This window comes from Cupressus sempervirens, chromosome 11, assembly GCF_028749045.1.
Source record: "Cupressus sempervirens isolate cs-2001-9-10 chromosome 11, ASM2874904v1, whole genome shotgun sequence".
Taxonomy (NCBI): Eukaryota; Viridiplantae; Streptophyta; class Pinopsida; order Cupressales; family Cupressaceae; genus Cupressus; species Cupressus sempervirens.
In genome coordinates, this window is record NC_143128.1 from 683050534 (window position 1) to 683118262 (window position 67729).

A 67729-nucleotide genomic window follows, 5' to 3' on the forward strand; every position below is an offset into this window, starting at 1 on the left:
TATTGTAGGTTCCATTAACACGGTCATGTACCATCTCACAAATTTTCTATAACCTTCATGAGATCTAAGATATGACCATTCAAAGATGGTAGCTGAAACATGCTTAGTGCACCTTGGAGACACTTTGGTGCATGATGGTCACAATTGTTCTAGACACTCCATAGACAAAAAATGGGTGTTTTTGGGTTTACCCTCCCATATGGAGCTAATAAAATAGTCAAACTGATTCCATGATGGATGGTTGGAAAGATAAGTAGTGTTTCTCCAATTCAATAAACAACACTATAAGTTTTGGCATCAAGTGAGATTTGTTGGAAATATGGTCAGTTAGATGTCTTGATGGTTTTCATTTATGGAAAAATATACTCAACATTTCATTTATGCATTCATAGATAGAAAATTATCTAAGTATTAGACAATTTGTAGTAGTACATTGAATATATCTTAACAGTACAAATGATGCATAGAGAATTAACTTATGCATAGTTGAGAAAAGGTTTGTAACATTATCATGACAATGTGTACCATTGTGCATGTGTGTATGATTAGTACAATGCAAGTTACAATAAGTTTAACTATGTTGGTATTTAAAAGTGCATTAATAATTACTAAGTCCTATTAAGCTGACTATGTGGACATTGTTTTATTATGTCAAGTGTGTGAAAACATGGAAGTCTACTAAGCAACAATTTGTGAATGCACAAGATATAAGTAAAGATCTTATATTATGCAGATTAGTGGGAAAAAATGAATTACATAGTGAATGGATGTGTTGTTCAGATATTGTGGAAGTTTTATGATTAGATGTGACATATGAACTAAAAAATATGATGTTAGACTAGAGCAAGTGAAAGTTATAGTAGCAAGCAAGTATTGTATGTATATCTATTATGTGAAGGAACTAAATTGTATTATTTTATGTTAGGGTAGTGGGCTCTTCTTGCATACATTGTAATCAATCTACTAACTCCTAATAGGGTTGAGGCTTATAACAAGTCCTAGTCCTCTAACAAGAACTCGAGACGCTATATTTACTTCATAGACTCCTAACATGGTCAATATTCTTAATTGGATCCTATTTTTTGGTGAATCATCTAGTGTGTATCATCCCCACTAGGGTTTGATGAGTTTTCTATGTGTTTGGTTATATTTATTATTTGGCGTTGTTGGTTGAATTTCATATGCAAGTTATATATAAATTAACAATATTTAGTTGTGGGTAAAAATTAGTAGAATAATGATCCTCCCACACCCCCCCCCCCCCCCCCCCCCCCCCCCAAAAAAAAAAAAAAATAATCTATTTCTAAGAATTGGTATCAAAGCATAGTTACTTTGAAGAGGCTTAACATCTTAAGTAAGATCCCAGTGAACATGGAAGAGTTGAAGAACAATCTTCAAGAATCTCTTGAATAGATTGACCTTCTTACTGAAGAGAGAGATAACTTGCAAGATAGATACAAAGATTCAAAGGTTTACATAAATATAACTGAAGTTGAGTCTTAAGACTAGTGGCAATAAGTGTGAACTTGATCTAAAAGTTTAGAATGCAGATCTTAGACCCAGTTGAGTCAAGTGACATCTAAATTAGATTCTATTAAGATAGAGCATATAGAGTTGGAAAAATACATCATTGTGAAAGGAGAGTTGACACAGGAAAAAAAATAGTTAGAGAAACTTTACACATGTTCTGAGAAAATTGATGAATAGATATTTTATCAAAGACTTTATGAAAAGACAAGCCTTGGATATCTTCTTGGAGAGAAGTCATAAAAGAAAGATGAGATTAGGATAGAACCAGATTCTACAAAATAAATCCCTAAAGAAATGTTCACGTGGTCTGATGAATTTAAGAAAATTGAATTGGTAAAGAAATTTGGTGAACTTAGAACAATAGAGCAAGTTGAAGTCAAGATGATTCATCCAAAGAGGTAAGACATGAATTCAGAGGTAAATGCTATATATGTAATAAAGTTGGACATATGAAGAGAGATTGTACAAGTAAGCCTTTTAAACCTATTACTAATTTCTATTATTATAATTGTCATGGTTATGGACATAAGTAGAATGTAAGAAACCTAAGTTTGTTAATGATAATAATAATAGTAGAATATTTAGGAATACTAACCCTATAGGTAATGGAAGAAGTAGATCACAAAGAAAATCTAATGATGGAGAGAAACATGATGGTGAGAAAAAGTAGCTTTTTTGTTACAAATCTAACAATCCTAGACATATTGTAAGGAATTACAAAGCACCTAAAAGTTAGAATGGGAACAATTAAAGGAGAAAAGCACCCATATTTTAGTTATGTAATAACTTTGGACACATTGCAAGATTTTGTAGAATGGATAGAGGGAACTTTATCAGGAACCCTAATTACAAAAGGAACAATAAGAAGAATGATAGAAGGAATAAAAATGGAGGCAACAATAGTAAAAAAGAAGTAGTCAAGGAACAAAATCATTTGTGAAGGCTTGTAATCCAGAGAGTTCACATATAGTATTGGAAGAGAAATCCTTTGATGCACCTGATGGAAAGTTGAAGTCAAAGATTGTCTGTGGCTCAACCTATCTAAATTATGCCATTGCAGATGCAATAGAGCATTAGTGATCAGAACTAACATTAGAGAGTGAATCAGAGATTGCCTAGTTAAGATAAGGTAGAAGACATAGAGAGAAAGCTATGGTTCAATGTGCAAGTCTCATGATGTGATCATAGTAAGTGAGAATTGTAAGATCAAGGTTACTAGTAAACAAAAAGAGTATTTTGAGTTTGTGGTAGATATGAATTTATTGTGTAGTGTGATTTGAAATGATTTAAGGATTGCGAACAAGATTTGATAAACAATTTATTCATGCAAAGTGTTTTGAGTGAATTGAAGAGTGATTTGAAAACAATTGAAGTGAAAAGCAAGTTTGTGAAGATGAAAGTTGAAGAAGCCCTAAAATCATAAATGTGAGGTATTTTATAGAGTATTGAATACAATTTCTTGAAGTATTTACAATTATTGAGGAATGGCTAGTCAAAGAGTGTATGATGTTAGTGACAAACCAAGGTATGAGTTCAAGAAACATCCATTTGTTTCTTTATTAGATGATCCTATATGTGCATTTTCACAAGTTCTAGAAAATGTGTTACATGTAGAAGATAGAGGGAGCTATATGCATTGCAAAATTGAGAGTATAGGTGATGAAAAAATTCCCAAGGACTTAGGAGTCATGTGTAATAGTGACTTATCCTTGAAATCTAAGTATCCAAACCTTGAAGATTTGAATTTGGTGAAGTATATGTTCTACACAAAGTTTGACAATCATGAGTGGACCCAAATTATACTATACTAAATACATGATGATATGTTTTGGTTAGGTGATACATAGATTGTCACTAATAATGACCTAATCCACAAGGTCATAGGATTTAGCAATGAAGGTTGTAATCTTGTTAATGAGAAAAGCATCAGGAAATTTGTGGAGACCAGCTTGAAAACCAAGTTTGACAAAAGGAATATGAGGGTTGATCCTATTCTGGATAAAGGAGTCAAGTTGTTGACTAAAATATTAGGGTACAAGTTGAACCATGGATCAAGGTTAAACTCTGTACCAGCCGGTTTCCTTCATACATCATATGTGATGGCCATTGAAATGAGTAAAGTAAATTTGTGAAATAGTGTTAGTGTGCATCTTTTGGACAATATAGCAAAGATAAAGAAAACCAAGAGCACAATATTTATATTTGAGTCCCTATTGAACCATTTATTTTTTTACGTAACAAAGAATTTTCCTAGAGTCATTAATTGGAATATTAGTAAGTGCACAATGAATATTGTAACTCAAAGCTACATATCTAAACTTAAGAATGTTAGAGACATTGATATTGATAGAATGATGAATAATTTTTAGTCTAAGAAGAAACTAGGGTATATGTTACCTCCCTCTATGGCAGAGAAATATAATGATGATTTGTGCTTCATGGTGGTAACTAATAACACATGCATGGAAGTAGTAATACCTAGAGTGAAACTCATTGAGGCTATGGGCTATGAGATGAGCATGGAACTAAATAAAGTGTATGTATAGATCATACTCAAGGAATTTGGCATGACTAGGCAAGAATTCAATGAGATAAAGAGAATTACAATGGAGATGAAGACTAGTGGGTAGATAAAAGTGTTGGTAGCAAAATCTATTGTAGTAGCAAGATCTTTAGAAGGAGTAATGGTGGCACAACCATGCACACAAGCTCCTATTGTACCATATTTAGTAGTTGTGCAACTATAACTTGTAAGAGAAAGCAAGAAGGCAGTTACAGGTGGAAGTACCTACTATGTAGAGGAAGTTAGGGAGATTGGTGAAGGTTAAGAACATGCACCTCATGTAAAGAAAAAGTAAAGTAGATCAGTAACACACCTAGAGAAAGGAAGAAAACCATGCAAGTGAGCAATTTTAAAAGCTCAAAAGATGATGATGAAGATAAAACTATTGAGAAAGATGTGTAGGAAGCCAAGACAACCACAGGCAAGAAGGCATGGAAACTAAAGGTAGAGAATCTAAATATGCAAATTATAAATGATGAAAAATTTGCCTAGTTGAATAAATTTTATACCATGTATTGCAGTATGGATAGGTTACAATTAGAGAATGCTACAATATCAAATATGATTATGAGGAATAAGATTTGATAGCATTTAGAATAAGATTCTTGAAGATCTATTCAGTAGGTTGATCAATAGGAAGAGAAGAGTAGTAGAAGAAGATTTAAATATGAGGATCTCATCCATAAATAAGTTATGTGATGTTGGATCAAAAGAGGAATCTGAGACAATTTTGAAGTGTATTGAGCCCTTGTTGAGCAACAAAAGAAGAGCAATTCTTCTAATAGAAGGCAATTATGAGGAGATAAGGCAAGAAAAAGAGGAGGCTATAATGAAATATATGTCCTTAGTACCTAAGGAGAGTGCACAAGAAAAGGTTAATAGTCAAGTATATGTACAAGAAGACACACATTCTAGTCAAGAGACAGAGGTAGAAGAGACACATCAAGCACTATGATGTAGGAGTATCCAGAGATATAAGGGCAATCCTATGTCACCCAAAAAAAAGTACTTAGACTTAGTTTTTGTTTCATGTGTTCTCATTTTTGGATATCCATTTGGGTCAAATAAAGGTTCCAACTCTCACAGTTCCACTATCAGTGTTCTAGGTTAGAGTATTTGAACACCTTGGGATATGTGTAAATGTCAAAAAAATAGAAGTATGTAATTGAGCCATCTTTTTGGTGAACTAGAAGGTGTAAATTGGCTAGATGAATGTAATTGTAATTTAGAGCATTCTAGAAAAAGAATTAGGTCAAAAGGCCCCATGGTTTGAAAGTTATCATAGTTTTCAATTTTTGGAGACCTCCTAAGAATGCTTCAAAGTTAGGTTAGGGGAATTAAATGACCTCAAACAGGGCCAAAAAATGGGGGACAAACAAAGCTTGTCCATAGGGCTATAGAGCACTTTGAGAGCTTTTCAAAAATGTAAATGATTCGTCAATCGGAGCTACAGTTCAAAAGTTATGCCTTTCGGAAGTTCGGTTACCATTTTTGGATTCTTCTAATTTTCTCCTGACTTCTAATGCAACTTCTAGAGCCTTCTATTTGGTTGGTGGATGCCAACTAGAACTTTCTAGAATGTATTCCTAATCCTTAACCCTTCGAGGTCTATTTAAGAACATTTCTGGCATTGTAAAAGGTAGTTAGGAGTGGAGTTTGAGAGAAGGTATTGGGAGAAGAATTTATCTCTAGATTTATACTATTGTAAGCCCTTAGGGAATGTTTTGGAGTCTATTTCTCTACACTAAGTGTACTAGCATACTTTTATAGTTAATAAAATTTTCCCTTTCCTGTTGTGTCCATTCTGTGCTTAGGTCTTGTCCCCATCATACTATCTCCACCTCACATTGTTATGGGTACTCAATCCATGCAAGTGGATAGTACACACATAACTATGGATACAAAGGAGAATCCATTTGTAGCATATGGAACAAATATTATTGGCAATATCACTACATATACTATTTTTGATGATGAAGAGGAAGAGAAAAAGAAGGAAGAAAAGAAAAGAAAAGAAAAGAAGATGAAGAGAAGAAGCAAAAAGAAGAATAGGAGGAGAAGAAGAAAGAGGTTAAGGATAAGAAGAGTGTAGAGGTACAGATGAAAAAGACTACAGTATCTTCAATAGTATTAGTAGTTTAAACATCAGTACCCATTAAATTTGATGATGAAGACTAGAAAGAGTTAATGGGCACTTTGAGCAATTCTTTTGAGAAAAAAAATTCTATAAAGTCTTTAGAGAAGACCCTTGTTGGAGTCTTGGAGTGCATGCAGAAGACAATTTCCACAATTGTAGCTGATCTAGACTTGCAAGCCAAGGATTCACAACCTTAGCTAAAGTAGCAACAACACAGGCTCAAAATAATCATGATACAACCCTATTCAACAAATTGTACACTAATGTACATAATGATTTGAAGGCACTTGATGGAGACATCAAGGAATTGATATAGTGTATTGCTGAAGATAAGAAGTTGTACAGACAACGTGTGATGTCTTATACTTATTTATCTAATTTTGATGACAAGATCAAAGGCCATATGAGTGAGCTTTAGTCACTCACTACAAGATTTCAGCAACTACAGATCAAAATTGAAGATTCTAAGAATGAGATTAAGAAGATCCACAATGCTATCAAAATCATTGAATTTGAAAAAGAGAGGTAACAAGAAGATTCTCTATTTTCAAAGAATATCTAGCACCCAAGGTCTAAATTTTGTAGAGGTAATTGGAGGAATGTCTTTTAGCAAAGAATTCCTATGATGATTTCTCCTATATTGACTTAAGCATAGTTGAAGTGGCAACCTATGCACTTTGTGCACTCATCTATATATTAGATATAGTAAAAGGAAACTAGAAGTTTGGGACTTTGATAGACTGAAGATTGAATTTTTAGATTGCATATCTAGAATGAAGATCTAATCAATAGCAAGTAGCAAGTTTTTAAGATATAATTTTTGACACCTTTTCCATCGATGTCAAAGGGGGAGTATTATGTTACTTTGTAAAGGAAAATGTATAGATGATAATGTATATGTAAGGGGGAGCTTATGTATGTATCAATCTAAGTAGTGATAAGGAATGTATTGATCTATGAAAACATGAATAAAATTATTATGTTTTGAAGGCAATATTTTGTATAATTATTTTATTAGTTTCTATTTTATATGACATCATTTTTGGACTTAGCCAATTTTCCCAAATGTTACCATCAATGCTAAAGGCAAAGATTGTTCAAAATATGATCAGTTAGATGTCTTGATGATTGTCATTTATGGCAACATATACTCAACATTTCATTTATGCATTCAAAGTTAGGAAATTGTCCAAGTATTAGATAGTTTTAGTAGTATAGTGAATAGATGATGCATATAGAATTAGCTTATGGAAAACTAAGGAAAGGTTTGTAACATTGTCATGGTAATCTATACTAGTGTACATGTGTGTACAATCAGTACTTTAATAGTCTAGAATAGAAAATAGCAAAAAAGAGTGTTTGAAAACTTTAGGAATTATTTTGGTTTCAAAATAATTACTAAGTCATGTTAAGCCAACTATGTGGCTATTATTTTATTATGTCAAGCATGTGAATACATGGAAGTCAACTGAGCAACAATTTGTAAATATGGAAGATATAAGTAAAGATCTTATGTTGCACATATAAGTGGGAAAAAGTGAGTTGTGCAGTGAATGTATGTGTTGGGCAGATATTGTGGAAGTTGCATGACTAGATATGACATGCGAACTATGAAATCTGGTGTTAGATCAGAGTAATGCAAGTTATAATAACAAGCAAGTATTGTATGTATATCTATTTTGTGAAAGAACTGGATTGTATTATTACATGTTAGGGCAATGGGCTTTTCTTGTATACATTATAATTAATCTACCAACTCCTCGCAACACTAGTACATTTGACCCCATTTTTTTACCAATATTGATCAAAATTTTGACTTAGGTTGGTCAAAGTTTGGACCAAAAAATTGGTTAGAGTTTTTCTCATCAAAATTTTAACCAACTTACTAGTTGGTCAAAATTTTGACCAATCTATTGGTCGAAAAATTTCCATAGCCATAGTGTAATTTCTACCAGGAATTGGTCAAAATTTTAACCAATGCCTAGTCGAAAACTACCAAGCATTGGTTGAAATTTTGACCAATGCTTGGTAGAAAACTTTAGGGCATTGGTCAACATTTTGACCAATGCTTGGTTGAAAACTTCCAGGAATTGGTCAAAAGTTTGACCAATGGTTGGTTGAAAAATTCTAGTCTAACAATTCACATGCCTTGCCTATGATTTGACATTTTACATGCATCATGCACTCTCTCATCCTGATGATGGATTACAGAGAGTGATCTAAAACAATGATGCTAAAAAAAACACATAATCAAATCCAAAATGAACTTGCATTACAAATGGATTGTGGAAATCTGATATTGTTAATTTTGCATGCATGTCTACCAGGACAATCACAACTTAAACATGTATAAATAGATTTATATATGTTTAAGTTGTGATTGTCCTAGTAGACATGCATGCAAAATTAACAATATCAGATTTCCACAATCCATTTGTAATGCAAGTTCATTTTGGATTTGATTGTGTGTGTTTTTTAGCATCATTATTTTAGATCACTCTCTATAATCTAGCATCAGCCAGATGACAGAGTGCAGGATGCATGCAAAATGTCAAATCATAGGTAAGGCATGTGAATTATTTTATAGAATGCCTCAAAGAAGCTAAGAATATTGAAATACTTACAAGGGTGTGAGGCACTTCATATTTTTTAATTGCATAATATGGTTTAAGAACTCCTTCTCACTTATTTACTTGCACCACAGACTAACAATCTTCATCTTTGTTGTGGGCTCCTATCTCCTATGTGAGTTCTAATGTAGAAGTTGAAGTAGGAAAAATAAGTGAAAGCATGTTGAATAAGGTTTCTAATCTCAACTTGGTCAACATTGCTTATTTAAGGGCTATGGACTGGGCAATTCTTCAATGTCCAACAATTAGGGGTAGCATTGCATCCTCTTTAACTATTACATGTACAACCCTAGGAGGAAATAGGTTGTTGGCTACTTCTTCTGGCCTAGAAGGATATGACTACAATAAAGACGAAGCTCAATCAAATATTCCCAAGTTTACAGTAGCTTCTACAATTTCAATTGATTAGCATACGAATGCAAAAAATAACTATTTACCTAATGTATGTACTAGTGGAGTCAATCTCAAGCACTAGAAGAAAATTATATATATCACATTCCATTTAGACACATGAAAACAACAAAGATTTTGAGTTCATTTGAATATCCTTAGTTCAATGTAGTAAGCTTAGCAAAATGATTTAATCAAGCCAAAGTGAAACTCTTAGATAGGTTGCCATTTGTCTTGTGTCACAACAACTTCAGACCAAAAAGACATGACATCCCATCATTCCCTTGAATTTTTGGAGACAAATTTGTGAATAGAAGCAAGATTAGTAGATGCCTTCATAAATGGTATTTGCTTAACAATGCAATAGTGTTAAAGCTCTATTATTTGCTTCTATATTTCTCTTTCTTAGTTGAAAATATTTGTACTTCAAGTGCATATATGTTTCAAAGGAATTAATTAGTGAAAAAGCCAAAAAAAGATATAAATGTATCCACTATGGGTCCCTCCTTGTTTGAAATTCTTTTTCATCATAAAATCTAAACATAATAGGAACAATAATTAACACACAAATCCTTGTTGTTTTTCTATTTCATATCAATTATAGACAAAAAAATCCACTAGCATATTCCTCGTGTTTTAACCAAGCACAAAGGAAAATCCATCATCCATATGAAATACATAAGATTTTTTACAAAAGCTAAAACCTATAATATAATTCAATTGGAATTATAACTACATACTCAGTCATTAACATTGGAGAAATCTAACAAATTCCTTAAATGCTCCATGAAATGAAATCTACTAGAGAATAGTGATGTAGAAGGTAACCAAGTACACAAAAATAAGGTTGATCACCCATATCAACTAGAATTTAGTCTAAAATAACTTCATCATCACTTATATTTATTATTAATTGAGTGTAAGCCATTTGCTTTCAAATAATTGAAACTTCCCTCTAGTCATGTTACCAATTTCATAATTTAAGACAAGTTTCAATATCAAATTAGTTTTCAAAATTTTAGCACATTGTTAATGAGAAAGTATTTCAGCACTAAATTGAATTTTTTTCTTCACCAGTTATTGTTGTCTTTGCCTTTTTATCAGCAGTAATTTTATGTTTTGTAGATGACTCCAACAAAGTCCTCTTCTTGCTAGTAGTCTCAACCTTTCATCAAGAAGGTCTTAAATGAGCTATAAGCTAGAATGAGAAATAGAATAATACCTTGCCAAATGGAAACCTTCCAATCCATCATCATACCATGGGTTTAATTTGATTTTCATTCTTGTCACTTTCATCTTCAGAATTTCTTCTGAATCACTGTCACTTCTTCTTGCAAAACAATCAGATATTGGGTCACTCATGAAAACCTTGTACAGTCCAAAAAAATATAATCTCCACAAGATATTAATGTGAAAATAGTATAAGATGAGGAACAATATTCATTTTTGAATTAATACAATCTTTCATCAGTTTTAAATAAAAATGAACCAACACAAAAAAATTAGAGAATCAACCAAATGACAACTAAACAAATTTACATTTACACAATATACTCCAACCAAAAAAAAATGAATAGCTAAAAGACTAAAATTCATCAAAACACATTCAATACAATTAGTTTCTAGGTAATAAGACTACATAAATATATAAAAGTGAAAATTTGGGTCAAACCTTACCTGAACACTAGACCACCCCTTGCAATATCATCCTAAATGTTGTCTGACTCATTGATCCATCCCCACAAGATCCTTCTATTCTTATGACTATCAAACAAATTTTTGGATGCATAGAATTTTCCATAATCATATCTTAGTCCATATTTTTTTTCAACACTTGTATTGTCTAGAACATACCCATCAATGTCTGTGAAGTAAGTCCCAATTGTATAATACTCAAATCTTGTTTCATTGAGGGATGCCTTCAAGACATGTTTGATCTTAGGCCCAGTAATAGAAGTATAAAGACCATGTTTTCCCAATGGAGAAATAGGATAAAAATTAGGGATCTTTGGTGTTGTAATTCTTCTCTTGCCAATGTATATTTATGCAACCCCCATCTTGAAGATACTTGGAAAATCAAATGATATTGTTGAATTAATAGGAACACTTTCAATCTGGCTCATTCCTCAACATTTTGCATATGTTTTGTACTTTCCAACCCAAACATTTTTGTATTCCTAGTTGAAGAACATGGTCATTGCCTAGATATCTAAAACCACTTTGGTGTTCCACATTTTTCTCAGTTGGCTATTAATTTTTAAACTTGAAATGGGGTTGATTGGTTCTTCCATTACAATGAATTTGGCATGGTAAATTCCCACAATTGGCCTCATTCTTTATCCCACATATGGGGTTAGCTCACTAACATGGATAGGTCTGTCTAAAGATACATTCTCTAACTTGTGGAATTTTTAAAAGTTTTTTGCCACATCTAGTGTCATGCTCTAGTAAGTTTCCTATTTTGAAGATACAAGATTTGTACAATTTTTGAATTGTTTAGATGTATATCTAGACTGAGATTGCATGCAAATTTTTTACTTTAAATGTATTAGATCATACTCTATGATAGAAATTTTTGACTATCCATGTTTTGGATCATACTCCAAGATAGATCGAGTATGATCCAAAACATCGATGGTTAAAAACTTGCATACAATCTCAACACACATATACAACCGAATAGTTTCCTATTCTATTACACTACATTTTAAATATCACTAGCTCTAATTGTTCAGATGGTTATGCTTCTAACTTCTAAAAAACTTCCATCTTGTGAATAGTTTAGGGATGTGGTACTATAGAATTATGGTCCTATTAACAAGAAACTTGTCAGATTCAAAAATTGTGATTAATTCCCTTTCAATCTGGTATTAGAAAATAAAACCATTTTCTCTTCATTATATGTTTTGAAGAAATATAGGGAAGGGATTTATACAATGGTGCTAAAATTTATGTTTTGAAACCTTGATATGCATTTTGCAGCATAAGCATCAATGGTCTGGAGACGATGATACCACTTGGTTTCCTTGTTGCCACTGGGTATGTACTAATCAATTCAAAAGTATTTCCTGTAATTAATAAAATGGAAAAAATGTAAATGTTTTCGACACAACAAGAATATATAATATTGATATGATAGTTCATGTTTATCCCTAATGCTTATAGGTTTAGGTTTATTTAAAGTCATATTCTTAAATTCTACTACATATTTCAGAATTTGAATACAACTACTTTACTATTTTGAAGACATGTCCATCTTGCTCCAAGGACAGGAAGCCTCATCCTATTCTCATCCCATGCATTTTTAGATAATAAAATCTCATTGTCATTCAAAGTCTCCCATGATTTTGAAACTACATTATTTTTCATAAAATTCTCATTTAAGCATTATTATGGACAAGTCAACCATTTCAATACCCTTTTTCTTGTTATGCTAGACTCTTTGAATCGCTTGCATGCTTATTTGAGTTTTTCATTTTATTTGGTAGTTTTGGTTCCACACAAGGAAATGAAATATGATGATTATCTAAAACAATAACTAAATGCCTGCTCTAAAAATTTTAACCAAAAAACCCTCTCTACCTTCTTATTGTTATATCCAAATTCTAGCATTTCCCACTTTTCCAATGGCGACTTCTTGTTATAACTACATTTAAACCTAGATTATACTTCTTCCAGTTTGGTTTGGCTTAAAAAAAATATTCAAGCTCTGATTTGTTAAGATGATCTGAAATCATGCTAATAGATGGACATTATTGAAAAACTACTATATTTTTAAATGAACCATCTAAACATTTTAAAACATCAAATGTATTATATAAGTCTAGCCACCTCTACTCTATGAAATTAGAAAGTAACTATTACCTTTCTCCTTTGTATGATCCAATTCATATGTTAAGCAGTCACAAATTCTACAACAAATGAGTTAATATCATATGCATTATGTCTTATATTCTAGTGTGTATTGATTGTTATATAAATTTGTATGCTTTTGAATGTAGTGTGAGGGTAGCCAACGAGCTAGGGGATGGAAATGTCAAAGGAGCCAACTTTGCAATTATTATTTTTGCAATTACTTCAACCATGATAGGCCTTGTTTTTTGTTCTCTCATACTTGTGGTTCTCCAAGAATTTGGTCTAATTTTCACAAATGGTACCATAATTATAGATGCAATTTTTAAATTGTCAATCTTGTTGACCTTTACTATGCTCCTCAACAGTATTTAGCCAATGTTATCAGGTAAACAATTTTTCTATTTTATGTGTATAAGTCCTTATTTTGTTCAAAATTGACTTACTTTTTCCAAATGATAGTGCTATAAACATGGTATCTCAAAAGAAAGGTAAAAACTGTAATGACCAGTAAGAGTTATAAGCATTCTTCTTCCTTGTGAATTTGAAATAGGGGTAGCAGTGGGATCAAGGTGGCAATCCTACATTGCTTACATAAATATTGGATGTTACTATGTGATCGGTGTGTCATTTGGAAAATTGCTTTGTTGGGTGTTTAAAAAGGGGGTTTTAGTGAGTTCAAATTCTATAAAATGAAAGTTTTAATGACTTCTAATAAGACCCAATGAACAAACACTCCCACATTCCTATCTTCTTAGAGGAATGGAGAGGGTGCTTCTTTTTGGTCCAGTGAACAAAATCTTTGGTTGTGTAAAGTGTTGGTGTTTTAAAATGTTATAGGTTTTAAATTACCCCAATTAGATTATGGTACATATAGGGAAAGCCAACTCCCATCTTCAACATGCCATTTCAGACATTGGGCCAACTATAAGGCTTGACCCTTCTTCTACTTCAGGCTCTACAAAACCTAGGCAGGTGGACCTCAGATTCAATCAATATGGTACTAGTGCAAAAACATACTCCTGAATCTATAATCATTATATTTAACCCTTATATATCCTAATAATTTATGTATTAACATAGATTTATAGTAGCAAATTGCAATTCTATGATATTCATAAGCTGAGTGAGGGCATTCTATTATAGCTCTTCAACATGAAAGGGAAAAGTGTTTGATTAATAATGTTGAATTCAACAAAACCCCTAATATGCAGTAGTAAGAACTAATGATCCTATAGCTGATCAGTGCCTTATCTATTGGGAAAATCCATAAATCAATCAAATACATATGGATATTTGAGACATATTCATCTATTCAGATATCTGATCTATCCATTCACCTTGTAAATAGACATCTATGTTCAATCTAAATCTCATTCTTACTTGATATCCCTCTCAATAAACTTGCAACCCTGTTGATTCCCTGAAGCATTTACATAACCCTTTGATTTATAAGCAACAATGAAACAACATTTAGCCTTAAGGGACTACAACTATGACCTAGGCTCTTTATTTAAAGATCATAAAACATTGAAAATTCACTAAGACGAGAGATGAGAATTAGAATGAAACTAATGAATTTTTTTCTCATTTGTATTCATTTCCTTGAAACAATACAATCAAATGCATGAAATCAAAACATAAAAACACCTAACATATTAGAACTAGTTGTATCATGTTCCCTACTATTGTTCATACAAGAGAATTATGCTGAAGAATGAAGGTGGAATCATAGATCTGGATCCAACAAACTGGTTTGACAGAAAGACTGAAAATTCCAACCAACAATGGTCTCACAATGAAAAAAAATGGAACCCTTACAATGGATGAAATATAGAAAGATATAGACTAAGATGAATTCTCGGATCTGATATCAGAATGACATCTGTCCACTTGGAATTCCATCCCCTACAACTAAATAACCTCTCTCTTCTTTCTACCCATCTGATCTGATATGGTTTCCATCATCATCCTATAACTAATTTGGACATATCTCTATTAAAATGATGAAAACTTTTTTGTCACCAAAAATCTGAACTGCATCATGAAATGCTAGTAAAAACTTGGGTTTAAACTAAATAACGGTGACCGAAATTGACCCCAACTGCATTCTTACCATGTTATACCCATATTCAGGTCATTACCTTACTAGAAATCACAACTAAACTTTGATACCTAAATGTGGTTGCAAGTTAGGAATCTGGGACAAAACCTCCTATAGCTTGAACAAACAAATTCATGTGTGAAAACTAACCTTAAAATTGAAAGTTCATCTTCTCTCGATTCTAGGGATATATAATATGCCTATATTTGCCTCTTGAAAGCCCCCTTAATTTGAAAAATACCCCCTAGCATGGCTTCTCTAGTTTGCAACCTTTTAAATTTTAAATTTTCAAGAATTTAAAAAAGTCTAAAGTCTAAACTTTAGAATAAATGTCTTTGTGAGATTTAAAAGTCTGCACATTTGAAAAAATAACTTAAAAAAAAAAAAAAAAAAATTTATTTTTTCATTTTTCTACCCTCTCCCTTAAATTTTGGGGTCAACTATGGCTTGACTTTTTTGCCACATGGCAGCCTCTGACTACCCTGCCAAGTTACCACATCATCGCCTAGATAGCACCTACCTCATCGCTGCCATGTCATCACTAGCTAAGACCCACTGACACGTGGTGCTCTCCCACAATTCCACATTTCTCAACAGGCTTCAATCTTCATTTTTTGAGATTGCACTGATCATAGGATTTGGACATGTGTCATGGTTTGGTGCATCGATCTTGATTTTCTATCGATTGCCACCTCATTGCCAATTGGGACCCACTGCCATGTGGCGGTAGCCTACTTACTTGCATTATTTAAACCTTGCACAACTTACTATTGTGGGCAAGCACCCATCACATGATCAGGACACGTGGCAACATTTGGTTGCTTCTCCATTTTTGGTGCCACATCATTGCACATGAATCTTTGTTTAAAATTTTGCAAAGGCTCAAAATTTGATGTCTCTTGGCTAACCATGGGCCCCACCCTTTGACCTATGGCTTTCCAAAAGCGAACGTCTTTAATTCATTTTAATTGATGTGTTGAGTAGTATTTAAACTTTTAAATTTACCCAACACAGTGAATGTGGGATTTATCATTATGCCTTGCTCTGTTAAAAACAAAACACTACTCACTTTTCCAATGCATGGGTTTTCTTAATGTGGTTTTTTCCTCTAAAGTAGCTTCCTTGCCTAGGCTACGTGGATTTCCTCTTCTTCATTGTTGTGCCTTTGTCTTTTGCATGTGAGCTAATCCTTGCAAATGGTGTGATCTCCCTTCTTAATGCCACCTTGGGGCTTCCTCCTTAGGGATGAGTACTCTAAATGCATGGGGCTACTTATTGGACTAGCGTTGAATCTATGCCACATTTTTCTCTATTTCAGTGTGGTCTTCTTTCATGCTTGGATTCTTCTTTTTAATGAAATGGCTTGAATACAAAGACAAGTAAGAACTTCCACCTGTATCAGCACTGCTAGATGATAAATAGTCATTGCCATAGCTAGAAGAGTATGCACCACTAGCTTCACTGCCACCAAGTGAACGTCCATAGCTCGTGGAAGGTAGGAAAATTAGATTTTGATCCAAGCAATGAAAATTCTTAGTATGAAAACCCTTTAACTTTTTCTATGATAGCTCCTAGCCCTCTTAAGTATCCACATAATGCTAAAAAGGATCGAATGGGGAGAGAAAAGGCGCAAGACAATCCAGTCCCTCCTGTAATTGACTACCCTATATGATGCATGGGAGGCTCTATTCCATGCTTAGCTGTGGACTCCCTTTCAATACTATGCTCCCCTATTTTTTGTGAGTTTCTTTGGCTAGCTCCTTGCTTTAAAACATGGGGATCCATGCTTATGGCATCCCTTTGTGCCATACCTTCAATGCATGGGTTTGTCTTGCATGGACCCTCTATTTTTCATCTTTTTCAGCTGCATCCAGGAATTGTAATGAATTTATTGATCATAACTACTTGTTAGAGTTCCCCATTGATGAACATCATATGAAGAACTGATGAGCTCTAATTTTAGTACTCTCGATTCGTATCATGTAGATTAAAGTTCACAAATCTTGTACATATTCATTTAATCAATTTTTTGTTTGAGATATTTAATATCATGATATCGCTTCTAACCCAACTTGGCTAAACTAGATCTTTTGTTCCTTTTGTAATACAATGGAGGATATTTATAATGGGACTTAATAAATATGGTAAAGGTGACTAGAGAAGTATTTCAAGAAACTATGTGGCAACTTGTTTTACTCTTAATTCCTCAACTTCCTCCATAATTCTAATCTTATCATTGCTTCTCCCTGTTTCCTTCAACTCTCGTCCCTATCTTACAGTCATAGATTTCCCTTGATACAAAAGTATGATACAACTATATATCAATCTAAGGTGGTTTTAATTGTTGGTAGTTGTAGGCATGTCAATGTTAATGTCAAAAGCCAAGTGATTTAGGAGATCCTTCTTCAGTTTGCAATCTTTGAAACCGTTGAATTCCTTCCATTTTCCATCTTGAGTATTGCGTTTATCCATAGTGTTGTTTACACAACATTTTAACTTCATTATTATAATAAAAAAAATTTAGTCCCCATGACACTTTACTAATTTAATGGTTCATCAATCGAGCCACAAAGTGGGTCCGGCTAAAAAAATTTCATTTTCAAACACCTGAACCATCAAACTAATCCATTGTTTGCTTGATACTGATTCAAAACACATTCAACCATTTAACAATCATTCAAAACCTCTTTTATCACTGATCAACAAACTGTGACTTTTTGCTAACAAGGCCTATCTGCTGGCTTTAAAAACTAATCTAAACACATGATCGAGCTCTAAAATCAGACACACTAATTCTTTTTTTTGCATACTCTTACCCTATCAAATCTCATCTCATGGTGAATTCTTAGTCAAAAGATATTGACCATCAATGTTTCCCTCTCAGAACTACCTACAAGAAAACATGTCAAAAAACAACAAAATGCGTTTGAATTTGGCTTCAAAAATTGGGTAAACTGATAATTGGGGAAACAAAAACTAGGGTGTTGGTTCACTATCATGAGGAGAGTATAAATCTAAAATTTGGGCTCATAAAAAATAACTAGGCACAAATGGTGAGTGGTCAAAGTGAGCTACTCAAATTTGATGATTGGAAACAATGGCAAAAAAGTGATTTTTGCAAATGGAATGGACCTAGAAAAGTGTGTAAACAGATTTGTCATGATTTAAACATTGGCACATTTGAAGTATTTTTGGAGGACAACATAGTGGTACAATCCATTCGATCTCATCTATCACATATTTTGAGTTATGACATCATAAGCTCAAACTTGACACATAACCTACTTTCAGGGATTCAAAACCTAGTCAAATAGATTCAAAATGACTCAAAATATGAAACATAGGCCCTCAGATATGGACACTAAAAAATCCCAAAGAAGTGAGTCATAAAACATAACTAGGTGTGGGATATTCAGTTGCAAACAAGGCCTTCTATCACTATTTGACACCTAAAGCAAAAATGCAGATTTGACAAATGCTCAAAATAGGACTTCATGAAATGGCTCGGAATGTCAATTTATCTTCATGAAAAAAGTGGATAGGCTAAATGGAAGGTGTTAGAAACATTAAACACCTCACAGGCCTCAAACTGATAGTCAAGTACACATGCATTTAAAAGCACCTATGGGGCTTAATTTTCTCAATGGTACTCAAAATTGGGGCTTCAATTTTGAGTCACAACATAAAGAAGGGCCTTTCCATTAAGATGTCGATCTTCTTGTTTCCCACAACAATTCTCCACCTTCCATATTTTCCAAGCCATCCAATAATCCTAATTGATAAGGCATATGTGAGCTACCAAGATTTGAAAACAACACTTGAGTGACTTGCAAATGTATTTTGGTTGCCTCCATGGAATGATTCTATGATCTGGCAAAAAATTTTATAGGAAAACCTAATTTTTTTCATTTAGGTTGATTGGTGTGAAGCTTGAAAACATCTTAATGAAATGATATACAAATAGCAATTTCTTAGTTTTTGAAAAATCTAATCCTACATAAACTCGTAGGCCTGCCGAAAAGGGTAAGAATGTGTATAGAGAAACATGCCTTCCCTCATCATCAAATTGTAAAGGCATGAATTTATGTGCTTCCCTGAAGTGTTCTTCTTTCAAATCTATACTATGATTTCCATATTCTAAAAAAATGAAATTGTTCCTAAATTTATGTTTTGAGTGAAGCCTATGAATATAGTTATAACCATTCAATGTAACAAATTATTCAAATAATCTTTCATTATAAAATTTACCTAAATATTGAGTAGAGGAAATGTGGTGACCCCCAATTATTCAAATAATATTTCATTAGCAAATTTACCTGAATCTTGAGTAGAATAATCCTATTTTATAAGCCATTACTTTGATAGAGAAATGACCATTCTAAAATTGATAGTTAACTAAAAGGCCTTTCCTTATAACCTTGGCTGACATCCCCTCCTCTTTCTTTTTAGTTTATTGATCTGTAATCAACAATTTTTTTGAGGTCTCTTTAGCTCTTTATTATAATTACTGATAAATGATGGAAAATGATGGAGAATATAAGAAATTAGAGTTTTTGTTACCCAAAAAAAAATATCAAAGAACCCAATTACAAATTAGGACTAATAATCATGCCCATTTTTCCCAAAAAAATATAGAGTAGGACATAATATATGTACTTGAATAGCGCAATATAATATTTTAGGTTGGATTGCTTATGGTTTCCTTCGAGATTGCTCCTAAAAGTAATTACCATGAAGAATGTGTCAAAATTTATATAGTAGGAAATCGTAGAACTCATTTATTTTCCTTCCATGACTAGTCCTTCTCACTGCCCTGCACAAAGAGGATTCCACATACAAGCATCAATTTCATGAGTATTTTACGTGTAGGGTTAATAGTTCTTCCTTCTCAATATAATTTACTGTAATAAAGAAATGCATTAGTCATTAACAACTGACCATTGAAATGCTACCAAGAATATCTTCATAACAAGCTAAACTATGAAACTGCAACAGAATTTGAGGAACTAAAATAAAAGTAGAAAATTTCTAATCAATTTAACTAACCAAAAAATAATTAATAGCTAAAATACTAATATATCCATTCTCTCCATGTTGAAAGATAAATTTTCAACTTTTTATACTCTCATATGTTTGTGGGAAATCTTAACCCTATATCAAAATAATGGACCATTTTACAGATTTCAATACTGTTGCATCTAGGTAGCTCTTTTATTCCTCTATCTTTTATCAATCCTCTTACCTTTTGAAAATTACTAGATCTCCTATTTTTACATAAAGACATAATATGCTCCATTATTTAGATATAGGATTAAGATAGGGATGATGCTGGAAAAGGTTACAGAGTCACACTTTGTACCTGATAGTTGTACTTTTAAAGAAGCTCCAAATCCCTTTCAAAAAAACTGACTATGTACATATCCTACAATGATGCCCTATTTGTTTGGTTAACACTTGTGATTTCTCTAGCTAAAATGAAAGTTTTTGTCTTCATCTTAATAAGGTTTTAATTAAATATTGCCAAGCAAATCAGAATTTACAATTGAAACCTAGCCTTATTCATGCAATGCTTCAATGCCATGAAAAATAGCAAGGTTGTGTTTATATATTGAAGGTCTTGTTGCTTTATCACCTTGTCAATGTTATTCAATCCATTCTTCTTGCTCACTATTTCATATTTTAGATTGTATAGCTGACATAACTAGAAATAAATATTAGTGAAGCTACCAGTCCTTCATCTAAGAGAAAAACAAATTATTAAAACAATGTAAGTGGAGTGGATATTTAATATATGGTATATAGTGCAAAAATAAAAGGTAGTCAACAAAGCATGGAACTACAAGTCCTTCCTAAAAGGTAAGGTTTAAAACAACAATATCACAAGCAGTTGCTAAAGCTTTTGCTATAAAGCCTTTCTGAAATTATAAGCATGTACACATGCATATGAGTTCTCCCTAGCCAAGTACTCCAAAAGACTTACTTGGCTTACAAGTAAACTCATATTTTTTTGGAGATTTTTGTGGCTTAGTTTCTGATGCTAATTCAAGATGGAATGCTTCTCATTCACAAGGAATATTTCAAGCTATCCACTATCTAAATCAATATAAATATATGGTGGATCCTATTGAACTAAATCAACTAGATAAGATGACGAAAGATCTGAATATTTCCAATGACACCTAGAACTTTTCCCCTGATAAGAATAAACATGAAGATTTCATGGGCCCTGATGATAATGCACCAAAGGAATATGTCCTAGCAAGCTAGAATGATGAACTTTTTGCTACAAACTTTCTGGAGTCTCTGGAAAGTAATGATGGTTGGGGCCCTCATAAAGGATGTTAGTCACTTCTTTATCAAGTTTGATACTATCAAGTTTTGATGTGCTCTAATAATTATACTTCTACTCTTAACTCCTTGTGCTATATAAACATTTCATTTTTTTCCATGGGTTAAGTTCTTGATATGTAATAAGATGTATTCCTTTATTATATCTAGTTCCAGAAGAAACTTCTAGAATTTTGATACTTTTCTATTGAATATATCCAGCTGAATTGATTGTATCCAGTGATTAAAACATTCTAATATCAAAAATAAAAGGTAGTAACCAAAACATGGAACTACAAGTCCTTCCTAAAAGGCAAGGTTTAAAATGACAATATCACAAGCAATTACTATAGCTTATGCTATAAAGAAATTCTAAAATTATAAACATGTACATATGCATATGAGTTCTCCTTGGCCAAGTATTCTTCAGATTCATTGGGAACAAAATGCAAGAAGAAAATTGGAATATTACAATGCAACAGATCAAATTTAATATGAAAAACATTCAAGAAATTTCTATGAGGACAAGTTCATGTATTGGTTATAAACAGATTAGTAAATAGTTAAGGTAATCTATGCAAAGGAAGAGACAAATAAACTGCTTTTCCCAAATGCAAGTTGAAAGGCCTTTCAAATAAGTGGCAACCGATCCTTGGCCTATATGAGAAGATGTTGTATCAACTTGGGATCGTTAACATTATTGCACCATTTTCCAAGATTGAATTCATAAAAATATAGAAGACAAGGTAAAGGACAGTCCATACAACACCAAAAAAAAGATTTGGCACAAGGCCTTTGTAGTAGAGTTCATATTTTAGTAAGACATAGGTAGGGATGGAATTTAGGATATCATTCATTTCAAAAGGTCCATCTCTAGGCCTATGATGAGACTACAAAACCAAGTGAATGTTTGATTAGAATAGAGTAAATAAACCTCTTTTTTTTGTTATAGTGGAATTTTAGGGTTGAAGATCATTTTTTCATCCACTTTAGCTCAAACTACAATAGTATTAATTTCATACCTCATGGATATTCCAAAGAGCATCATGCCAGAATTTTTGATGAACCCAGTGAGCCCAATGCTCCATTCCAACCTGTATACACAAAAATGAACTTAGAAAATCTACAAAAATGTTTCCCAAAAGTGATACAATGCAGTTCTAAGATGCATTAGTTCAATCTAGTAAAATTAATGAACCTTCTAGTTAAGACTTCCTAACTATGTTATCTTGGAAACACATTTAATCCTTCCAAGAAAACACATACATAAACATTGATGTAGAAGGATCAAAATATGAAGTTTATTAAATGTAAATGAAACATCATGAAAATTAAAGCACACATCAAATGAAATGAAAGACAGAGAAACACCACCAATCACACTTTCTTCATCGGTAAATTCATATATAAAAACATAAGAAAGTACTGCCACCAATCACAATATTAAAATTGTTGCCATATGAATTATTTTACTTCAAACTAGAGTGCAGATCTATCAAACAGGACCTTAAATAAAAATTTCAGAAAAAAAATACTAGAATACATCTCTTCCCAAACATATGCATTTTAGATTTTCCAAAGCTTGTAAGCCAACATATACACCTAAATTATTACAAGAGTTTTGCTAGTCATCTTGTATCTGAATAATGATATTTTGGATGAAGTGTAAATGAGCATAGGGACAAATGGTGGCTTCTTTCCCAATAAGAGTTACAAATATCTAAAATCCACCACACTCTTTGGCATGATTTATGATTGATGAAAATGAAAAATTCAACCAGACTTGTGCAAAAGCTATAGAGATGTATCAATATAAACACTTGTAGGACTAGAAAAATGGGTTAAATGCATAACATACTATGAGAAAATCACAAAACTCAATCAACATATGTTAGCACCCACTAGTCTACCATGAAAGCCAAACTAATTAAGAAAGCAATAGAAACCCCCTTTTTCGTTTGTAGCTCCCATGTTCTTCTTTCTTCTCCAAATGATTGTGGCTCCAATTCGCCTATAGTGCACACAAGGTTGAAGCCAAAGCCTATGATGTGGATAATGCCATGATAATACTTGAAGTGTGATTTTATGTGAGAGATAGAATGAAACATGCAAAGAAGTAGAGACTCAAAGATTCAAAGATTCAAGGACTTTCAAAACTTAAGCATTCGGATTCAAGGACACAAATTGAGAGAAAGAGTGTTCATTTTATAATCAACACTCAAAGTGAGGGCATTGGATTTGTCACCCATAGATGTGCGACATTTCAAGAGATTCCTATGATGCATATGAAAAAATATGCCAATTGTGAGATTCTATGACACATGCAAGTCAAACTTGGCTAAAAGTGGAAGAGAATCTATAACGCATCATAAGACACCTCAACCCACTTAAAGCCAAGAATCTATGACAAAGAAGCCAAATAGAGACATGCATAAGAGGTAATAATATTTGATTATGATAAGTCTTAGCCCAAGTGTTGAAGGAGAATCCATGAGGTGTCATATCCAAGTGTCATGATGATGAAATATTTTATGGAATATTTGAATTAAAAATCCTCTTATTCCACAAAATAAGAATTAGTAGAAAATGGAATTAATGATGGAAAATGGAACTTAGGAAATTAATAATTTCCATGGTTTGCAAATGATCAATCAATTAATTAATAAAATTAATTAATTGAGGATGATAATTGGGAAGAATAATTAGAAAGAATAGGATTAAATTATGGGTTATTTAATCCTATAGAGAAAAATAGCAGATGATTAGCCAAATTGATTAAATGAATGTGATCGTATCCTTTGATGAAAATGTGACGATGATGGATATCGAATAAGATGATGAAAAGGTAGACCAAAACCATGGTCAAATTAATTGATAGATCATTGATAACATGCCAAGAACACATGACATGAATTAGTTGATATGTAACATTTAACCGACATTGTAAATGCTACAGGATTGAAATTGATTGATAAGGTTTGATCATAATAACATCGACAGACGCTGTCAATATTATTAAAATGGTTAATGATGCCATGATCTAACATTGAAAGCCTCAACAATGTCAAACATTGAAGTACATGAATGATAGTTTGACCTAGCACTGAGAGCCATGACAGTACTAATGTCAGATTGATAAGATTGATAAGTTGATAGGTTTCCAAGGCACTGAAAGCCACAACAATGCCTAGGAGTGGATAAATGATGATTGATTGGGATTTTTGATATGATTTGGGTTGATTAGGATTGATTTTGAGTGATTCCACATTGATTTTGAGTGATTTCGAGTTGATTTGATATGATTTCAAGTTGATATGAAATTGATGTGAAAGGGGATACAAATGATGAAATATGGTCAATCTGGCCAAAAGATCAAAGTTAGTAGAATGAGAAAATGGGACAAATTAGTATAAAGAAGTGATGAAATTGTAGATTTGAACCATTTTTGAGCATCTACATTTTGCCACTCTTTGATACAATGTGATTTAGAGCGTTGTATCAAAGAATAATTGATGAGAAAGCTACAACATGCCCCAGTAGGGATCATATATATGGGTGCCCCCCCAAGAAATTGACTAAGATAATCATATGATAAGTCAATTTATAAAAAACAATAAGACAAAACCATAGCAATTAATGGAATGAAAATCAGAGCTAAAATGTGAAAGTTATGAGGCCTAGAGTGCAGAACAGGGTCACTCTAGAGCCTGAGAATGATTGCATGGGTTACCAATCAAGAATAAGAAAAAATGATGAAATTGATATTTCATGTTTTCCACAATGAAGATACAAATCCAACACAACTGACAGATTGTAAATCTGAGTTAAAATGCAAAAGTTATGGGCTCCGAAGTGCAACATAGGGGCGCCGGGAGAAGTTCTGGGTATCCTAGGTCCCCAACTACGCCCAAAACTCAACCAAGTGCATCATTGACGCACTTGGTAAGCCAAAGTATGCCATGAAAGTACCAAGTGCATCAATGGTGTACTTGGGAAGCCCAAGTGGTCTTAGAAAGTGAAAAATGTGCCTGAGAAGGCTCTGGGGGCCAAAATCAACATGACGGGGGGGGGGGGGGGGAACTAGGAGCCCAAGAGTAATTGCAAGGATTAAAACTCCATATAGTGACCAAATAATTAAAATGATAGCTCATTTTGTTAAAAAGAAATATATGAGTCCAATGTAACTGACGGTTCATAAATCGGAGTTGAAACACAAAAGTTATGGCCTCTGGAGTGCAACCTAGGGGTTCTGGGAGCAGTTCTGGACATCCTAGGTCCCCAACTGTGCCCAAAACTCAACCAAGTGCATAATTGACACACTTGGTAAGCCCAAGTATGCCATTACAGTACCAAGTTCATCAATGAATGCACTTGGGAAGCCCAACTGCGCCCTGAAAGTGCAGATTGTGCCCTAAAAGGCTCTAGGGCCCAAAATCAGCCCGATTGGACTCGGAATGACTCGAAACTGTGTGTGCATGCCCAAAATGATGGAAAGATGCCATAACATGAGGGAAATCATAAAAAAAAAATTGTATTTGGTCAAATATGATGAGACAAATGTTAGACTGAGGTTGAACTAGGTGGAAAGCCACAAAAAGTTGATTGACAGTGTAGGATGATGCAAGAATGCATGAATGCGAGATGAAGATGATTTGGTGAATTAGAAGACATGATTATGGTGATGGAGAATGAGATGAAGAAGAAAGATGAGATGAGGAGATGTTAGTATGAGGGAAATACTTTTGCTTCTAGAAAGTGCACTATATGTCAAATGGAGTTTTATTTTGATATGGCAAATGGAATGCAAAGCATCATGGCATAAAGGGCCAGAGCGCAAATGCAAGCCTTTTGCGTAAAAAAGAACGATGTAGATAAAAAATGACCTTGTCCTTCCTAAGGCATATGTACATGCCCCAGACTCTCAAAGGTACATTGTAATAGACAAAAATGGAAAAAAGATGACCATGAACCATCCCGGCCAGTCTCATAGATTAGTTTTATATCATCGAGTGGCATAGGAACATGATCAAAGAAAATAAAGCAAAAAATAAATCACTCACTAAACAACATGAGCCAACAGCTATCCTTGTCCATTATTACTTGCTTTTTAGTGTTTTAGGTGTTTAGATGTTGTTTGACATGTTGATGATGTGGTAGCTTTGTTTGTGGATTTTGTTGATAAGTTCATAGTGATCTGTTAGATTGATTATTGGTTCATGTTGGTCAGATAGTGTGATTGTCTTGAAAGTGTAGTGCTTTGAGTTTCAATCTGTGAAGTGCAAGTGCTTACACAAAAGGGGTGGTTATCCATAGTGATTATGTACAAGGTTTATTGCGTATTTTTAACGATTTTTGTGATTTGTAGGGTTTTTTGAGGATATTTGATTTTTTTGTGTGACTAGTTTTTCTTCAGGTCATTTTAAGATTTTTAGGGTTTATTTCAGGACATTTTATGATTTTTAGAGATTTTTTAAAGATCATTTTATGATTTTTAGGGATTTTTTCAAGATCATTTTATGATTTTTAGGGATTTTTTTAGGATCATATAAGCATATACAAGTGTTAGCTCCAGTTCGTTATGCGATAGGTCCAACCGATAAAAAGCACTTAGGGATATGCCCCTAGTTCAAATTCAAACTCATGCACCATGTAGGTAATATGCCCCCAAACAAGATGCAAACTATGTACAAAGGCCAATGACAGAGTTTGTGTGTAGACTGGTGATGCTTAGGCAAGGTAACAAAGGACATTAACCAGTTTGTGAGCCATGATAAGGGACCAAGGATGTCTTGCAATATGAAGGATATGATCAAGGAATGATAGAGGGGGAAAAGACTAGATGGAATCCTAATAGATGGAGGAGTGACACTGATTACACATGGCACCTGTTTGCCAGGTTTTCACCATGGTATTTGTCCAAAGCAGCTGTTTGCTAGGTTTTCACTTTTGGACGGAATTTTTCTCTTGACTCAAATTTTTTGTGCCAAGATGCCTGTTTGCCAGTTTTCATCAAGGCATCCATTTTTTCATGACTTGTTTCACTTTTTTCTTTTCTTTTTTCATGACTTTTTGGTATTTTCTTGGTATTTTTTCAAGACTTTTAGATGAAATCAAGAATGTCACTGACAAATGCTGAGAAGATATATGTTGTTGGTGCTACTAGCTGATAAGCTCTAGAGCCATAACTGACCATAACTACATAGGATCCATTCTGAGTTTGTAGCTAAAATCAAACCACTAGAAAGGCCTCGAGATATACCATCATGTACCGTATGTAAGACAATGTCTGTCTCTTGCGAATCAAGGCATCTAAGGATAATTGGGTCATAGAAATGTCATGTAGCATGTCACTGATGATGACATATGCAAAGGCTGGTTAGATAAAGGATTGATTTTGGTTATAGGACACATTAGGTAGCTAGATTGGGGGATAAACAAAGGGATATAAGGGAGGGTTGGGAGGGTTCAGACCAATGACCTTTCGCATGAATGCTGATTGAGAGAGCTCCAAAAGATTTTGTGGCATGTTGAACACTGGAACACTGATATTCATGGCATTATATTTTTTATTTTGTAGCAATGGGAGCTACGTAGCTTTTGATTTTTTATAGTCTAATGGCACCTTTTGATTTTCACCAAGAGACCTATGCTTGCTATCTTTTTTTCTTTTTGCTTCGTAACTAGAAGGTGGAGTACGCTCCCCAAAGTATGCCAATGTGTTCTCTTTAGAAGAAATTGCTTCTTTATGATCTTCAATCATAATTCCTTCAAAGTCTATTATGAGAGTGTCATCATCGTCAAATTGATCAAAAATTGGTGGTCCACATTGGTCCCAATCCAAAGGTTCAGGATAACTTGAAGAGATGTCATCATCAGTGTTGAATGGGCTTTGGTTGAAGGTAGATATATGGGTAACTGATTCAAATCGGTCATTGGGGTTATGCTCAAAGGCTAGGGGGTTTGTTTGTTTCAAGTGGGATATCCTCAGATGCCTTTTCATTGTTCAAAACATCCATAGTCTTACACATAGGTACCATAGTACTAGGAGGACCTATTCATAATGGTTTAAATCCAAGCCCCAAACTAGAAGGTTGTCCTTCTATAGTGATAGGTTCAATGATTCCTTGTTTCTGAGATCCAAGACCACTATAGCCATCATAGCCTTGTTTCTGCATGATGGTAAACCAAAGTCCATACTTTCTAGGAGATATCAAAGTGGGTTCTCATTCTGCTTTTTCTTTCTCAATACATACTGATGTATTCTCATTGATAGAAGTATCATTCTTTGTACTGATGGGAGAAATTAGTGACTCCCTAAAGTGAGAGACTTGAGACATAAAGTACTCTCCACACCCATTGTCTTCAATCTTCATCTTTTCCTTGGCTTTACTAAGTAGTATATCAGCATCCACATACTTAGAGGAATTTGTGGGTTGTGCTTCATTATTTGTTGGGATTTGGTATGCAGTAGCATCTCTTAGATTAGCACAAAATTGGAGAGGATCTAGATCATCGGGGATGGTAACCTCTATGTTTTGATAGGAAAACTTCAAACATTGATGATATGTAGAAGGGATTGCTTTCATAGCATGAAGCCAAGGGTGTCCTAGTATCATGTTGCAATTCATTTCGATGTCTAGGACATGGAACAATGTGTCTTCAGTAGCTAGACCAACTCTGACCGGTAATGTGATGATGCCTCTAGAGAAGCCTTCACCATCATCATAAGATTTTATTGTGTTTCTTCGAGAGGGATCCACATCATCTTCAGAATAACCCAAATTGTTGACAACCTTAAGAGTATAGATGTTCAGTCCTGCTCCTCCATCTATTAAGACACGTCTGACTTTGGCATGATGGATGAAGACTTCGAGATAAAGGGGATCATTATGGTTAGGTTTGTCCTTAGGAATACCATGGCTTGAAACTGGGCAACATCAATGTTATCTGGGACTACTGACTCTTTAAGGGCTTGCTCCAAGATCTTCTAGTGTTGGGGGGATGCACGCAGTAGGTCCAAAATGGATATTTGTGCAGGTATTTTTTTGAGTTGTTCAACAAGGCTATAATTAGATGAAGTAGGAGCAGTAGGTCTACTTGGGGGGTGCAGGTCTAGTAGAAGCAATAGGTCTAGATGGGGCTCCAGATAGGTTGATCTTGCTACGGTGTGTAGTGACAGCACATAGAGGGTCTTCTGCCTTCAATGTGAACGTGGATATGTAGAAGTCAGACTCATTAAAGTAATTGATGGTGTAGTCATAGCCAGTGCATGTGTAATTCACATTACCTTGTGAGTTTGAGTTTGAACTTGAGGGTTTCTCTTTTTCATGATTACCCAAAGGATCTTTGAAAATAGTATGATTAGAGTTGGATGCTAATAGTGATGGATCAACTATGATTACACCATCATCAATAAGGTCTTGTATTGCATGTTTCAATTGGAAGCATGATGAAGTCTTGTGTCCTTTGGTGTGATGGTAATCACAATACTTTTTGTCATCCCACCAATCTGCTTTAGGTAATGGTTCATCTTTGATTGGGGGTAGCTACAGGAAGTTATTACTCAGTAACTGTTGCAATGCAGTCTCAAGTGGTATTCCCAATGGTGTGAATTTCCTGTCTTTGGTTCTAGGATGTCTTTTGTCTTGTGTGGAAGTCAAGGTTTTATGTTGTGGAATTGATGTTTGATTAGAGGTTTGTGAATTTTTAGGGTTTACACCTTTCAAAGTTAGTTGAGGTTTTGATGTGCTAATTGTGTGGGCCTCCACAATCCCATCATTAGTCACATTCTTGTTTTTGGAGAAAATTTTTGCCTTGTCATTAGACAAGTTGGTATTTATGTTATCCTTGTTTATCTTGAGGATTCCCTTACGGATAAGAGCATCTTCAATACTAGCCCCTTTTTTCATTAGTTTAGAAATGGTGCTTGGACTCTTGATTTTGAGTTCATACATTAAGTCTGGGACTAAGTTTTCAATGCACAGGTTTACTTGTTGTTCTTCAGGAATGTCTAGTGAGCATTGACTAACTAGGCTTCTCCAATGCAGTAAGAATGTGATGAATGATTCTCCTGTCTTTTGTTTAGTTGAGCACAAATCAGAAAGTGTCACCTCATTTGTAATGTTAAAGGCAAAGTGGGAGATAAAATTATTTGCTAGCTCTGACCAAGATTTGATATTACCAGGAAGTTTGGAGTACCATTCAAGTGCAGGCCCACCTAGAGAACAAGGGAACAATCTCATAAGGTACTTGGGCTCATCACCGAGTTTGGTACATGAAGCACAAAATTCTCAGATGTGATCAATAGGGTTTCCTTTTCCTCAATATTTTTCAAACCTTGGAGCCTCAAAGTGTTTTGGGAATGGAGGCATATACAGAATTTTATCGAATGGATTAGGATGTAGATCCCTTTCTATATATAGAGCCTATTTCTTTTGGACTCCCAATGCCTCGACTTGTTTGGAAAGTTGTTTGAATTGTTGTAATAGTTCTTCATTGGGGTTTTGCATCATGGTCTTTCCATCAATTCTTTTGTGTCTATGAGTAGACTGTTTGCTGTGGTGAGAACTATGTCTACTTGGTTCTGACATTTCTGTGCCTGATGAGTCTAATGAAGTGTCACTGGGTGGTGGAGGTAAGTTGGCACCTCGAAGATAGAAAGGTCCCTATTGTTGGGGAACTTGTTGTGGTATTTGATGTGGCACTAGTTGTGGGATTGACTACAATTGTTGTATCATGTGTTGTTGTTGTGTCGTGTGTTGTGGTTGTTGTTGGGATACCTCTATTGGTTGTATGTGAGACTATGTGCATGCTTGTTGTTCTAGAGGTATCTGTTGAGGTTGTTGTGGCACATGTTGTTGTTGTAACAAATGTTTCTAGTATGTGATTTGGTATTCCAACTGTTGCTTAAGTTTCTCTTGTTGTTTAGCAAACATCATTTTTTGTTGTTGGAATTGCTGCTGAAATTGTTGTTGATAAATTATGTGTAAGTCAAGTGGGTCCATATGGGATTGCGTGTTAGGAATGTTGGATGTTTGCCCCACTTGTGGTTGTTGTCATTGTGTTTGACATTGTTGTTGATATGTGGGATGTGTGTCAAGTGGATGTAGACTTGGTTGTTCCTTGGAAGTGTTGATTCCTTGTACCACTGTAGGTTGTTGTTGTCGTGGGGGTTGACTAAGTCCTTGAGAATTGAATGTCATGTTTGTATTGTTGTTTTGGTACCTTTGTGTTTTAGATGTTCCTGCTTGCGACATCATATTGACTTGGCTATGAGATGTGTCCCTGTTAGGAATGGGTGTAATGTCAATAAGACTTTTCCTTTGTGCATCTATAGGGATGGTTGCACTTGATGTTTCACATGTTGTATTTATGAGAGGCTCCATAGTGTTTGATGTCGTAGCATGAGGTAAAGTTAGAAGCAAAGGTGTACTTTGTTGATTTTCCTCCAAAGAAGGTATGTCTAGCATCCCTAGATTATGGGTCCCTTTAGGTGCATCTTGTTCTTGCATCATGTGACTAAAATCAAGTCTTAATGTCCTTTTGGGGTGTTTAGGGATTGGTGGTATTTCATCAAACAAGGGTTTAACATTGATGTGTTCAAATGTACTTTGGACGATTTCAATTGTTGGTTCTTGATGGGACCTTATAGGTGCCATTATTGTGTTTGAAAACTCCAAAGGTTTTTTTTCCTTGTCTAAGTCCAAATTTATCATGGGTTGGATGTTTTCAATTGTTGTGATGGTTTGATTTTTGGACCTAGGACCTTCCAAGTTTGGGTTAAATTTGACAATTTCTTGGGCTGCCAAATGTTTGAAGTTCTTGCAAAAAATTTTGTCTTGACATGCCCTAGCCATTTCTTCATTAGTGATGCCATAATTAGTGTCAGAGTCATCACTTAGGTGTACAATACCTTGTTGTATGTTTGATGTGTTAGGTTGGCTGAATTCAAATGCATGTGATTGTTCATCTTTAGGTGAGGTTGGTACACTTCCTCCTCCTGGTGGCATTGGCATGAATATAGGTTCAAAGTTAGGACTCCATTGAACCATCCCATGTGTGGGGGAAGGGTTTGGAGGAAATATCATGGTAGGTTCATTGTTCAAGGTTTGTTGTGCCATAGCTTGATTATGAGGATCTTGCAGATACATGTTCAAGGGATCTGCTAGTAATGGTTGTGATGCCTTGATTTGGTCTTTGTCAAAGGTTTGTTGGATTTTCCCTCTCTTTCTTTATCTTGGACAAGGTTTTGGTTGTTCTTGTGCCTCAAAAGTCAAAGGTTGATAGAGTTTCTCGAGCCTCTAAGCTGATTGTCTCCTAGTAAGTGCTGGCATGATACCTAAGAGTGCAAATGCAATGGAATTTTTGAGTGTTTTGGGTGATTTTAGAGTGGTGGGTATGCAAGAAATGAGTGTTTTTTGGATTTGCAATTGTTTAGGAATGTTATGCAATGTGAAAAAATGCTAAATGAATTATTATTTTGATGTGCAAAGTGAAAATGTCCTAGGGATATTATGCAAATGCAAAATGCAAGGTGATGTTTTGAAGTTTGACTAGAGGGGATGAAAATGACTCTAAGGTATGCAAAATGATGATTAGGGTTATGTTTTGGACTTGTTAAGGATGATAAAGGTTGATGTATGAAAGGTATATCATGCAAAGGATGATTTTATATGGTTTTTAATGACATTTGGGACATGCAAAATGAGGGTAAATGCTCAAGAAGGTAATTTGGTTGATGGACAATTTGATAGGGTTTGGTAGTGAAAATAATGTTAAGGATTTTGATTAATGCAATATGAAGGGGATATACTATTAGGGTAAGTCAAAATGATGCTTGGGGATGCTAGGGATATGATTATTCTATAACAAGGGTATATGGAAATTTTTGAACTTAGGTAAAACCTTTTAGAAAGTATTTTGTCTAGGAGTGCAACCTTGAAATAAAGGACTTTGGATCTTGACCAAAAAAATTGATAAAAGACAAATAGATCAAATTGATAAAAGATGAAAAGGTCAAATCTATCAAGACATAGATATATTTTGACCAAAGAAAATGATAAGAAAATATTAAAAGACTAGTCAAGATCCATTATGCGTCAACACTAGGAGATACTCTAAGACTCATACTTTGTTTAGATTTTTGACTAAATTCAAAGGTTTTGGGGGTTCAAAATGACATTTTGAGAACTCAAATTGATTGTGATGCTGAGCAGATATGTGATACAAAAAATGCCTATAATGCAAAAGGGGATTTTGGGTGCAAGAAATGATTTTGGGTCAAGTGCAGAATGGGTAGGTCTAGAGGCTCCTAGATGCAGTTTTGGGGTCCTAAAGTGCAGTTCGGAGGCCCAAAATGGTCATGCAGGTACCCAAGTGTTCCCTAATAGTGCCAAGTGCACCCTAAAAATACCAACTATGTCATTGATGCACTTGGAGCCAGTTTGGGTGCAGTTGGTAGTTTCTAGGCACAGTTGGTAAGCTAGGAAGAATGTTTGCTGATTCTGAGGGGTATGGTTACCAAAATGACATGCCAAGAAGCCAGGATGTTAGGGTTGATGTTAGGATGGGTTGGGAGATGAAAAATTAAGGTTATGATGTATAGAATGATATCTTAAGTGAAGGTGATGACGATTAGGTGCTATAGAATGCAGATCTGGGCAAGCTAGTGCAAGGGGAGCTAACCAGGTACCTAAGGACACTGTTGAAGCCCTAAAATGTTATCTGGAACCCAAAACTAGATATTAGGACCACCAAGTGCACCTAGACAGTGAAAATTATCTCAATGACATAGTTGGGGCCCAATTGGGTGCAGTTGGTAGTTTCTAGGCGCAGTCGGTAAGCTAGGCCGAAACTGAGGCAATTCTGGAAGCTATGGTTTCAGGATTGATATCATAGAGAGGTCAATGGTAGAGGACAATGTTAAGGCTAGTTTGGATGCTCAAAATGATGATTAGGACACCCAAAATGATAGATAAAGTGGTCAAGATGATTAATAGGTATGCAAAGATGCAAGGCGGTGAATGCAAAGTGCTAATTCTAAGATGGGAATGCAAAAACTAAGGAAAGTAAAACTGAACCTAAATGGATGTAATATGAAAAGTAATAGGTACTAAATGAGGACTAAAAGGTGCAATATGAAGTCTATATGATGTAAGAATGAAGCCTGGACTAGGGTGAATGCAAGTGAAATCTATGCAAGTGTGAGATCTACATTTTACCAAGCACATTTAAGAGCACAAGTTGCCATGTTTTCCAAGGTTCGAGTGTGTTGAATAAATGTTTGTAAAGTTTGATAAAGGTTGAAATGTTTTGGCAATGTGTGAGGTTTTGACAAGTTCAAATGATATCCAAGGTGTAAATTTAATAGTTTGGCTTTTATCTTGATTATGTTTTACACACATGCAAGAAATATTAAGACAAGAATAGCTGTTGTAAAAAGTTAACAAACACACCACAACCTAGGCTTTTAGGACTGTATCCACTGAATTCCTACTTGAACCGAAGTTTAGCCATGCTTATCCAAAGTGGACAACCTAGGATCTTGGCACCACAGGCTCCCCCTTACAGCGCACTCACTTCTTGAGGCTACCAAGATCCACTTCCCAAGGGATTGTTGCCTCTACTAAGGACCACAAGAATGTAGGATGTCTTCACTGGAATGGTTGACCCCTTGAGCTAGTGGATAGAAAGGATTTTGGCCACTAAAACATGGTTTTTAGTAAGGGCATCCCATTCGGCAAGTTAATGATAAACTTTCACAGAAGGTCTCCCAGCCCCAAGAGCCAGGGTTTGACGCACCACAAGGGAACTGGAGGAGAGCTATCACGCAGCAATACCACCAACACAACTTTCACTGTAATTGAGTTTTATATAGCGGCTAGAAAATTGACCTGGCTTTGGCCTATTATCGCTCTGAGGTCATCCCCTGGCATACCCAATATCGAGTATCTTGGTCCAAGGCAGGCCTCCTATAGAAGTTACACAAATTTCTCTTACACCCAAGATCTACGAATGGTGAGGGGAGAGGATACGTCCAATGTAACTCCTAGGGATCTAACACTGTAGACACACAAGCCAAAAAAGAAAAAGGTTCTTTTTAAGCACCAAATGAAATGTTATCTAATCTAGGAAATCCACACACATAGTTTTGAAAGAAACACAAAGTCTTTGACAACGTCCTACAAAGCACACACATCAGTAGTTTGTTATGATCATATCTTCATCCAAAAATCACCACATGCTGCAAATAGATCATCAATAACACAAAATCACCTAATGTATGTCCTAGAGAGTGATAGGAGCTTGAAATGCAGATTTTGATTGGTGCATGTGCTTACTATGAACCTAGGTGTGCTCTGACAGTGGAAATTGCTCCCTAGAAGGCCAAAATGGCTTTGAACATCCCCAAGTGCACCCAAATAGTGTAGACTATGTCAATGACATAGTTGGGGCCCAGTTGGGCGCAGTTGGTAGTTTTAGGGCATAGATGGGAAGTTAGGTGCAGGGTGTGGGGAAATGGTGCCCAAACAAGACCTAGAAACTAAAATTTTCAAAGCTACACTCCCAAGTGCACCCAAATAGTGCAGACTATGTCAATGATGTAGTTGGGGCCCAGATGGGTGCAGTTGGTAAGCTAGAAATAGAAAAATGAGATTTTGGTGGTTTTTGGGCTCCTAAAACTACTCCTAGGGGTCCCAAGTGGGCCCTAATAGAGCAGAGTGTGCCCTATGACAGCAAGCTAATAGAATTCATGAAACAATAGCATACAAGCATTTTACTGGACACCCTAATTAATCTAGGTGTGAAAAGTAAGAGTAGATAGTTTTTATACCCTTCCAAGTGAGCTCCTTCCTTGCACCTACAAGCACAAACAAGAAAACCCAAGTTAGATATGCATGTTCACATCGGGTTCACCAAATGTAAGACCAAAAAAATGGGTTAAATGCATAACATACTATGAGAAAATCACAAAACTCAATCAACATATGTTAGCACCCACTAGTCTACCATGAAAGCCAAACTAATTAAGAAAGCAATAGAAACCCCCGTTTTCATTTGTAGCTCCCATGTTCTACTTTCTTCTCCAAATGATTGTGGCTCCAATTCGCCTATAGTGCACACAAGGTTGAAGCCAAAGCCTATGATGTGGATAATGCCATGATAATACTTGAAGTGTGATTTTATGTGAGAGAGAATGCAACATGCAAAGAAGTAGAGACTCAAAGATTCAAAGATTCAAGGACTTTCAAAACTTAAGCATTCGGATTCAAGGACCCAAAATAAGAGAAAGAGTGTTCATTTTATAATCAACACTCAAAGTGAGGGCATTGGATTTGTCACCCATAGATGTGCGACATGGCAAGAGATTCCTATGATGCATATGACATAATATGCCAATTGTGAGATTCTATGACACATGCAACTCAAACTTGGCTAAATGTGGAAGAGAATCTATGATGCGTCATAAGACACCTCAACCTACTTAAAGCCAAGAATCTATGACAAAGAAGCCAAATAGAGACATGCGTAAGAGGTAATAATATTTGATTATGACAAGTCTTAGCCAAGTGTTGAAGGAGAATCCATGAAGTGTCATATCCAAGTGTCATGATGATGGAATATTTCATGGAATATTTGAATTAAAAATCCTCTTATTCCACAAAATAAGAATTAGTAGAAAATGGAATTAATGATGGAAAATGGAACTTAGGAAATTAAGAATTTCCATGGTTTGCAGATGATGAATCAATTGATTAATAAAATTAATTAATTGAGGATGATAATTGGGAAGAATAATTAGAAAGAATAGGATTAAATTATGGGTTATTTAATCCTATAGAGAAAATTAGCAGATGATTGGCCAAATTGATTAAATGAATGTGACTGTATCCTTTGATGAAAATGTGACGATGATGGATATCGAATAAGATGATGAAAAGGTAGACCAAAATCATGGTCAAATTAATTGATAGATCATTGATAACATGCCAAGGACACATGACATGAATTGGTTGATATGTAACATTTAACCAACATTTTAAATGCTATAGGATTGAAATTGATTGATAAGGTTTGATCATAATAACATCGATGGACGCTATCAATATTATTAAAATGGTTAATGATTCCATGATTTGACATTGAAATCCTCAACAATGTCAAAGATTTAATGACATGAATTATAGTTTGACCTAGCACTGGGAGCCATGACAGTACTAATGTCAGATTGATAAGATTGATAAGTTGATAGGTTTCCAAGGCACTGAAAGCCACAACAATGCCTAGGAGCAGATAAATGATGGTTGATTTGGGATGTCTGATATGTTTTGGGTTGATTAGGATTGATTTTGAGTGATTTTAGGTTAATTTGGGGTGATTTCAAGTTGATTTGATATGATTTTGAGTTGATATGAAATTGATGTGAAAGGGGATACAAATGACAAAATATGGTCAATCTGGCCAAAAGATCAAAGTTAGTAGAATGAGAAAATGGGATAAATTAGTATGAAGAAGTGATGAAATCATAGATGTGAACCATTTTTGAGTGTCTACAATACTATAGGCATCATATACACTTTTATCAAAATTACAATCTCTCCCAACAAACAAATAAGAAAAAACCAAGATCCAATAAACAAACAAGTTGATAATTAGCTTTAAGAATGAAGATGAATCACTTAATCAAGCCTTTCTTAAGAAATCACAACTACTAAAATGTCCTGCCCTAAATAAATGATAGACAGAAAATAAATTCATAGTAACCAATTTTATTAAAAAATTGCTGCTAGCTAAACCATAGTTGATGATTAAACAAAAAATCAAATTGTTCAGAAAGAACCTACATAATATATATTAGAGATGACTTGAAAAAATACCAAAAACAATTCATCAAGCCATTGAGAGCTATCATATCAATAAAATAAAAAGATGAAGATAAACTCTAGTACGTATGATAGGTAAATGAGTAAAAAATCCACCCAACAAAAAAAAATGCATGATTAGCACATTACAAATATAGCAAAACAAGGTTTTACTAGTTGTAGTGGGCATAGATGAGGGTGTTTGTATGGAACTTGTTGTTGACAATGCATAAGGTAATACTGGACTGCCGACTAAAGGAGGTGTCTACACTTTATCATGAGCTACAGAATAAAATATTGTTAAAAAAGACATTTGCAATGGATAAAGATCAAATGGGATACTAGCCAGAAGCTTCCTCAAAAAAAAAATTAAGTGTTATAATAGTGATGAAAACAAATAAAGAAAGAGTTACTTGCATGAAAGTTTTGTGCTACAACCCTCACCATGTTCACCATGTGATGTCACAACTGTCACATATTTCTATACAAGAACACATAAAATTAGAGATCATGATCCACAAGATACTATAAAATATTAACATCTATTGAACTTCTATTATTGCTTTAGTTGAATTATTGCTCTTTCTTGCTTGTGTCACCCTCAATGATAATGTCAAAAATTTCATCAGTTTATATTTGTTTGAGTTTTTGGGCCATGAAAATAGGATCAGCACTAAGGGTGATTTCATGTAGAAATGACACTTGTATTTCAAATCATATTTGATCAACTATCATTCTAGCTTTTTCCTATCATTTGTCACATCAAATATCAGTAAAGTTTCATCAAAATAAGTCCAAAGCCATAAAGAAAAGAACATAATAATATGAAATTTGTTTCTATATTAACATTAAAAATTACAATAATTAATGTTTACCTCCGTTGAATGTGTGTGAGATGGTGCATCCATGTCGCCTTCTAAAAAATATTAGTAAGTCTTAGAAATCAGCAGCGAAATTAAAGTAATAGACTTACCAAAAAAAATATTAATAATAAAGTAGATTGTATATGTAAATAATTTGTCTTAATTTAGCCAAAATTTTGGTGTAACTAATGTGTATATCTAAAAAAATATTTGACATGTTCTATTTAATGTTTATATCTACACATATGGTTTAAAAAAAAAACTTTGGTCATACATGACCCCATCATAGTTGACATTGATCTGACCTAGACATTTCATTGATCATCATGATCTTCATCCATGTCGTCATCATCATCATCATCATCATCATCATCATCACCATCATCGTACTTGTCACTTTGATCATCATCATCATCACCACCACCATCTTCATCACCATCATCATCATCTTCATCACCATCATCATCATGACCATCATCACCATGATCATCACCATCTTCATCACCATGATCATGATCATCATTAGCATCATCATCGTCATTATCACCATTAGCATCAGCATGACCAAAATCATCACCATCTTCTTCTTCTTCATCACTAGGTAACTATCATTCCTAATAATCATTTACTTCACCTTATGCTTCTTCAATATCTTCTTCTTCCATCACATTATAATTTATTGACCTTCTTCTTGGGTCACGTCTAATAAAAAATGACCAACTTGGTTTGTGTGAAACACCAAAGTAGAAAACTTGCTCACATTGGCTTGGAAGAACATAAGGCTTATCTCTGACTAGCTCAAATGACCTTGTATTATTCATAGTAAATCCACTATCATGTTCAATAACAGTCCTATTAGGATCATTTTGATTCAGCTATAGCCTATACTATTTGACAAAAAAGAGAACTATTTTGAATGAATTAAAGTCATAGTCAAGTATATCATCCAAAATGCCATTGTATTAATTTTAAGATTGTTGAGGATGTATGTTAGTTCTAGAAAAAATATAGGTGACCATGAAGAAAACACTTATCCCAAAATCACATGTTTTCTTCATTTCATCTGACTTTTTTATGTGAAATTTATAGCCATGGTAGTACATGGATTTGTGGTGTTTGACCTGTAATTATTCAAATATGTCAACATTATTTACATCGATCTGTGAATTGATATTAAAGTTATGTCTCATGATTAGTAATATTATGTGTACCTTTGTATCTCTTAAGCCATATACTAGATCAAGTACCATTGGCGTAACATTGGTATCTCCATTATAATGAGCTTCTTTAACCAACAATGCAACACCATCCCATGTTAATGAGAGACCATTTTCTTGAGACTATTCAATCCATACTATCATCCAATCAAGATTGTTTGCAATATACAAATGTATTTCATCCCACTCATGACCAACTATAAAGAAGACAATTACACTAGTTATAAATAACTTATATATTGATGATGGATAAGAATTATTAAACTATATAAAAAAATAACTTATAATTACCTCTAACTCTCCTCAATCTACCTTTCCCTGTCAAGTACTCCCCTTCAAATTTGTCATTATATTTGAGATCCTAAATGCAATCTACATGGATATTTGCTACAAACATTGGAAGATATTCACTAATTTACACCATGGACTAGTATACCATATATCCCTCTACCATAGAACCCTCAAGATGTGCTCTTTGCAAACTAAACCCTTCATAAATTTCAAGTGCCTCTCAACAATCCACATTGACCTAGTTTGTATAGGTCCACACAATTCGATCTCCTTAACTTGATGTATGAGGTAGTGTTCTTGAGCATTGAAAAAAGTTGGAGGTAAACACTTTTCCATTTCACACATAAGTTGTGGAATGTTTTTCTTCCAATATTTTACATCTTTTTTGTTAATTTTTTTAGATGATAACCACCTAAAAGAGATTCAACATGCAAAATCACATAAACAAGATTTTAAATAAAATTATACGATAGATTTCAGATACAAAGCTAAAAATCTAAGAAAAACACTTCTAACCTCATGTATTTTCCAAGATCATATATAACTTGTTTAATACTGTTCTCAAACTAGTGTGGAAGGGATAAAGGTAGAACATATTGTAATCATTAAAAAATGATCATTTCAATATATTATTAAATAATTCAATAGGTAGTACATTAAATTTTACAAATATACTGTAAATAGAGAACATGACTTACCTTGACTAAGGTATGCCAATCATGTGTTTTCAACCCTGCCCCAAAATCAACTTTCTTTGATAGAAGATTGCTTATATTTGTAAAAAATCCTATTAAATTTTTTTCTTTTTTTATGACTTCTTTTAATGCATCACTTTGTTGCTTCATTAATATCTAAGGAAGGGCACTTGTATTTATGTGGTCTCCATTGCTATTTGTTTCAATGAAATCTTTTAGTGCATGATTGGATTCATGAATGTTAGTACAAATTTTGGCAATTTTTTTCTCTATCATGCCTTCCATCCAACATTTTTCATAGTGTCTCTGTTACATTCTTTCCAATATGCATAGCATCAAACAACTGCATGATTGAAAGATCCTTGTAGTAAGGTAACCTACTAAATTGAGTAGGATAACTTTTCATTCTTCTAGGAAGTTAGTCATTGATGCCTTGATGACCTTCATGAGCATAAATTACAGCATTATTAAATATAAGCCAATATCAAAATACAAATTTTAAGCTTTGGATGACAAATTGGACATTACCTCAATGATTTAGTCAATCGTATTCTAACTTCATAAGATGAGGTATCATTCTTTGTGGCCTTGATGATGTCTCTTCTTTCCAATTAAAAAGATGTTTTTAAGAAATTCGATACCTATTATTATTGTGGAGAAAGTTCCTAAACTCATCGAACAACTACTTTCCTAAACTTCTTGAATGACAAGATTTCATCTTCAGACCATAATTTGGACATGCACATATTCCTTTTATCTAAAGACCTAAAAGATCATGTACAATTAGATCATTTACAACTATCATGCATAACTTAAGCATAAAATAGTGATGTGTAAGCACTATAATAGACCAAAAATATGTGATCTAAACAATATGACATACTACAAAAATGAGTTAGCCCAGGGGCATTATGTATTATCCATACAAGCATTGCATGAAATTAAAATTGTTGGTGTCCTATTGGTCTATAGATGTCATACATAGTGACACCATTCCATAACTTCAACAACTCATCAATTAGGAGGTCAATATACACATTCATATCTTTAACTTACTACATACTTAGTAATTAAATGAATATTAACATTACATAATTATTATGACCATTTTCATGCACTATTTATAAATTAATTTAGATAACTATAAAATGAAAAAATACCTAACACAAGCATTGACAACATTGTGTGCTACCTCTTTATGGACATCCAAGGAGGAATGCTATTTATAATAACAAAAATAGGCCACACTGAGTAAACATATCTCATATCTCCATATGGATTGACACCATCCACTGCCAATGAAAGCTTCAGATTATGAGGTTCTTCTTTAAAGTGTGACCATGTTTCTTCTATCTCTTTAAATGTAGAATCATCAATATACATTCACATAATGTCATCTTGACTTCTATTGCATGCATGATAATCCATAAATTATTCCAGGCTAATGGACCTGAATAATCATTGAAGATGTAGAATAATGGGAATGTACTGAAGAACCTTGTGGGGCACCTTTTTTGTTATTTGATCTAACCGATATCTACTAATATGACAATCAGGGCCTTCTATTGCAAATTTATGTTGTTTATGATATAGAATGTGATCATTAGGACATGCATGCATTGTCTGATACTTCATTCTAGTCTAATTCATAATGGTAGATAATTCTCAGTAAAAATGAGGCAAAATGTTTGATGGTGGTAACAAAAACTCATCTATCAACCTACAACAATAAATATGCATTGTTAATATAATGAATAGAAATTGTATGCTAACATTGAAGATGAAAAAAATGACATACCTTAGCATACATGACATTGCTAAATTGGATAAACCATTCATAACCTTTAAGTTCACCAAAAACACTATAGCTAAGAGTAGAGTTGTTTGGGAGCCTTCATATAAGGGCTCCTATGCCTTCTCAAGTAAAGGTATATCAAGACCATCTTCATCATCATTATCAGATTTGCTAGTACCATCATTGTGAGACTCTTCATCACCTGCTCCAATACCATCTTCTTCAATCATGTCCTCTAGCACATTATCATCTTCTTCCATGGGAGTGTTATCCTTAGCTTAGATATTCACACCTCTATGTTCCTCTAGTAGGAAATCCACATTCAATAATGGATGAAAATCATGGTCCCCTTCAACGTGATTGTGGTGCCTACAATGACTCTGAGCTGTTGTGATTAGAATTCTTTGATTTATTAAGCCCTTACACTTTTTGCAAGGACAATAACATTTATCAAATTTTCTTCAAAATTGAGACCACAATGCAACCATTGTCTCATTATTTTTTTCTGGCTTCATATTTTCAAGTGTTGTCTTTCTTCATAGGAAAATATATCTACAAATAAATTGGACATGTTCTACTTAATGTTTATATCTGCACATATGGAAATTGTTGATTAATGTTTTTAAATGTAACTAAAATGATCCTATAATTTCTAGAAGGCCTAGATGTTTGAAAAATGTGGAGTTATAGACAAAGTATCTTAATTATTTGCAAAATGCCTCAAAGAGATTTCACAAGGTGAAAGTTAATTAGGTACTATCAACACATGCCTTGACTAATCCTAATAGCAATGGTTAACATGATTAATGCATCAACTAATGAAGATGACTAAAAGATCAAAACATATTAATGTATAGCAATGTTTTTCTTAAGGAAATATATGCTCTTTAGTAAGATATAAAAGGAAATATGAATTATATGTGATCTATGTGTGCTCTAGGTAGATGGGCATTACCTTTCAAAAATCATTCAACAAGGGCATCATATTTTCATCAATTTATTAAGAGGTTTGTACAGTTTAAGACTAGAGTAAGAGATAGTTATCATTATCCTAAGGACTTCAGACTAAGTGTAATTAGACATTTCATTGTCTATGGTTTTACTAATTTCTCATAAAAATAAATAGATTCTTGAAAGATGGCTTCTTGAAATAGGTTCCTATTTCAAGAACCCATCTCATTTCAAGAACACATCTCTTAAGAATCTATTCATTCTTTCAATTTCAAGAGTCCCTTGATTCTTTCCATTTCAAGAATCCATTCAATTTTTTCATTTCAAAAACTCATCTCTCAAGAATCCATTCTGTTAACCTGATAATGGTTTTTCACAATTGAGTGCCAATAAACTTAACCACTTTCTATATTGGAGCCAAGTACACCATGTATGTCAAACCACAACATGAGCCAAGTTAGGAAAGACTTTAGGTGCCGAGTGATCTTTAGGTACTGAGTAGCCTTTAGGTGTCCAGTGAAGTTCAAGTGCCGAATGACTTTAGGTGTCAAGCATGATACAAGTGCTGAGTTATAGATGATGTGGAGCGGTATAGAAATGCAATAGGAGTCGAGTAAGCTAGTTTGCTATTAGTGCCGAGCATATAAAATCAGCAAATGTTGAGTAACACAGAATGTACATATGAGTTTGTAACTTCATTGATTCATATGTAAACTATTTTTATGGCTAACATATGACAAATCTTGAAGGATTAAATAATAAGATCGAATATTTTTTATTTTCTATGCAATCTACATACATCCAATAAGAAAAATGGAGAAGGCATGCAACCAATAAGAAAAGTGCAAGGAATGAGCGGGAAACAAAGATTCAATATGGATGGTAGATCCATAACTAACCTTAAGTCTTCAAATGTCTTCATAAGGAAGATGAAATCTCATTAGAAAGAGAAGTGGATGTACAAGGGTGTGGAAGGAACACTATTTCAAAGTAAAGAGTATTAGATCTTAGAGGATCAAGATTAGAGAAAGCAGATCAAGTGCCTATATTCAGAAAATGAAGGATTGCAAGCTATTAGGTTTATTGTACCTAATACTCTCTAGAAATTGTATTAGAATGAAAAACCCTATGTTGATAGGTTAGCTTAACAACTATTTTGTAGATCCTTTAAATAGGTGATTAAATCCTTTAATAGGGTAACACTTCATGTAAAGTGTTTGTAAATCCTTTAATCAGGTCACTATTGATACAGTGTAAAGCCTTTAACAGGACAAACCATTAGAAGTGGTTAAATATTATTACTACAGTGATTTTGTGGGTATCATCCCAACCCCAATTTTACCTTCTTATTTCTGGAGGGTTTTTGGGTTACCAAAATCTCAAGTCTTATGTGGTGATGCTTATGTGTTTTTTATAACTGTCTGATATGTTCATATGCATGCAATCTACTTTTAGTTTAAAAAAATTTAATGGTTAAAATATAGTACTTTTGATTCACCCCCCCCCCCTCAGAAGCATTCTTCCTATTTGAATATTCCAACAATTGGTATTAGAGGAAGGTTCTCACAAGAAAAAGTCTAACAACTTGGAGAAAAAGATATAAAGATGGAAGTCTTCAAACTTGAGAAGATTATTGACAATCAAGTGATTGATGTGCAACTGGCTCTACACAAAGTAGAGGAAGCAAGGGAGGAATTGAGAAAATCCTTGGAGAAAAGGAAGGATATAGCCATAACTGAAAATGATATAAACTACAAGGAGATTGATACCACATAACTGTGTGCCAATGGAGACACCAAAGATTTTGATGTGACAATAGCAAAACTAATGGAGAAAAACAAAGTTCAAGCAGAAGAGATAAGATCTCTCAAGATGTAACATGAATCACAAGCCATAATGTTATGTAAAATCACTAAACAAAAGAAAAGAGCAGTTGAGGACAAAGTCATAATGGGAAATGATTAAAAAAATCTTGCAAATAGACTTGAAGAAAAATATACTAAATTAACAATGATCTCAAACATGCAGATGGATACACTTGCCCAAATGATGAACCTTCATCCTGAACTCAATATGAAAGATATTGAGATCTCTACTTTGAAAATGCAGAATGAACAACTGAAGAATGAATTAAACAAAGAAAAAGAGGTAGCAGAGAATCTCAAAAAGTCAAGTGAAGCGATCAATTATTTTGAACAGTTGCTGAAATCCCCAAAATCTGCCCATGATACATTAGGACTTGGATACAACAGCACTAAAGTTGGAGAATCATCAAAGAGAGTTGAGCAAAGAAGTGACAAAGGTAAGGATTCTAAAACCACTTGTCATTATTGTAATAAAAAGGGACATACTGCTAATATTTGCAAGAGTAGGAGATTCAATCAAACAAATACACCCAAGAGCAAGAGTTACTGTCACAAGTGCAACATGCAAGGACATATAACACAAGATTGCAGATCTAATGCCACAAGGACTCAAAGATTTGATGGACATTGTCATAATTGCAAGAAGTATGGACATAGAGCATTTTAATTCATATCAAAGCCTATGTGGACTTCAAATCAACTAGCAAAATCAAAAGGAAATGAAAGTCACTATCATTGGAATTACAACAACAGGTATAGCTGTTATTATTGTCAGGAATATGGACATACACCCTAGAATTGCATAAGAACACATTTCAAGAAAAACTATAAAAGATGGTTGAGCCAAACTACATGTTTTAGTTGTTTGAAAACTAGTCATACCAGAAGAAACTATCTTACAAGGTCAAAGGCACCCAAGACTGAAGAAAATATGAGAAAAGAAAATATTGATGTCGAAAAGATAATCGGGAAAATGAATAAGACTTAGAAAAAGAAAGATGAGTGCAACACATCAAGTAGAGGGATCACTTCACCCAATGGGTCAAGTGATCACACTTCATCAAACTAAGCATGAGAAGTACATGGGACTGATAAACAAAGTTATATCAGACATAAGTCCCAAGACAAAGAAGCAATGCAAAGTATAAATCTACATGAGACAAGATGTCAAGACAAAATCTAAATGATGTCTCCAAGATGTCTTTGGATGCCAAGCTAAACTCCAACACATGTCGAGTTCCTAATAGTGACCGAGTTGATAACTGATGCCGAGTTGGTTAACTCCAATGCAAGTCAAGTAAAGTGGAAGTGTAGTACAAGCCGAGTAATGTTAAAATCCATCAAAAGCCAAGTTGGAAGTTGAGCATTTAATGCAATAAAAATAGGGTATATTATCATGATTCCAATTAGTTTTCCTCATCGCGATCAAGAAGAAAAGAAAAGAAAGAGAGCAGAGCAACTTCATAGTAGAGAATCCAACATTTCAAGTAGATTACAACATCTCTCAATGCATTTTCATCGATCTTGAGGTATTTTCATTTGTGTCAAGCTATGCAATTTCATATTTCATAAAAAGGAAACCCTAGTTTGCATAAATGGCATCAAGTTCCCAGAAAACCGAGGAGAAAGAGTCATTTGGAGTTCAGTTAGTGTCAAATGAGGTCAAGGAACTTGAGTTTCATTCCATCCCTAAAGTTGCATACAAAAATGACCCAGCTGGAGCTCTCTCCCAAATAACCCCAAAAGTTGTAATGGTTCAAGACGTGAGAAGATGCTACAATTGTAAGATAGGAGCCCTAGGAGATATGGAAATAAGGCAATCCTATGAAAAATTGTGCATAGATGGAGTCTTAAAAGATGAATTCAAAATTTTTGAAAGAAAGGGTTTGACTCGAGTTTTGAGCTTTCCCACCCTATTCAAGATAGAATGGGTTAAACTTGTGTTAAGCAGAATTCATGGTGGAAGTCTTTGGTTGGAAGATATTCCCATCAAATTAACAAAAGCAATCTTACCTAGGGTAACTGGGTATCCTACCCTAGATCAGTTCAAAACCTTGAGAAGTGAATCAAAGGAGGTTATTGCAAAGAATACTGGTGCTCAGTGGAATAAAAGAGGAATGGCAATTCATACCATCCAAGATCCTCTAGTTGAGTTTTCTGTTAGAGTCATAGCCCATAAGTTCTATCAATCCAGTAGACTCAACAGTGTGCCATGTATTCCAGTAGATGTAGGTTACAAATTGGTGAAAAAGGATCATACTTATGATCTTGCAGAACTGCAACTACAACAAATTACTAAAAACCTAGCTGCCATAAGAAGGACAAAGGGTGCTCAATGCAAATTTGGAACAATTCTAGTTTGTATATTCTTTTATGTTCAGAATGAATTTTCCTCTTTTGGAAAAGTTACATGGAGGAATGATAAGACTATCATTGCCCAAATCAATGAATATATAGAACAGATGGGAGAAAATTTTGATACACTGATGACAAGTTATTTTGAGGACTTCAAGAAATCCATGAAGCAAAGATCAAGAATACCAGTTTCCTTAGTGGAAAAACATGCTAATGATTTGTGCTTCTTAGTTGACATTGATTTTACCTATATTCAAGTAGTAATTCCAAAGGTGAGATGGCTAAGGCCATTTGGATATGAAATCAATATAGATGAAGCTTCTACAACAATAACTACATTATTGGTAGAAGAGACAGATAAAAGTGCTCCACACTTTGGTACTTATGATTTGGTAAGATCAAAGATAAATATGGAGCTAAAGACTGCCTCCACATTAAAGAAGAAAGACAAATTGTTGAAGAAGATTAAAAGGAAATTTGGTAAAGTAATTGAGGCTGAAGCAGAAGAAGATGAAGATGACAATGATGATGATGAAGATGAACAAGAACAAGGCCCAATGGAATTGACCGAAGGCCTAGGTGAAGACAAGGAGGAAGGTACAGAGGAAGAAGAAGCCAAGGAAGCACCAATTGAAGTTGAGTCAAAGAAAAGGAAGGCAACAAAATAGCCTCCAGCTCAGCAAAAACCAAAGAAATCTACTATGCCATCACCTCAAAAGCCAACAACTCAAGCTCCAACAAGGGCCTCCACTAAAAAGGCTACAGAGGAAGCTACAAAGAAGAAACCAATCAAGGAAACACAGGAAGAGCTGAGGAAAAGAAGAAGATATGTGGATCAACCTGATACTGAAGAAGAAGATCAATCTAAAAAGGTAAGCCATTTTTCAGTTCATACTTTACGTAAAAAGATTGGAAATGGTGATTTAAGAAACTTAAATAAAGTTGATTTCAATAAGTTTACTAAAGAAGAACATAATAGGATAGAGGAAATAGTTTATGGAATGATGGCACAGTTCAAGTACACTCCTCTTGAACTAGATGGACAATTGCCAAAAGAACTGTCTAAAATTGTGGAAGATAGATGGCATTTTTGTTTGAAAATTGAGAAGGAGATGAGGGAATCAACCCTAGCAAGCATATTGCCTAATTTGACTAAGGAAAAAATAAAGAAAGCAGTTAGAAGGCATAATACTAGGTTTACACCTAAGTACAGGGATTCTTTATTCTCCAAAACAAGATGGAAGAAATTGTTCAAAGAACAATGAAATCATGGAAAAACTTGTTCAAAAAGATTGAAGATTTTCTTGAAGAAGAATACAAGGAAGAAGTAGCTACTCCACTAGAAGAGAGAAGAAAAAGGAGAGAAGAGAAGATAGTAGTAGAGAAGGGAGAAGAAGAAAAGAAAGAAGAAGAAAATAAAGAAGAAGAAGAAAAGAAAGAAGAAGAAGAACATAAAGAAGAAGAAGAGAAGAAGGAAGAAGAAAAGAAAGATGGAGAGGAGGAAGAGACACAAGAACAAGATGTAATGGCAATAGTTGAGCAAGAGCAACAACTAGACCAGAGTGTGCAAGACACACAATTACCACCCTCTAGCCCTCCTCATGTACCCATCACACTTGTAGAAACTATAATTATAAAAGATGTTCTTGACACTTCTGGTCAGAACATCAATCTATTAACTGCAGAAGACCTCAAAAGAATCCTTGACCAATCTACATAGCAAGCAAGATTGTGTATAGATCTAGTATTGGTCAGCATGGATGAATTACAAAAACTAGTAGAAAGCATAGTTAAAGAAAAGGTGAATCCACAAGAACCACATTCCATCATCTCTATAGCTATTTTTTTCATTTCAAGAACTCATCTCTCAAGAATCCATTCTGTTAACCTGATAATGGTTTTTGACAATTGAATGCCAATACACTTAACCACTTTCTATATTAGAGCCAAGTACACCATGTATGCCAAGCCACAACATGAGCCGAGTCAAGAAAGACTTCAGGTGTCGAGTGATCTTTAGGTGCCGAGTAGCCTTCAGGTGCCGAATGACTTTAGGTGTTGAGTATGATACAAGTGCCAAGTGATATTTAAGTGTCGAGTTAAAGATGATGTCGAGCAGTACAAAAATGCAACAGGAGCCGAGTAAGCCAGTTTTTTATTAGTGTCAAGCATCTAAAATCAGCAAGTGTAACATAGAATGTACATATGAGTTTGTAACTTCATTGATTCATATGTAAACTGTTTTCATGGCTGACATATGACGAATCTTGAAGGATTAAATAATAAGATCAAATATTTTGTATTTTTTATGCAATCTACATACAACCAATAAGAAAAATGGAGAAGGCATGCAACCAATAAGAAAAGTGCAAGGAATGAGCGAGAAGCAAAGATTCAATATGGATCGTAGATCCATACCTAACCCTAAGTCTTCAAATGTCTTTATAAGGAAGACAAAATCTGATTAGAAAGAGAAGTGGATGTACAAGGGTGTGGAAGGAACACTATTTCAGAGTAAAGAGTATTAGATCTCAGAGGATCAAGATTAGAGAAAGCAGATCAAGTGCCTGTATTCAGCAAATGAAGGATTGCAAGTTATCAGGTTTATTGTACCTAATACTCTCTAGCAATTGTATTAGAATGAAAAACCCTATGTTGATAGGTTAGCTTAACAACTATTTTGTAGATCCTTTAAATCCTATTTTGTAGGTGATTAAATCCTTTAACAGGGTAACACTTCATGTAAAGTGTTTGTAAATCCTTTAATCAGGTCACTATTGATACAGTGTAAAGCCTTAAACATGGAAAGCCTTTAATACGACAGACCATTAGAAGTGGTTAAATATTATTACTGCAGTGATTTTGTGGGTATCATCCCCACCCCAGTTTTACCTTCTTATTTCTAGATGGTTTCTGGGTTACCAAAATCTCAAGTGTTATGTGGTGATGCTTATGTGTTTTTCATAACTGTCTGATATGTTCATATGCATGCAATCTACTTTCAGTTAAAAAATTTTAATGGTTAAAATACAATACTTCTAATTCACCCCCCCCCCCCCCCCCCCCCCCCCCCCCACTTAGAAGCATTCTTCCTATTTGAATATTCCAACACATTCATTTTCATGAAAAATAGCTTTTTGAGACTACTACTCATGAAACATGGGTTTTCAAATTTTTGAATTTTTATTTGAAGGACAACATAGTTGAACCTTGAAAACAATATCACAATAATGGAAGTTTTCAGTTACTCAAATGGAGCCTAATAATTTCTTTATATAAGAAACTAATGTAGTGTTCCTTTTCACTTTTTGTATTTAAGAATCTATTGGAGTTTTTCTTTTCACTTTGTAGCAATCAATATGTAGCACCTCATAATTATTTATCCATCCTAGGAGGAGTGCTAGTCCATCACAGGTCTAGACATTGGCTCAAGCTAGTAGACCATCTATATGCTTGAGAGCATAAGGTGGTCTATAACAATCCTCCCTAGCTAAGAGGGAGTGTTAATGTTATAGCTTCAGTTGGATTGAATTGGCCTAGTCATAATCCTTCTTTAGTTAATCATCAATCTCTCTCTCTCTCTCTCTCTCTCTCTCTCTCTCTCTCTCTCTCTCTCTCTCTCTCTCTCTATATATATATATATATATATATATATATATATATATATATATATATATATATATATATATATATATAATTCTCTAATGATTATTAACTTAAGAATTTTCATAGAGACATCTCCTCTATTTATATTTATATACATTCAAAATCTACACTTGGAACACATAGAAAGATTGGGAAGCGTTATTACATTTGTAGTGATCCTATACCTTTAACAATTTATGTTTTTGGAAGGACTAGTTTTTCAATCTCAATATATAAAATCAAGCTAATCATTTTTTTGACTTAGTGTGAAAGTTGAATAGTTTTTTTTTGTTATGCACCTATTCAAGACAAGCTTGCATAGGGATGGGGTACTAGTATAGGTATGGCTATGTTTTAAAATAGGGGATGGGGGTACTTGGGAATATAATTTTTTTTAATATAATTTAATATTTGTAGATAATCAGAAAATATGAGACCCAACAATGGTTTTTCAAAACAAGAACCATGATAAAGTTTGCAGACCTAATGTTTTATTTTTCAGTTTCAGCTTGCAATACGTTTTTAATAATAATAATATAATATAAACTAAATGCTTAGATGTATAACAAAGAAGGTAGACTTTAAACACGAACAAGAAGATCATAAGTCATATGACAATAACATATTGAAAATGATAAACGTCTAACTTGAATAGTGATAAAGTATACTATTTATCGATATTGTATCAAAGTTTTGAACTAATTACATATTGAATTAAGCTTGATAAACAACAAGCTGATACATAGATAAAAAACTAAAACATAAATCAAAATTCATAATCAAGGTCCTGAGCTATGATGCTCTCCACGGAGTACCCAGTACTTAGATATATGGGAACGCATCATAGGGGTGTGGGTATGCATACCCATGCAACCTTGGTTCAAGATATTTGAGGATTGGCATGACTATTTTCTATTGAGTTAATAATATTATGGAGTCTTTATTTTTCTTTTCTTTTCTTTATAAATTTTTTATAGGGTTTAAGAAAATATTAATATTTTTGAATACGTCATGTTTCTTAGTGTTGTCTTATGTTTATTTCATTATTACAGTAGTAGCAAGTGTTTTGTTCCTCGACATTTCATCCTACTTGATGATGTTGGTCCATTCCATGTATAATTTGCAAGATCAAAGGAACATCTTAAGGGTGGTGTCTCTTGGATATACCATTGGTTGTGCACCAGTTAAATCAAATCAGCATTTCTCAATCTTGTATTTGGATCAATCCAAATATTTTCTTTTTAGTACTATTTTTCTTTTCTTTTCCTCCACTTTCTAATCCCTCAAATTGCTACACCTACATCTATGATTGCATTTCTTAAGTTGGGGTGGCTATACTCATTATTTCAAGAACTTGTAAACTAGATTATAATCTATAACAAAATACCTCAGATGTTTTCTCATAATTTGGAAAAGATTGTAATTGGGGGAAATTAATGTGGGTGCTTCAAAATGAACAAGAAATTAATTTTATGCTATTTGGGAAGTTTTAGTAATAATATTTACCAATTGGCTATAATGTTCTTTTTATGTAAAAATATTTTCTATTGAAAATAAAGTGGCTCAAATTTTCACAAACAATATTTCTTTCCTTTAGGAAATTGCAATTTTTTGTATTCCATCATATTAAACCTAGAACTGGAAACATAATTCTACATTATGATCAAATACTATAATGTAAGACTTTGATATTGAAAAGATTCACCAAGATTTTTGAACTTCCTATGAATTTTTGAAAATTATCCCTAGCACTAGTGATTGAGTTTTTTAACAAGCATTAAAACTTGAGTTTTTCATTGTTTAACATAATATAATCTATCTAGATATACTTTTGTAATTATTTAGGCCTCCAATGTTTATATGAATCTGACTGTAGAATACAACTACCATATTGACTTCCATGCTACTCCAAATTTGATAGATACTGAAGGGTTTCAAAAGTAAGTGTACCATGCAATGTACTTAATAGCCTCCCACAGTTGTTGATGCTACTTGTCTCTAAGGATTACTTTAGATGGAAATAAGCATTGCATCTATTTTTCATTTAGATCAAAATTGAATGCTATGTTGGGTGCTTCCTATTAAAAAAATGATAGGGCAACTTTTGAGTATTCAAGGTTGTGGTTGTGACAGTTTTATTTTCATTCTCCTTTCAGGTATGTTATGACTGGTCAATTAACTCAAAAGAGTGATGTATATATTTTTGGGGTGGTTCTACTTGACCTTTTGATAGGAAGAAAACCAATGGACCATACAATGTCCAGGGGATAGCAAAGCCTTGTTACTTGGGTTAGTGTTATATTTTGGTTCCAAGTTTCCTCTTGGATAGGAAAAATAATCAAAACTTTTCTTAAGTAAGAATTCATATTGTGGAGAAGATATATTTCATCTTTTCTTCTTTCATTTTCAAAAATTACAAAACACTATCAATGGTGATACATTGCAATGATTCTATAGATAATGTATTCTGAAATTTCTCTTCCCTACTATAGTAAATCATTAACATACTTAATTCATCACATTGATGGCTTGTTGAGTATAGATAGTGGTTCCATTATGTATAGTTTTATTTCACTTTTATGCAGTTGGGGATAACGATATATAATATATTCTATGATTTTGCCATGCATATAGGCAACTCCAAGGTTGAGTGAAGACAAAGTAAAGTAGTGTGTTGACCCAAAGTTGAAGGGTTAGCATTCTCCCAAGGTTTTTGCTAAGGTGTGGAGCTTTTAATCTCATTCCTATTTGATAGATTTTTTATGAAGTTATTGAAGTTGAACACCAAGGTGTAGTAGTGGATAATCTGTCCACTTGAGGCATACATTTTATGCTTTAAAACATTTAAGTATGGAGAATGAAAGGTGATTCAATCACCAATTTGGCTCAAAAATGTGGAGAATTAGAAGATTGAGGAAGCCCTAGATTATAAGGGTTTGAGGGACAATTTGGGGATTTCTAAGTTGTAGAGTGTTGGAGTCTAATTCCTTTTGGGATTAAGCATTTCAAGACATAAGAAGACACTATCCAAGAGTTGGCGTTGATAGAAAATCGTCGACAAGTACTTCCTTTGTAAATTGGGTCATTTTATATTGGAAATATTCAGGATATGACAGGTTACTGAGAGGGGTGGGGTGAATCAGTAAACTCAAAACTTTTTATTATTTTACCATACATCCAACTATGCTACTGCATGCATAAATTTTGAAACATAAAACAATCATTACACAAGTGAGCACAATATTTGGTGACCAAGAAACCTTCCAAATAGAAAGTAAAACTTGGGTGTGGGTGATACCCAAAAAGCTTCAATACTATAGTATAAAGTTGGTTGGTTAAGGCTTACATTGACCACTTCTAGTGATCTACCCTATTAAGAGCACAAAGGATAGCTAGGTCCACCTTGTTAGAGGATTTGTAAAGATACAATGAAGTATGCACTCTGTTAGGAGATTTGTACAAAGACTGTTAAGTCTACCTTGTTAGAGGATTTCAAAATCTAATTCACCTGTTAGGGTGAAGTAGTGGATATACTTGCAACTAATTTCTCATAAGATCCCTTATGCACTGATCACCTCATGTGATGGATGTAACTTTCTAGTCTATGAATTGACCTTTTTGTGTACCTTGAACTGGTGTTGATGATATTTCACATATACTTCACATTACTTCACAATTCCTTCTCATTCCATGCATCATACATTCATTCATACACACATTCTTGATATCTTACAATACATCTTACATATATACCTTTCAAACATACAAAATTACAAGGTTGGCCAAAATACAAGTAAATAAATACATTACAGAGTCGGCCCAATAGTAAATAACTTAGGTTCATTGAACTAACTCGGTGACCTTATGATACTCAACATCTACTACATTACTCGGCATTGTCATGCACTTGGTAGAAGTGAAGGCTTGGTCCATACTAATCACTCAATATAGTTCTGAACTTGGTAACCACTGCTGACTTAGTAGATGTAGTGTCACTCAGTAGATAATGTACACTGAGTTTACCTTGCTTCACTCAATAAACACTAAATCTTTCATTGCTTGGTTTGCACTAAATCTTCATGACACAAACTATCTACTTGGTAGACACTATGAAGCACAGTAGATACTAATAAACTCGGTAGACATTGTTGGATTTCACATTGTCTGTATTTACTCGATAGCCACTATCTGCTCAGTGTAAACTACTGAACTATGAATGATTACAAGGTAACCACTTGGATGCTTGGTAAGCATATAGAATTGAGTAAGTGTTGTCATTAATGATAAAAATAATCATAATGCCAACAATCTCCCCCTTTGACATTAGTGACAAAAACACTTATGAATCAAAACTGACATTCTGATTTACCAAAATTGATCTTTGTAAATATGCTATATACATATCTTACGTGTCTCACATATCTCCCCCATACATATGGCATGCATAGCTTTTATCTATACAATGTCTCTCTTATTCCTTATTCATCTCATATTCCCAATGTTAATAACCTTATCTCCCCCTGTCAACAATCTCATCTCCCCCTTTTTGACAATAATGCTAAAGAATGTATATATAATAAATTTAAATAGAGACACTAAAATGTGAGAGAAATTCCAAGTGTACCTTTACAATAAGAGACAATGTCTTATCCCAATTATCTTGCAAAATTTTGCAAGTGGAGAGAGCCACTTGAACTTTTGTATAAAGTTCAATCATATGATTTTTTATTGAAAAATTGATGTCATGAATCAATGTTTTTGAATAGGAAATATGTTTCTACATTTGATCCATGACTAGAAGAATCATATTTTGAATGTCAATCAGTGTAGACCAGATTCTGGCATCTTCTCTAAGTAACTCTACCTACATTTTGGACAAAAATTTCACCTTTGTGTGATGGGATGAGCTTGAACTATAGTCAAGCTACAACTTTTGAGTGCTAGCCTTCATTTCCACATCTAACTTATTTAATTTTTCTTTGATTTCCTTACTGTACTCAGTAATATCATAGAGCTTGCCAAAAAGTGATGTTACATTTGTGAACGCTTGCTCAAGATTGCTCAAAATTGAAGATAGTTCAACCTGCTTTATTACAATGTGTTGAACAATGTGCTCAAGCACCTTATTGTCAAATTTCTTTTTTTCCTTTTCAATGAGTTTCTCTTTCCTAGAGGTGTTCTCTTTAAACTTATTTACAGCCTCTTCTAATTGCAACAAAATGTGTTGAGATGAATCAACATCAACACCAATGGCTTTAGTAATTATGTTTTTAGCATTCTCTATTATGGTATATTCTCTATCTCTCTCTTCTATGAGTTGCTTTTGCCTTGCCTTCTGCTCTAGAAGCTGACTAACCATTCTCATCTCACTGGCTGAGGCATTATCCAAGTCTATCTTTGGAATAATAATTTTTGTATCCAAGTCTATGTCTTCATCAATTTTTTTTCCAATAAGCAAAATTTTTAGAGGAGTTTTTGGTTTTACTTCTATGCTTAATTCCTTGGATTTGGAATCAAAGTCAATAGTTGACATAGATGGACTAGCAAAGAAAACTTGAATAGATGCAACTAGAGGAAAACTAAGAGAAGTATTGACTATGCTCAAAATTGGTGTGCTTCCCAAAAATGATGTACAAACTAGTAGTGTACAGACTAGAATATTCACAATTGGAGTTGTAGAAAAAATTGTAGAAAGAACTGTAGAACTTACTGTACATGCAATAGAGGAGGTTGAAATAGCTGATGCTGCAGTGACTAATTGCTCAGGTGTTGACAAAGAAGGCTGCAACTCAGTAGATGAAGTAATTGTTACATCCATAGAGGATGCTTGGAGCTGTGGGGTGGCAGGAGTAGATGATTTTTTTTATGTGGTCAATCCTACTGAAACTATTTCCAACCCTAATGATGTGTCCGTCTTAGGTGGAGAGTGAGGAAGGGAAGCAATGACTTGTACTGCAATCTTCATTAGATCATCTTCTTCATCCTCTTCCTCCTTGTCTTCTTCTTCTACTTCTTCCTCTTTTTCTTCATCATCAGACCTTAGTGCCTAATCATCACTAGCACTTAGAGCATTCTCATCTCTTTCATCACTACTAGTACCACCATCATCCTCAATCACAACTAGATCATTAGTGGGCTTTTGTAGATGATAGATGTTCTTCCACATGTTTGTTGCATCTCTTACAACATGCTCAATATCCTTAATTAGAATTAAAAATGTGTGAAATCTAATCATCATTTTACCTTCATTGTTCTTCGTTGCTGCCTTTATTTCTACCTTAGTAAGACTTGGTAGAAGATTCTTCAAGGATTTCTCATTTATGTCCTTGGCTATTTGGGTGGCTAACTCCCACCTTGGTTGCAATCCTATAAATATCTTTTTGGAGATTTGAGGGGCAAGCTGGTTTGGGGAGCATTTCCATTTTCCCATCTTATTAAGTACCAGTTCCTCAATCTGCATCTTTTCTACATCAGTCCTTGTTTCAAAATTTAGAGCTTTAAAATTGTTGATGCTAGCTCCCTCTTCCATCTATTTTAATCTTTCTTGGAAGGTTAGTTGGGGCTTGTTAAATACTACTTCACCCTTATTCTTACCTTTGCCTCTTCTAGTGAAAATAGTTGTGCATGCCTTTGGGGGTTTTGTGATGATAACCCTTCCTTTCTTTTTGGTTGGCTCTACCTCTTTTTCTGATTCTTCCTCATCATTTTTTGGTTCCTACTCCTCTTCTTCATCCTCGCCTTTTCCTTTGGTAATCATTAAAGGCTTGGTAGCAGTTTTCAACTTAGCAACCTTCCTTTTACCTTTGTTGATTGCTTATGGAAGTTTGATCTCCAATTCTATTTTGGCTTTAGCCTCATCATAAGTTCCAAAAATTGGTTGCTTGGGATCTACTGGTTCATTTACCAATGCTTCAATAATATCTCTAGTTTCATCAATGTTTACTTCATAACGTAGAGGTTTTACCCATGCAACTCAGGCCCTGACTGCCTGAATATATACTCTATCATAGTCAACCATAAAACAAACATCATCTTTGTAATCTTCAACAAGTTTAGGAGGGATTCTAAACCTATTGTTCATCCTCTCCTTGAAATCTTCAAAATAGTTATCCATTATACTGTCAAAATTTACACCCATTTCTACTATAAACTCATTAATCTGATATAGAATGGGGACATCCTTTCTCCATACAACAGAACCTTTAAAGGGAAAGAATTTTCGTACATAGAAGAATAAACATTTCAATAATGATCCAAATTTATAGGGGTTGTTCTTTGATGATTTGATGTTGTCCATGTTCTTGTTCAGTTGCCTTAGTAATAGGGCAGACAAGTCATACTCAAAATTCTTCTTCACAACCTTAAATGCTAGGTCTATGGCCTCACACGGCACACTTTAAGCCTTTTTCATCCCACTCGGCTACAGTTTTCTTCTGAAGTTCATCCCAACCTAGGGTTTTTTTAGATTTGGCTTTGTTGAGTATGGGAAGGCCAGTAATCTTGTGAATTATCTTCTTAGTGATTAGTATGGGTTGTTCCAACCATAGCTAACCATTGTGAACATGGTTAAGAATATATCTAATCCATTTTATTTGGAAGCTTCTTGGCATATGGGAGATTTGGGTAAACCCTTTTGTCTCCTGATGTTTATTTTTGGATTTTAGAGAGCCACTAACACACATTTCTTCTAACACACTATCCATTTCTAAGGTTCCTATTTCTTGAATAGAACATTTGAAATGAGTTCAGATATCATTGATTAAAAGTAACTTTGGTGGAATTCGTGACTATGCACCATTAGGGTCGAGTGCCTCTGCCATTGCAAAAACCAACTTGAAGTTTGGTGCTTTCCATTCTACACCTTTGACCAACATTACTGATCCATGTTTCACCTTACTAGTGCTTGTGTTTTTAGAAGCTATTGTTGCTTGGTAAGTGATGGAAATCTTTGAACAAATTTGTTAATTGCAAATTTACTTGAAATCGCTTTGAAGTCACTCGAATGCACCTAGAAATCTTATTAGCTCTGAGGATACAATGAAACTGAAGTTGAATTTCACCCATTTTGATAAAAAAAATTCCATTAATGCTAGGTACCATATTGTCATAGTGCGTGAGAGACTATCATCCACTAACCTAACTCGACATGAGTATCAACTCGATAAACAAACAAAATTCTCTTTACTCTTGACCTCACTCGATAAGGTCTTTAACTACTTTTCTCATTAGAGTCTGATGCACTCAGTGAAAGATAACTTTTCTATGATCTCGGTGTATCTACAATACTAATTTGATCATTTATATTCCTTATATTTCTTGGAACTGCTTCACTTCCATGATTTCGAGCTTGCGTCTTCAGTGGATTTAGGAACCCATTGCTGCCTCATTTGTTTCCTTATGTTTTCAGCCCTTCCTTTCTTTTCATCTTCAATTATACCTATATTCATGCAGTTTTTAGCTATATGACCAAGTTCAGTGCATGTGTAGCACCTTATAGTAGTTTCCTTCTTCCTTAGGTGATGCCTTGCATAGTTTATACCAATGTGTCCATATTCTCCACAATAATGACATTTGCACCAGGTATTGTAGTCCCATCCAAATATTTCCTTTACAAGTTGTTCAGTTAGATTGAATGTTTTTGATCTACATTGGGATTCCTTGTGACCATGCTTTTGGCATTTGTGACAATTACCTTCAAATTTTGGTTTCTCTTTGCATTCATTGGCTTTGTGACCATGTTGATTGCAGTTATAGCACTTTCCATTAAATTTTATTTTTCTATTGCTCTAGCATTTGTTTGATGTGTGACCAATTTTTCCACAATGATTGCATGAGGGTTTTATATTCCTTTTTGCACCTTGCTTGGAAGATTCACCTTATTCTTCATAATATCCAGGTCTTGCCTTATCTTTTTGCTTATGAAGATTCTACTCATTTAGTTGTATCAGTTGATTCATATCATCTTGTGACTTCATCATTCTTTCATTGATTTTCTTTTCAATATTTAGGTTAGTCTTTAATTTCTCAACAATTTTCTTTTCACATCTCAGTTCTCTCAGTATTCTTTCATTAATTTCCGTTTCACTATTTAGATCACTTCTTATTCTTTCATTTTGTGCTTTGGGAATCTTGATTTCTTCATTTGCTCCAAAGATTTGATCAATGAGGTCTTCATACTGATTGGATTGATTATCTCTTGCCTCCAAGTCTTCATTTTCATTATTTCTTTGTTCCAAAACTTCACATAGCCTGATTGATTGGATTTCTTGTTCTCTTTTAAGTTTTCTTACTTCTTCCTACAGAGAGTCATTCTTTCCTAGGAGTTCCTTGATTGCCTCATTAGCTTCATCTGAGCTACTTGATGATAAAAGGTCTTCAATCTTTTCTTCAACATACCGATGGTCATTCATTTTTCTTGCAAGTTCCTTCCTTCTTTTTAGGGATTGAGAAAGATGCTCCTTTTCTTCTTTGAGTTGAGCCATGGCCATTTCTAGATCTAGCTTTTCATTTTGAATTGCCTTGTCAAGCCTAAAAATCTCCATCTATTCCTAGATCTTTGCTCAAGCTACTAAACTTTTATCCTGAGAACCAAACTGCTCTAATACCAATTGTTGGAAATATTCAAGATATGACAGGTTACTAAGAGGGGAGGGGTGAATCAGTAACCTCAAAACTTTTTATTATTTTACCATACATCCAACTATGCTACTACATGCATAAATTCCAAAACATAAAAAAATTATTACACAAGTGAACACAATATTTGGTGACCCAAAAACCTTCCAAATAGAAAGTAAAACTGGGGTGGGGATGATACCCATAAAACTTCAATACTGCAATATAAAGTTGGCTAGTTAAGGCTTACATTGACCACTTCTGGTGATCTACCATGTTAAGAGCACAAAGGACTGCTAGGTCCACCTTGTTAGAGGATTTGTAAACATACAATGAAGTATGCACTCTGTTAGGAGATTTGTACAAAGACTGTTAAGTCTACCTTGTTAGAGGATTTGAAAATCTAATTCACCTATTAGGGTGAAGTAGTGGATCTACTTGCAACTAATTGCTCATAAGATCCCTTATGCACTGATCACCTCATGTGATGGATATAACCTTTTAGTCTCTGAATTGACCTTGATATGTACCTTGAACTACTGTTAATGATCTTTCACATATACTTCACATTACTTTGTAATTCCTTCTCATTCTATGCATCATACATTCCTTCATACATACATTCTTGATATCTTACAATACATCTCACATATATACCTTTCAAACTTACAAAATTACAAGGTCGGCCAAAATACAAGTAAACAAATACATTACAGAGTTGGCCCAATAGTAAATAAATCGAGTTCACTAAATTGACTCAGTGACCTTCTAATACTCGATGTACACTACATTACTTGGCATCATCATGCACTCGATAGAAGTGAAGGCTCAGTCCATACTAATCACTTGATGTAGTTTTGAACTCGGTAACCACTAGTGACTCGATAGATGTAGTGTCACTCGATAGATACTGTACACAAAGTTTACCTTGTTTCACTCAGTAAACATGGAATCTTTCATCTCTCAATTTGCATTGATTCTTCATGACACAAACTATCTACTCTATAGACACTATGTAGCATGGTAGATACTGATAAGCTCAATAGACACTGTTGGACTTCACATTGTCTATATTTACTCAGTAGCCACTGTTTGCTCGATGTAAACTACTGAATTGTGAATTCTTACAAGGTAACCACTTGGATGCTTAGTAAGCATACAAAATTGAGTAAGTTTTGTCACTAATGACAAAAATAATCATAATGCCAACAATTTTTATGCATTAAAAATAGGGCATCAGTGTTGAATAGGTTTTTTGGTCCAAAGTAATTCTATGAAATTCATTGATATGTTTTAGAACATTGAAAAGGGTATCCATAAATACCATTACCTTCTTAGGTATCTTGGAAGAAGTCTAAGTTATTTAGTTTTTTGTTTTGTTGCCAGTCTACTAAACAACGTACTAGGATTTTTGAATAGTTTGATGAAGAGTTGTGTGGATTGGGGGTCTTTGAATTGAATTGGAACCATAGAACCCTTGATTCCAAGAGTTTTAAAGTTTACACAACCAAATCCTTCATTTAGGAGTCTTGAAGATAGTCTTGACAAATTAGATCCCTGAGGCATTTGATGTGATATTAGTGAATAGATTTTTCATTTCACAAACTTAACCAAATTACCCTCTAATGCTTAAAACCTAAGACAAGATCTATAACCAATAGTTGAGACATTTGCAATGGTTACATGCAAATGTTCTCTGAATTTTGATGTGAAGGTATATGTCCCTTGTTCAGATAAATATAAATTTTGGGAATTCTTTAAACTTGAAACCAATAAAGACTTACACACATGTACCTATAAACATAGAATATATGTAAAAGAATCTTAAATATAAAGAAAGTGAACACAAGGAATTGGTGCACAACTCGCTCCCTCACATTCACCAATGAAGATTAAATAGAAGACACAAGAAATTTTATATTACCAATCAATGAATAACTTTATTTGAAAACAAAAATCCAAACTAAGCTACATATTTGCATTAACAATGGTACTGAAAAATAATTACAATAAGACACAACTCAACATCGTCCAAAGAATCAATAATCTATTCACAGACTTAATAATGCTTCCCCTTTTATCCAATCTCAAAGAACGAATGCACATTTTTCAAAATCTATATAATATATGACATTAAAAAATGAGTATCTCTATTACAAGAAAATAAATAACAAAAAGACTCCCTCCTTGAAGTACAAATTACAATAAATATTGTTCTTGATAATTTGTTGGTTATGTAACCGATTCTTGAAATTACTTTACCTTTGTATTGATAAGATAATATTTTATTCTTATAAAAGACTAAAACATTATTATTTAATGATATGTATTGATTGGTTATTGGCAAGAAGATGGATTTGGACATATAAATAATAGAGACTTTATGTTGTATGATATGAGATGCCTAAACTCATCACATTAGATTTTGAAATAAAAACATGTGACTTTTCTCCCCTTTGAAGATTTTTAATGGATCACAATGTAGTTACTCAATCTATCATTGATTAGAATAAGACAAAGTGTTGACACCTCTACCAGGAAGCATGAGAATTTATCCATTACATTATTCAGCTGATTATTGTGAAATGTGGAAAATCCCAAATTCTTGTGCCAATCATGCTTCTATCTTTGATACAATATGTGTGTTCTTTGTCACATCATTACATATAAGGTTGTGACCAGATATCTCAAATTGTTACCAATTGAGGTCCATTTTTATATGTGAGCTCTTGCAAGTGTTTATTCTTTGAATTTGATCAATCAAACATTAATATCGTAGATGCCCAATGGTGCAATTATGGTGATATGATTCGCCAAGGAAAATGAACTTACAATTTTCTTGTTTGATGGTGTTGATATCCTATCAAACATGTCCCATCAACTTACCTTTGACTAACTCGAACCTCAATCAGGCAATCATAGTAATTGTTGCACCTTAAGAGACAAGCCACATATCTTGATTGCTAAAACAATTATGTCTTTGACCAAACAAGTGCATTCATAATGTGCATTCAAACTTACAAACTCCTTGATGAATTGAAGGGTGCAAGAACATGACACATTCATTCAAGGACTGATGAAAGTCTTCAATCAAAACCCCACCATCTCGCAACACTATAAGATTTAAAGTTTTGTGATGCAGCTATCATCTATTCGATAACCAGAAATCTTTTTTTTGACAATTTATTTCTTCCACTAAGCTTGGGAGATATACCGGCAAAAGACAACTAGCTACAACATCAAGGCTTTCTAATTTCAAATGTGAAGCATTCATGTGAATACTATATCATTGTGACTTCATGAAAAGTATTCTTAATAGGATCAAGTGTCTCCTACTAATGGGTAGCCCTACAGTCTAGTCTTAATATGAACTCAATCTTCTTGCTTACTTGAATTTTATTGCCCAAAATAGTATTGATCAAACATCAAGCCCTAAACAAAGAGTACATCTAGAGTAGTAAAGGGCAATAAAAAGTATATATTTCTATGTGTGGATGTTTATGACCAAGTTTCAAATTTATTGATTGCTGCAAAGTATTGTGATAGTGATTTACCCCCCTCATAGTATTGCTTGATCCTAACAGTGATGTTGTCTTGGAAGCTTTTATAATGTGGAATATTCTAGTTGATTTATTGAGGGAATGTTTAATAAGTTTTGGTCAAAAGATGTTGGAAATTTAATTGTTGTATGATCAAGCCAATTTGGTGGAGATTTAAAATAGAAGAATTGAAGGTTTGAAGTTAATTTCTCATTCACATGAATTAATAGAAGACAAAAGGTATTATAAAAGGTAATAAAAAGACATGAAATGCCCAATTTTCAATTCATTCTACATTCTACCAAGTCCTAAAATTTATCTAAAGCTATCCATTTTATTGACATGATGTTTCTAAGAAAAATTTAGTGCAAGATTAAGAAAAAAAGTTGTAAGTAGGATTTTCTCTTAGAGTTTGTTTGTATAATTCTTGGGAAAATTTATATTGAATTCTGATGGAGGATTATGGTTTTTTGGTTGGTAAACTATTGTAGTGAGGTGAATTTTTTTGATTGGGGTACATTTTTTATTGGATTGAAATTATAAGGTTAGAAATCCTTAATTTATAGAGTTTAAATTATTTCTATACAAGCCCTAGTTTATATAGTTTAAATTATTTTTGTAGAAGCCCTAGAATTCATCAATCCTACACCAAGATGAATTACATAAAAGGAACATATTTTATGATTTCTTGTACCAGTTAAATCCACTGACCAATGATAAATATGATGGTCCAAAAATAGTTAAGGGTTGGAAGGCTGATGGTGGATTGTTTGATAAATATGGTTTTATCTCAGATGCCCCTATACCATCCAAGGGTTTACAACTATTTATACAATTTTAGGGTAGGGAAACCTTGAAAATTTTGAGTAAAATGCATGGAGGTATGACTTGGGAAAATTTTTGGTGTCAATAATATTTTTAGATGTAGAATTTTTGTTGCTTGTTTCTCATACATGTGACCTGAACACAAGAATTGTGAGGGATAATAGTGGTGAGGAACTTTTGAGAATTACTAGAGAAGACACTTAGGAATTTTTTGATACCAACAATCCAACAATATTCATAGAAGAAAGTGAGCTTGAGGTTTTTGTAGCCAGATATAAAAAACTAGAGAAATGATTAGGGAAAGGCTATTTCTTGCACATTTGGCTAAGGTTGGATAGTCTAGAAGGGTCCATCATGTTGATTTAGTATATTTATATGGTTATTCAGATCTAGCACCCTCACTTGATCACAAACTATCAATTTTCCCCATTTATTGCAAACCAATTTATTGAGGCTCTAGTGGATTTGGAAAAAGGACAATGCAAACATTCCTAATAGTATTCTTTTCTAATTCATGTGTTTCTATTCAAGAATACATATTAAGTCAATTATAGGTATTCTCTTCTATAGGTAAGTGCCAAGTCTCACTAACACTGTGGATCTTTTTTTCCAAAAGCAGCCCTTTAGATGGAGCTTCACAAATGGCCCATCTAACTCTACAAGCTCTACCACACCTGAAGAACTTATGAATGGTTAAAACAATGTTATAAATCCAAAACCCTCTACATAAAATAAACCCTAAAATGGGGAGACAAAGAAAAAAGGAAAAATAAATAACCTATAGTCTTTGATTTTGCCTCAGTGAGTACTTGATTAACATTCTCTTCCATTAAATCTAGTGGTTGTAGCTACCCTACTATAGCTGAAATTATATGTTGATGACCTCCAACTCTACAAAAACCATGTGAAAACAAAGAAAACCCGTGCGTGCAAAATACATAAAGTAGGAAATGTTTCTTTTTTCTACATGTATAAGCCCCGTGTGCCTTGTTCTTTAATAAAACTTGAATCAATTAAACATATGCAGAAGTGTAACCATTCAATTGAAAATAACCATGAAGGATGTTCAATTTACAAATCTAATCACTAATGTGTATGATTGAAGATAACATAAAATAAAAAGTTCGTGCAATTTCAGAAGCAAAGAGATCATCTCACATGCATAGGTTCATAGACTTATCATAACATGAAACAACATCTAGTCCAATGCACACAGACAAAGAAAACTCTTGAAAACACAACAAAATTTATATTGTTTTCCCAAATTTGATAAATCTGGTATCACACTCATAGTATTGAATCACATTGTCTTCAAAACCCTTGTGAATACATTGAAAACCCATCCATGCAAAAGATAAAGTAAGAAATGTTTCTTTTTTTTTGATGTATAAGCCCTGTGTTGGTCAAAATTTTGACCAACACCCCTGTGATGGTCAAAATTTTGACCATGACCCCCATGTTGGTCAAAATTTCAACCGTCTTACATGTAAAAAATAAAAAATTTTTCCTTGACATTCCAACCAACCTAAACTTATTTTGTTAATGGTCAAAAATTTTGGTAGAAAAATATGGTTAAATTTAGTAGTGCAGGGTTGAAGAAACTCCTAATAGGGTTGGGGCTTCTAACAAGGCCTGGTCCTCTAACAAGGACTCAAAACACTATATGTACTTCATAGAC

At 33.9% G+C, this 67729-nt stretch overlaps 1 pseudogene; it reads left to right on the forward strand.

Annotated features, from left to right (window-relative positions):
* Positions 1 to 11178: 11178 nt before the first annotated feature.
* Positions 11179 to 58002, forward strand: LOC149531556 (protein DETOXIFICATION 27-like; annotated as a pseudogene).
* The last annotated feature ends 9727 nt before the right edge of the window (positions 58003 to 67729 follow it).